The sequence below is a fragment of the Erinaceus europaeus genome, chromosome 7 (assembly GCF_950295315.1).
Source record: "Erinaceus europaeus chromosome 7, mEriEur2.1, whole genome shotgun sequence".
Classification (NCBI taxonomy): Eukaryota; Metazoa; Chordata; class Mammalia; order Eulipotyphla; family Erinaceidae; genus Erinaceus; species Erinaceus europaeus.
Window position 1 is genome coordinate 5,374,053 of NC_080168.1, and position 54,733 is coordinate 5,428,785.

General features: G+C 44.6%; 1 protein-coding gene across 1 annotated transcript; it reads left to right on the forward strand.

The window, feature by feature from the left end:
• The first annotated feature begins 8,400 nt into the window (after positions 1-8,400).
• Positions 8,401-41,404, forward strand: MOGAT1 (monoacylglycerol O-acyltransferase 1). The gene is made up of 6 exons (XM_007521131.3): positions 8,401-8,821; positions 17,215-17,393; positions 20,740-20,944; positions 27,577-27,751; positions 29,409-29,608; positions 41,181-41,404. The coding sequence occupies exons 1-6, from the start codon at positions 8,728-8,730 to the stop codon at positions 41,333-41,335; spliced, it is 1,008 nt and encodes a 335-aa protein (XP_007521193.1). The 5' UTR covers positions 8,401-8,727; the 3' UTR covers positions 41,336-41,404.
• Positions 41,405-54,733: the final 13,329 nt, after the last annotated feature.

Consider the following 54,733-nt stretch of genomic DNA (forward strand, 5'->3'; position numbering starts at 1 on the left):
CATGACAGGCTCCCAAAACTGCAGACATGAGATAGGCCCCAGTTTCAGAAGAACAAGTCCTGGAATTCAGGACCATGACTGGAAATTGAACCCATGGCCCTGAGTCAACAGGAACAAAGATAAGCTGAGCATTAAGAAAGGCATCTCCGGAAAGATAGAGACCATTAAGCATTTCCAAGGCATCTCCGGAGAGATAGAGAGACTGATAAACAAACAAACAAAATGGAAATACATTATGATCTAAAAATACCAATCTTGGGCATTTATTCAAAAGACATAAAAACATGAATTTGAAGGGACATGTGTACCCCTCACCATGTTCATAGCTGCATTATTCACCAGAGCCCAAACAGGGACACAATCAAACGATGAAGTGACAGACAGATGAGTGGATATAAATATTATGGAACATAAACTCTGTGGAGTACTTACTCAGCAATTTAAAAAGATGATATTGTTGTGTTTGGGGGACAAAATAGGCAGAACAGAACTGGTGGTGGTTCTGCTTTGAAGTGCAGAAGGATGTGAGAGACAGCTACTGGATGGTTTTACTCACATATGGATTCTAGAAAAGGGGAACACATGAAACTGAAGAAAGAGAGGGGGGGACAAAATGTAACAGGTGCGGGTAGCATAATGGTTATGCAAAGAGATTCTCATGCCTGAGGCTTAGTCCCGGGTTCAGTCCCCCATACCACCATAAGGTAGAGCTGAACAGGGCTCCGGTTAAAAAAAAAAATGTAGCTGATCTGTCTCAAAGACTTAGTGAGAACTATGGTGGTTATCACTGGGAGGGGACACAGAACTTCGGTGTGGAACTATGCACCTGTTATTTTATTTTTTACTTTTTTTGCCAGAGTACTGCTCAGTTCTGGCCAAGGTGGTACAGAGGATTGAACCTGGAACTTTGGAGGCTCAGGCATGAGAGTCTCTTTGCATAACCACAATGGTATCTACCCTGCCTCTCACCTGTTATCTTATAATCACCTGTTATCTTGTAAGTCTCTATTACATCACCAATAAAAAAAAAATCTTTAAATGAAAAAGAATATATACATTGATGATTAATTATAATTATAAAGCTAGTTATATAATATAATATTAGTACATATAATATAATACATAATGTCATATATATTAAATTAATATATAATTATTAACATTAAAATATAATATAACTTAATTGATTTATATAATTATAAAAAACTAATTATAATTATACATTTATAATTTTAACTATGAAAACAGAGCAGGGGGTGGGTGGTAGCGCAGCAGGTTAAGCACACCTGGCTTGAGGCGTAAGGATCCTGGTTCGAGCCCCCAGCTCCCCACCTGTGGCGGGGGGGGGGGCTTTTCACAAATGGTGAAGCAGGTCTGCAGGTGTCTGTCTTTCTCTCCCCTTCTCTTTCTTCCCCTTCTCTCTCCATTTCTCTCTGTCCTATCCAATAACAATGGCATCAATGACAAGAATAATAATAACCACAACAATGATAAAACAACAAGGGCAACAAAAAGGAAGGGAAGGCCTCCAGGAGCAGTGGATACATGGTGCAGGCACCGAGCCCCAGCAATAACTGTGGAGGTAAGTTAAATAAATAAATAAATAAATAAATAAATAAATAAAACCAGAGCAATGACTTTTGGCTTAAACTTTCCCTTTAAGAATTCTCCCCCACCTGCAGGGGAGTCGCTTCACAGGCGGTGAAGCAGGTCTGCAGGTGTCTATCTTTCTCTCCTCCTCTCTGTCTTCCCTTCCTCTCTCCATTTCTCTCTGTCCTATCCAACAACGACTACAACAATAAAACAACAAGGGCAACAAAAGGGAATAAATAAATAAAATAAATATTAAAAAAAAAAAAAAAAGAATTCTCTAGGGGGTTGGGTGGCGCAGCGGGTTAAGCGCATGTGGCACAAAGCGCAGGGACCGGTGTAAGGATCCCGGTTCGAGCCCCCGGCTCCCCACCTGCAGGGGAGTCGCTTCACAGGCGGTGAAGCAGGTCTGCAGGTGTCTATCTTTCTCTCCCCTTCTCTGTCTTCCCTCCTCTCTCCATTTCTCTCTGTCCTATCCAACAACGAATTGCGTCAACAAGGGCAATAATAATAACCACAAAGAAACTACAACAAGGGCAACAAAAGGGGGAAAAAAATGGCCTCCAGGAGCGGTGGATTCATGGTGCAGGCACCGAGCCCAGCAATAACCCTGGAGGAGGGAAAAAAAAAAAAAGAATTCTCTAGGTAGATTATATATATATATATATATATATATATATATATATGTATATATATATATATATATATAAAATTTCCTTTCAAGAGTAACAACAGGACCATGTGAAATTAAGTTACAGTACAATATGTTCTAGAAAGACACTGTCATCTTCTTGTTAGTAGAAGTGAGCTGTGATAAAACGCACAGCAGAAAATGAAAGAGGGAAGTCACTTTTAATGATTCATTTCCCAGAGTGGGCTTTTATAATCTCTGGCACAGTCTGAACTGTCCCTGCTTTGTCCTTAGGGTTGAGAAGTAAAAGAGGAAACAAGCAAGGGGACGGCATCTCAGATCTACAAGCAAGGCAGTGCGGATTTCTTTATTTTTTTAAATTTTTAATATTTATTTATTTAGTCACTTGTGTTGCCCTTGTTTTATTGTTGTAGTTATTGTTGTTGTTGAATGGTACAGAGAGAAATGGAAAGAGGAGGGGAAACAGAGAGGAGGAGAAAAAGAGACACCTGCAGACCTGCTTCACCGCCTGTGAAGTGACCCCACCCCCCTGAAAGAGAAAAACAAAGAGTCACCTACAGAGGAAAACCCATAAGATCAGCAGCAGACTTCTCCACACAAACACTACAGGCCAGAAGAGAATGGCAAGGTATCTATTGAGTGCTCAGTGAGAAAGGCTTTCAGCCAAGAATACTGTATCCTGCTAGACTGTCATTCAGACTAGATGGAGGCATCCAAACCTTCTCAGACAAGCAACAGTTGAAGGAAGCAACCATCACCAAGCCTGCCCTGAAAGAAGTCCTGAAAGGTCCTCTTCTTCTTCTTTTTTTTTTTAAATTTGTTTAAGAAAGGAGACATTAACAAAACCATAGAATAAGAGGGGTAAAATTCTGCACAATTCCCATAACCCGATCTCCACATCAGACCCCCTCCCCTGATAGCTTTCCCATTCTCTATCTCTCTGGGAGTATGGACCCAGGGTCATTGTGGGTCTGAAAGGTCTTCTATAAATAGTCAGACCATCATAAATAGGACATATATCAGAACACTCTAAAACTCTACAAGAATGGCATTAAAATATCTTCAATCTTTGATATCAATAAATGTTAATGGTCTGAATTCACCTATCAAAAGACACAGAGTAGGAAGATGGATCAGAAAATGCAACCCAGCAATATGCTGTCTACAGGAAACCCACCTAACTCAACAAGACAAACACAGACTTAAAGTGAAAGGATGGAAAACTATCATACAAGCCAATGGCCCACAAAATAAGGGCAGGAACAGCTATTCTCATATCTGACACGATAGACTTTAAAATAGATAAGATTAAAAAAGATAGGAATGGACACAATGCTCAGAGGATCAGTCAATCAAGAGGACTTACCAATTATTAACATCTATGCACCCAATGAGAAGCCATCTAAATACATCAAATGTCTACTGAAAGAGCTACAGCAATATATTACCAGCAACACAGTCATAGTAGGGGCCTTCAACACCCCACTCTCTCAACTTGACAGATCATCCAGGCAGAAAATCAATAAAGACATAAAGGGGGAATTGGGTGGTAGCGCAGCAGGTTAAGCGCAGGTGGCGCAAAGCACAAGGACCTGCGTAAGGATCCTGGTTCGAGCCCCCAGCTCCCCACCTGCAGGGGAGTCGCTTCACAGGTGGTGAAGCAGGTCTGCAGGTGTCTATCTTTCTCTCCTCCTCTCTGTCTTCCCCTCCTCTCTCCATTTCTCTCTGTCCTACCCAACTACAACGACATCAGTAACAACAATAATAACTACAACAGTAAAACAACAAGGGCAACAAAAGTGAAAATAAATAAATATTAAAAAAAAAAGACATAGGGAGCTAAATGAAGACATAGATAAACTAGAACTATTGGACATTTTCAGAGTCATTCATCCCAAGAAACTGGAATACACATTTTACTCAAATCCACATGGGTCATTCTCAAGGATAGACCACATCTTAGGCCCCAAAGACAGCATCATTAAATTTAAGAGCATTGAAATCATCCCAAGCAACCTCTCAGACCACAGTGGAATTAAACTAACACTTAACAATCAACAAAAGATTAGTAATAGTCCCAAAATGTGGAAGTTCAACAATACACTTCTTAATAACTTCTGGGTCAAAGAGGAAATCAAGGAAGAAATCAAAATGTTTCGAGACTTCAATGAAAATGAAGACACAAGCTATCAAAATATTTGGGACACAGCTAAGGCAGTACTGAGAGGGAAGTTCATAGCTATACAAGCACACATTAGGAAACAAGAAAAAGCACAAATAAACAGCCTGATTGCACATCTTAAAGACCTAGAAGAAGAACAACAAAGGAACCCTAAAGCAACCAGAAGGACAGAAATCACTAAAGTTAGGGCAGAAATAAATAACATTGAGAATAAGAAAACCATACAAAAGATCAACAAAAGTAAATGTTGGTTCTTCGAAAGAGTGAACAAAATTGACAAACCTTTAGCCAGACTCACAAAACAAAAAAGGGAGAAGACCCAAATAAATTGGATACTAAATGAAAGAGGAGATATCACAACAGACACCGCAGAAATTCAACATATCATGCGAGGCTTCTATGAACAACTATATGCCACCAAGCTAGAGCACCTCGAAGAAATGGACGATTTCCTAGATACCTACCAACTTCCAAAACGAAGTAAAGAGGAAGTGGATAACATGTACAGGCCCATCACAGCGAATGAAATTGAAACAGTTATTAAAAATCTCCCCAAAAATAAAAGTCCTGGACCAGATGGTTTTACAAATGAATTCTACAAAACCTTCAAAGAAGAACTAATACCTCTACTTTTAAAAGTCTTCAAGAAGATTGAAGACACTGGAATACTCCCTGCCAGCTTTTATGAAGCTAACATCACTCTGATACCAAAAGCAGACAGGGACACAACCAAAAAAGAAAACTACAGACCAATATCTCTGATGAACATAGATGCAAAAAATATTGAACAAAATCCTAGCCAACCGGATACAGCAGTATATCAAAAAGATTGTTCATCATGACCAAGTGGGGTTTATCCCAGGCATGCAAGGTTGGTTTAATATACGTAAATCAATCAATGTGATCCACCACATCAACAAAAGCAAGACCAAAAACCACATGGTCATATCAATAGATGCATAGGAAGCCTTTGACAAAATACAACATCCCTTTATGATCAAAACACTACAAAAAATCGGAATAGATGGAAAATTCCTGAAGAGAGTGGAGTCTATATATATAGCAAACCTACAGCCAACATCATACTCAATGGTAAAAAACTGGAAGCATTTCCCCTCAGATCAGGTACTAGACAAGGCTGCCCACTGTCACCATTACTATTCAACATAGTGTTGGAAGTTCTTGCCATAGCAATCAGGCAGGAGCAAGGAATTAAAGGGATACAGATTGGAAGAGAAGAAGTCAAACTTTCCCTATTTGCAGATGATATGATAGTATACACAGAAAAACCTAAGGAATCCAGCAAGAAGCTTTTGGAAATCATCAGGAAATACAGTAAGGTGTCAGGCTACAAAATTAACATTCAAAAGTCAGTGGCATTCCTCTATGCAAACACTAAGCTAGAAGAAATTGAAATCCAGAAATCAATTCCTTTTACTAGAGCAACTAAAACAATATCTAGAAGTAAACCTAACCAAAGAAGTGAAAGACTTGTATAGTGAAAATTATGAGTCACTACTCAAGGAAATTGAAAAAGACACAAAGAAGTGGAAAGATATTCCATGTTCATGGGTTGGTAGAATTAACATCATCAAAATGAATATACTACCCAGAGCCATCTACAAATTTAATGCTATCCCCATCAAGATCCCAAGCACATTTTTTAGGAGAATAGAACAAATGCTACAAATGTTTATCTGGAACCAGAAAAGACCTAGAATTGCCAAAACTATCTTGAGAAAAAAGAACGGAATTGGAGGCATCACAGTCCCAGATCTCAAATTGTATTATAGGGCCATTGTCATCAAAACTGCTTGGTACTGGAACATGAATAGACACACTGACCAGTGTAATAGAATTGAGAGCCCAGATGTGAGCCCCCACACCGATGGACATCTAATCTTTGACAAAGGGGCCCAGACTATTAAATGGGGAAAGCAGAGTCTCTTCAACAAATGGTGTTGGAAACAATGGGTTGAAATATGCAGAAAAATGAAACTGAACCACTGTATTTCACCAAATACAAAAGTAAATTCCAAGTGGATCAAGGACTTGGATGTTAAACCACAAACTATCAGATATTTAGAGGAAAATATTGGCAGAACTCTTTTCTGCATAAATTTCAAAGACATCTTCAATGAAATGAATCCAATTAAAAAGAAGACTAAGGCAAGTATAAACCTATGGGACTAGATCAAATTAAAAAGCTTCTTCACAGCAAAAGAAACCACTACCCAAACCAAGAGACCCCTCACAAAATGGGAGAAGATCTTTACATACCATACATCAGACAAGAGGCTAATAACCAACATATATAAAGAGCTTGCCAAACTCAACCACAAGACAACAAATAACCCCATCCAAAAATGGGGGGAAGACATGGACAGAATATTCACCACACAAGAGATCCAAAAGGCAGAGAAACACATGAAAAAATGCTCCAAGTCTCTGATTGTCAGAGAAATGTAAATCAAGACAACAGTGAGATACCACTTCACTCCTGTGAGAATGAAAAGGTAACAGCAGCAAATGCTGGAGAGGGTGTGGGGTCAAAGGAACCCTCCTACACTGCTGTAAATTGATCCAACCTGTGTGGAGAACAGTCTGGAGAAGTCTCAGAAGGCTAGAAATGGACCTACCCTAGGATCCTGCAATTCCTCTCCTGGGGATATATCCTAAGGAACCCAACATATCCATCTAAAAAGATCTGTGTACACATATGTTCTTGGCAGCACAATTTGTAATAGCCAAAACCTGGAAGCAACCCAGGTGTCCAACAACAGATGAGTGGCTGAGCAAGAAGTGGTCTATATACACAATGGAATACTACTGAGCTATTAAAAATGGTGACTTCACTGTTTTCAGCTGATCTTGGATGGACCTTGAAAAAATAATGTTGAGTGAAATAAGTCAGAAACAGAAGGATGAATATGGGATGATCTCACTCTCAGGCAGAAGTTGAAAAAGAAGATCAGAAAAGAAAACACAAGTAGAACCTGAAATGGAATTGGTGTATCACACCAAAGTAAAAGACTCTGGGGTGGGTGGGTGGGGAGAATACAGGTCCAAGAAGGATTCAGAGGACCTAGTGGGGGCTGTATTGTTATATGGGAAACTGGGGAATGTTATGCATGTACAAACTATTGTACTTACTGTTGAATGTAAAACATTAATTCCCCAATTAAAAAAAATGGGGGGGAAAGTCCTCACAGCTGTTCTAGGTGCTTGACCACGAACCCCAGCACACGAGGAGCTATATAGGGTGTGGGTTACACAGCACACATGACAAGCTTAGCCGTGTGGTTATCTTCTTTACACATCTGGGGGAAATGTGGGGAAATATTTAACAGTCTCTATCTCTCTGGAGATGCCTTGGAAATGCTTCGTGGTCTCTAACTCTCTGGAGATGCCTTTCTTAATGCTCAGCTTATCTTTGTTCCTGTTGACTCAGGGCCATGGGTTCAATTTCCAGTCATGGTCCTGAATTCTGGGACCTGTTCTTCTGAAACTAGGGCCTATCTCATTTCTCAGTCTGCACCCTTCATGGATTCTTGGAGAGCAGAATCCATGACTGACTTGGATATTGGGTGTCACCCCAGTGCCCAGAATGGTTCTCAGCACAAGGGAGGTACCTAATAGCTGTCAGTTGAGTAAATGAAATGTTTCCAGGCATCTGAAGATCCCACCTCCCCCCCCCGTCCCCCCCCCCCCCCCCCGGCCCCCAACTCCCACCGGTTTCCCCAGTTTGATCACAGACTATCAACAGATGGGTCCCCAGCCAAGCCCTGCGCCTTCTTCCAGCAAGTGGAAGGAGAGTCCTAGATCCGACCTTCCCCATCCAGAATAAACAGGTGAGCAAGCGCCCTGCTAAGGACTTCCTTGCCTTGCTCTGGGCGGTGGCTGGTGGTGGGGGGGGGCGGCGATTCTCAGAACTGCCCTTACTCAAGCACAGGCTTTTTGGAGGAAGGGGTGGGTTTAAAGGCGGATGCTGCAGCCGAGCGCCCGGGAATTGATCCGAACAATGGTCAGCTCGGGGTGGGGGTCTCTAGCCCTGGGCGGGGTGGCGGGGTTCAGGAGCTGAGCTCCCACTGGGTGACCCCCCAGGCCCCGGCGCACCAGCTGCTCTGGCCCCAGACTCGCGCGCCAGCCTCCCGGGCGCGCACGTGCTTGGTTGGCAGCCCCCAGACTGGGCCGGGGCGCACCTCCCCGCCCTGTGGGCAGCTTCCAGCCTCCGCCTCCCTCCTGCGGGCCTGCGATTCCCCAGGCACCCGGGTCCCCGCGTTCGTCCCTTCTGCACCCGGCCATGAAGGTCGAGTTCGCGCCACTCAACATCCCGCTGGCGCGGAGGCTGCAGACCGCCGCGGTGCTGCAGTGGGTCCTGTCCTATCTGCTGCTGGGTAAGGACACCCGCGCCCCCAGCCCAGCCCGACCCAGGCCGAACCCCTGGTCCTCTTCCCAGATCTCCTCAGTACCTAAGACCTTCAGCCCTTCTTCCCTGTCTGCTTTGAGGCTCTGCTTTCGCTCCCTGCAACAACTTGGTCGCTAGAGGTTGCCAGCTTCCCCTTTCTGCTCGCTTTCTCTCTTCCCTGCTTCCTTTCTCTCTCTCCCTTTCTTTCCTCCTTCCTTTCTCTCTCTCTCTCTCTCTCTCTCTCTCTCTCACTTTCTTTCTTCCTCTCTAGCTCTCTCCCTCCCCCCACTCTCTTTCCACCAGAACTCTGCTCTAGTTGGTGATGGTGTTGGGGATTGAACCTGGGACCTTGCGTGCCTCAAGGATGCAAGTCTTTGTTCATAACCCTTATGCTCTCGCCTCAACCCTGCTTGTGCTCTTTGCAAACCGGATTTTACCTACAGCAACAGGCACAGCGTGGTGACTTGGCCCAGGGCTTATCCCCAAATGTCACCACTTTGTATAAACTCTGGAATGGTGGCTTGACAGAGCAGCAATGTATTTCAAACCCGACTCCTTCCCCTCCCCGCCCTCTTGACAAATAAACATGCGAGTTGACCCGTATTTAGTGAGCCTTTTCAGAGGCTGACAGGTGGTTTGCTGCAGAGAGAGAGAGGAGCCTGCCTGGGGCCGTTGGTTGGGTGATATCTGGGGTGTCTTCTAGATGGTTCCGAGTTAGGCTGTTGAGGGAAGGTGCAGGACACAGAGGACCCTAGAGAGTACTTTTTTTAAAAAAAAATTATTTATTTTCCCTTTTGTAGCCCTGGTTGTTTTTCATTGCTGTTGTAGTTATTGCTGTTGTTGATGTTGTTGTTGGGTAGGGCAGCGAGAAATGGAGAGAGGAAGGGAAGGGGGGGGAAGACAGACACCTGCAAACCTGCTTCATTGCCTGTGAAGCGACTCCCCTGCAGGTGGGGATCTGGGGGCTCAAACCAGGATCCTTACACTGCCTTGTGCTTTGTGCCACATGCACTTAACCCACTGTGCTGTCACCCGACTCCCCCCCTTTTTTTTTTTTAGTAACCAGAGCACTGCTCAGCTATGGCTTACAGTGGGGTGTGTGGGGGTGGTGGTGGTGTGAGGGGGATTGAACCTGGGTCTTTGGAGCCTCAGGCATGATTCATTTGCTTTGAAATACAACCCTGTGCATCTGCCCTGTCTTTCTTCCTCTCTGTCTTCTTCCCTCCCTCCCTTTTTTCCTGTTTGTTTTTTCATTCTTTTTCTATCTTTCCTTTCTCTTTCTTCCTTTCTTTTATTCTTTCTCTCTTTCCTTTCCTCCCTCCCTTCTTTCTTGGGAGTGGGAGGAAAGAATCAGAACATCACTCTGCCATATGCAGCCTTGGGGATCAAACTCAGAACCTCATGCTTGAGAGTCCAACATATTATCCATGGTGCTACCTCCTGAGACCCACATCTGGATTTTCTTATGCTTGAGAGTCCAATGCTCTATCCACTCCTCCAACCTCCAGGCCTACATCTGGATTTTCTTGAGCAAACTGTCCAAGTGACTAGCGTGCTGCTTCACTCTACTGCAAGCAGAATTAAAAACATTAACCCATTAAGTCTTCACAAGACAGAACTGTGAGCTAGACTTGCTAGCACTACATTCAGCTTTGCTCTGGAGCAAAGAGCCACTGAGATAATAACAGACAATACTCAGCCAGGGCTTAGCGGGTGTCAGGTGCTGTTCAAAGCACCTTACGCGGTAACCATGTGGTCCTCGCAACTCTTCTGCCAGCAAGACTGTCCATCCATGACATTGAGCAGATGAGGGGATGACAGACAAAGGAAATCATTCAGAGTGGGACAGGAAGGAGGCGGTAAAGTTGGATACAGACTTGAGTACTCCACCGCTGCGCTGCCTTCTGTGTGACTTGTGCTTGGCGATGAGTTTCTTTGCTGATCACTCAGTGCAGCTGATAACCCACTGCCCTTTTCTTTTCACAGTACTTGTCATGGTGAGTCTCTCTGTGTGTGGTTATCAGAGGATTCAATTTTAGTTCACAAACTCAAAGCCAAATCCACTAGTGCCAGTGGTTGGAGCAAGAGAAAGACTGCCAGGCTTTGTTTAGATTTGGCCAGTGTGCCCAGGGGAAGGCAAGGTCTCTTAGATGTGTTCTGTTTGGGAAAACAGAGACAAAGTGTTTCAAAGGAGCAGGCAAGGAGGAGAGGGCACTTTCGGGACGAAGAAAGAGGAACCTGCGTTTCTTCATGTCCTGGGGACTTCTTTGTGCAGTTGAATTACATAGCACTAGCACCAGCTGGGCCGGGGCTATCTGGTGTTCAGAATGTGCGGAGGAATATTTGCTGCTTCTGCAAAGATAAGTTCTACGCTTCCTTGTGACACCAGAACTTACCATTTGAGGGAGTCGGGCGGTAGCGCCACAGGTTAAGCGCAGGTGGCACAAAGCGCAAGGACCACCATAAGGATCCCGGTTCGAGCCCCTGGCTCCCTGCCTGCGAGGGAGTCGCTTCACAGGTGGTGAAGCAGGTCTGCAGGTGTCTATCTTTCTCTCCCCCTCTCTGTCTTCTCCTCCTCTCTCCATTTCTCTCTGTCCTATCCAACAATGACGACATCAAGAACAACAATAACTATAACAACAAGGGCAACAAAAGGGAATGAATAAATAAATAAATATTAAAAAAAGAGAAGAAGAAGAAAGAGGAGGAGTATGGAAGTCACAGCAACTTGGCACCATGACTGCTTGCAAACGCACTGTGTGTCCACCCCAGTCCACAAGAAAGTACCCGCTATGCACCTGTTCCAGGGGAAGTACAGACTAAAAATAGGTTTAACCACTCTGCCAGCCAGAAGGGGAGCCCTCCATCTGCAAGTTCCTGCTCACACTGGCCCGTGTGAGCTGTGTAGCCACCCTGTGGGGCAGGGGGGTGGGTTTTTTGTACTCATTTTACAAATCAGGGTAAGGAAAGTGTTTGGGCTGTTTGGGCTCATGACGTGGAGGATCAGCCGTTCCTCATTGGAATCGGACTAGAGTGGCTCAATAGACCCTTGATTTAAGTGTTCTCATTGCAGGCATTTGATATTTGTGTTAGTAGGAATAGCGTGTGTGTGTGTGTGTGTGTGTGTGTGTGTGTGTATGTGTGTGCATGTGTGTATTTTATTTATTTCTCATCAAAGGCACAGAGAAACATACAGAGAGGAAGAGGGAGAAAGATCAGAGCACTGATCAGCTCTGGCTTATAGCAGGGACTGAACCTGGGTCCTTCCTTGCTCACTGCAGTGTCTGCACTTAACCAGGTGTGTCACCGCCAGCCCCTCTTAATTTTTTTTTAATATGTGATTTAATAGTGATTTACAAGATTATAAAATAATAGGAGTATGGATCCACACCACTCCCACGACCAAAGTTCTCCTGTCTGCAATGATAACCATCATAGTGTTCTCTTAGATAGTTTAGTGGAATAGAAATAGAACACAGGAAAAAAGAAAAAGAAAACAGGAGTGGGGCGGAAGCGCATCGGGTTAAACGCACATGGCATTTAGTGCAAAGACCTGCGTAAGGATCCAGGTTTGAGCCCCCGGCTCCCCACCTGCAGGGGAGTCGCTTCACAGGCGGTGAAGCAGGTCTGCAGGTGTCTATCTTTCTCTCCCCCTCTCTGTCTTCCCCTCCCCTCTCCATTTCTCTCTGTCCTATCCAACAACAACAACAATAACAGCAACAAGGGCAACAAAAATGGGGAAAAAATGGCCACCAGGAGCAGTGGATTTGCAGTGCAGGCAGTAACCCTGGAGGCATGCAGGGCTAGCTTCTCAGGTGGGAGACGGATGACCAGGGACTCATGGCTGAGCTGGGAATGCAGTTCAATCTTTATTGATGAGCAGTAATGCAGTGCAATCTATCTAATCTCTCTTCATTAGAAAACCCTGTCCTTTATATTTCCTGAGGCAAAAGTGTCAGGAAGAGGAAGTACGTAGGATAGGGGGTGGGGAGAAGGAAAAAAGTGCAGAAATCAGTGGGGATTAAATGGTGGAAAACACAATGTGACTAGGAGAGGGGGTGGAGTGGAAAAGGAGAGGGAACCAGTGGGGATTAAACCAGTGCGGGTCTCAAACAAAACAATGATTATGTAAATAGACCACAGTGTTAAGCAATGCAAGCAAACCTAACGTGATGATCAAAACAGAAGGGGTCTTAGAAGCAGAATTAGAAGCAGACCAACAGAGGCAAAAAAAACCCAAAAACTAAAACATAATAAAAAAAAATAGAAAAAACAGGGCAGCTGGTCACCTAGTTTTTGAATTATTTTCTTCTTTCAATCTAATTTAAGATCAAGGGATTAAAACAGCTATTTTAACCCTGTTAAAAGAATGTATGCAGCATGTGGTGTGTGTGCCGAGATGGTGAGACGTCAGGTGGATCAAGTGACAGGTATTTCCGTGGATGTTTACACACTGTCTGTCCTACGGACCTGGAGGCGGCTCGCCCCAGAGTGCACACACTGTCCCACGGAAAGTAAATCAAAAAGTGGGGACGCCTTGTGCAGGATTATGTTTGTAGAGAAAACGTGGCTTACTTGGCTGAGCGTAAGGGCCCAGGTTCAAGTTTTTGTTTTTTGTTTTTTTCTTTCCTCCAGGGTTATTGCTGGGCTCAGTGCCTGCACCATGAATCCACCGCTCCTGGAGGCCATTTTTCCCCCCTTTTGTTGCCCTTGTTGTTGTAGCCTTGCTGTGGCTATCATTATTGCCATTGTTGATGTCGTTTGTTGTTGGATAGGCAGAGAGAAATGGAGAGAGGAGGGGAAGACAGAGGGAGAGAAAGATAGACACCTGCAGACCTGCTTCACCGCCTGTGAAGCGACCCCCTGCAGGTGGGGAGCCGGGGGCTCGAACCGGGATCCTTACGCCGGTCCTTGTGCTTTGCGCCACATGCACTTAACCCACTGCGCCACTGCCCGACCCCGGTTCAAGTTCTTGAACCCCACCTGCAGGGGGGAAGCTTTAGAAATGGGGAAATATAGGAGCAGGTCTCTCTCTCTCTTCAATTTCTCTCTATCCTATCAAGTCAAATAATAATAAATAGATATTGAAAATGTCTCAGAAACCCAAATTTTCAGGAGGAAAAGGATGGTTGGATTAGCACTGACAATGGAGAGAGGAGGGGAAGATAGAGAGGAGGAGGAGAGAAAGACAGACACCTGCAGACCTGCTTCACCATTTATGAAGCGACTCCCCTGCAGGTGGGGAGCTTGGGGCTCAAACCGGGATCCTTATGCCGGTCCTTGTGCTTTGTGCCACGTGCGCTTAACCTGCTGTGCTACCGCCCGACTCCCATAAGTATTTATTTCTTACCAGAACACTGAGCACTGCTCAGCTTTGGCTTATGGTGGTACTAGGGGTTAAACCTGGGACCTTGGATCCTCTGGCATCAAAGTCTATATAATCTTAAAGCTATTTTCCTAGCCCTTACAAGGAGAATTTGAACTGTATTTTTGTGGACAGAAATGTGGGTTGTTTGTATTTACATTTTGATGCCTCCAGATATATAGTAGTAATTAAGCTGATTAGAACAATGACTGTCATCTGTCAAAGCTTTGCTCTCTGCCCAGGCACTGGAAAATCTCTGTTTATTCCCCTTCCCATATAGGCAGGACAGGGCTTTCTTTCATTAACTCACTTTACAGGTCAAGGAATTGAGTCTCAAGAAGGAAAGACCATGTCCTCAGGCCAGGCAGCTAGCCAGTGGCAGATTCCCGTGTAACTGGCCTAGTTCCAGATGCATGTCGAACTGTCGCACATGCAAAGCCTGTATTGGAGCATTGACATGCGCAGTGTGTGTTCAGTTAGAACATTCGAGGTGGGTGGAGTTGAATGCTGAATTAGAAGCTGGAGGACTTTGTTTCTGGATCTGCTCATGATTCTAATCAGAATCAAGTCTGTTTGCTTTTGTTCTCTGTCTTTACATCATTCTAAGAAGAAAACCATCAAAAAGGGAATAAATAAATAAATACTTACTGAGAGTTGACAAAATAACTTGTTTGGACAGTGTGCTGCTTTGATATGTGTAAAACCCTTTCTCTCTTTATAAATACCCTTAGTAGCATACCTAGAACAGAGATAAAAAAAGACAGTGGGCGGCTTACGTCAATGCATTACTTTAAGGCAAACATCCTCAGTTCTTGCCTCATCTCTTTTGAAGCTGTGGCAAAACATTCTGGTCACTTCTATCCAGGTCAAATTCTGTCAGCTCTTGCTTCAATGTATTTTAAATCTGTGGCGTTAGGTGGAGAAGCTATTGGATTTACGTGGTTGCTGGGAAATACTTGTTGCAAGAAGTGACTGGGCAGCACGGTTTCTGCAAAGTGCCTGACTTGTTTCTCTCTACGCTCACAGGAGGAGAGGCTGTGCAGTCCAGCTCCTCACTGCCTTCCATATGGAGTTGGGGGACAGTGGAGGCTAGGCTGGCAACTTTGACGAGCAGACTTTAAATTTGCGCTGATCTCTCCCACGTTCATTCTGTATGCTCTAGGCTAATCATTTATCCTCTCTAAGCCTTTGTGCCAAGACTGACCCTCTGCACCAATTTATCAGGGGTAGCAGGGGCCAGGGGTTGGCTCTGATGGGGAGCAGGACTTACATGCATAAGGTCCTGCCTCCTTTCTTTCTTTCTTCCTTTCATTCTTTTTAAGTTTTATAAAAAAATTTTATATTCATTTATTTTCTCTTTTGTTGCCCTTTTTTTTTTTACTGTTGTTGTAGTTATTGTTGGTGTTATTGATATTGTCGTTGTTAGATAGGACGGAGAGAAATGGGGAAGACAGAGGATGAGAGAAAGACACCTGTAGACCTGCTTTACCGCCTGTGAAGCGACGCCCCTGCAGATGGGGATGGGGGGCTTGAACCGGGATCCTTACGCTGCTGGTCCTTGCGCTTTGCGCCACCTGCACTTAACCTGCTGCACTACCGCCCGACTCCCCTTTTTAAGTTTTTTTTAATCTTTATTTATTTATTGGATAGAGACAACCAGAAATTGAAAGGGGAGATAGAGAGGGAGAGAGGCAGAGAGAGAAACCTGCAGCCCTGCTTCACCACTTATGAAGCTTTCCTCCTACAGATGAGGACCTGGGGCTTGAACTCAACCTGGTGTGCTGCCACCTCGCCACAGGTCCTGCTTTCTGTCTGTAGCTTCACATGTACCAGAATGACATTCTCTGTTTTTTGTTTTCCTGTCTCTCATTTTCTTATTTTTTAAAAAGATTATCTTTATTTATTGCCTAGAGACAGCCAGAAGTCAAGAGGCAATGGGTGATAGAGAGGGAGAGACACCTGCAGCCCTGCTTCACCACTTGCAAAGTTTTCCCTCTGCAGGTGGGGATGGGGGCGTGAAACCCAGACCTTGAGCTCTGTAACCTGTGCGCTCAATTAGGTGCACCATCACCGGACCCCTCTGTCTAATTTTCTAGCTCTTTCTAGTGAATTTCCCCCCATCTCTTTCTCTGTCTTTTTTTTTTTTTTTTTTTTTGCCTCCAGGATTATTGCTGGGGCTCAGTGCCGGTGCTATAAAGCACCTGTTTTATTGACTAGGACAGAGAGAAATTGAGAGCAGAGGGGAAGATAGAGAGGGAGAGAGAAAGAGAGACACCTGCAGACCTGCTTCATCACTTGTGATGTGACCTCCTTGCAGGTGGGGAGCCGGGGGCTCCAAACCAGGATCCTTGCACTTTGTACTATGGGCGCTTAACCTGGTGCACAACCCCTCTCTTTGTCTTTCTTAATAAATGAATAAACCAACCAGTCCGGAATAAAAAAGAGGAAATTCAGAGCACGAGGCTGGTAGTTTCATTGATATTATTACTGTGAGGATGAAATGAACGTGTTCTTTTGTAAAATATTGAGTTTTGATATATTGTAGACATCCGGCAACTATTACATAGTATTATGTAATAGATAATAATGTAACTAATACATTACTGTCTTGCTATGTTATCTCACTTTGAGGCTTTATGTATATTAAATCTGTCATGGGTCAGTTGTAGGACAATGTGATGAACCCAGATTCATTCCTAATAATTATTTTTTCAAAGATTATTTATCTATTTATTAAAAAACATTTGAAGCACTGCTTCACCGCTCGTCAAGTTTCCTTCCCAGGTCAGGGTTGGGGGGCTTGAACTCAGGTCCTTGTACATTGCAACGTTAGCGTTCTTACTGGGTGTGCCACCACCTAGCCCCCGGACTTATGATTTTAAGTCCAGCATTCTGTAACCACTGCACCAGCTCTGAGACCCCTTATTTTAGTTTCTGTGATTGAGAGAGAGCAGAGCACGCTGGGAGTGGGCCTGAGGCCTCATGGATGCCCCGTCGCTTCTCGCCCTTCCCTACAGCGCAGGCATGTGTTGGGATCATAGCAGTGCTGATCATACACAACTACTGGTTCCTCTATGTGCCCTATTTGACCTGGCTCTACTTTGACTGGCGCACCCCAGAGCAAGGGGGCCGGAGATCCAACTGGGTCAGAAGCTGGACCGTTTGGAGATATTTTAAGGACTATTTTCCAATTCATGTGAGTACCATTGTGTTTTAAAATATATTTCATTTGTGGGGGTCGGGCAGTAGAGCAGCGGGTTCAATGCACTTGGCGTGGAGTGCAGGGACTCGTGCAGGGGTCCTGGTTCGAGCCCCTGGTTCCCCACCTGCAGGGGAGTCACGTCACAGGCGGTGAAGCAGGTCTGCAGGTGTCTATCTTTCTCTCCCCCGCTCTGTCTTCCCCTCCTCTCTCCATTTCTCTCTGTCCTATCCAACAACAACAATAATAACAACAATTCCAACAATAAACACAAAGAGCAACAAAGGGGAAAAAATGGCCTTCAGGAGCAGTGGATTTGTAGTGCAGGTACCAAGTCCCAGCTATAACTCTGGAGGATAAATATATATATTTCATTTGTTTTAGATTAGTGAGAGGAGAGAGAGAACTAGGACACCGCTCACTCCTGGTTTATGGTTGTACAGGGAATTGATCCTGTTCAGAGCCTCAGGCATGAAAATCTTTTTTGCATAAGCTGTTCCTGGCCCCAGTAGAGTGGCTTCATATAGTATTTTTTCTTTCATTTAAGAGAGGAACTAAATTTAGTTTTCCTATGTATTTCAGATTCACCCCTTTTTAAGAAGAACAAATCTAGGGCTCCAGGCAGTAGCACAGTGGGTTAAGCGCACAGGGTACAAAGTGCAGGGACAAGTGCAGCAGGTCTGCAGGTGTCTGTCTTTCTCTCCCCCTGCCTGTCTTGCCCTTCTCTCTCGATTTCTCTTTGTCCTATCCAACAACAACGACAGCAATAAGAACAACAACAATAATAATAACAACAATGATAAACAACAAGGGCAACAAAAGGAAAAAAAATAGCCTCCAGGAGCAGTGGATTCGCAGTGCAGGCACTGAGCCCCAGCAATAACTCTGGAGGCAAAAAAAAAAAAAACAACAACAAATCTAGAGCTGGGGAAGACAGCATAATGAAAAGACTTTCTTACCTGTGACTATGAGGTCCCAAGTTCAATCCCCAGCACCACCATAAACTGAAGATGAGTAGTGCTCTGGTCAAAACAAAACACCTCTTCTAATTCATCCCAAGTTCCTAAATGGACTCTAAATGAAATTGATTTAGCTTAGAATTCGTAACCTAGAGGCTGACACAGTGGATAAAATGTTGAACTCTCAAGCATGAGGTCGTGAGTTCCATCTCCAACAACACGTGCCTGAATGATGCTCTGATTCTCTCCCGCTTTTTCTTTTTAAAGTTAAAAAAAAATTTTAAATTTTATTTTCCCTTTAGTTGCCCTTGTCTTTTTTCTATTGTTGTTGTAGTTATTATTGTTGTTGTTATTGATGTCGTCATGTTAGCTAGGACAGAGAGAAATGGAGAGAGGAGGGGAAGACAAAGGGGGGAAGAGAAAGACAGACACCTGCAGACCTGCTTCACTGCCTGTGAAGTCAACCCCCCCCCCCCCCCCCCCCCCCGCAGGTGGGGAGCCGGGGGCTGGAACCGGGATCCTTACGCTGGTCCTTGTGCTTTTCGCTACGTGCGCTTAACCTTTTGCACTACCGCCCAACTCCCTCTTTTTACATTTTTAACTTTATTTCACTGTATTTGACAACACAAAGAGAAATTGAGAGGGAAAGGGGATAGAGAGGGAATCAGAGAGAAACCTGTAGCACTTCTACATCCTTCATGAAGCTTTCCTCCCCTGCAGGTGGGGACCAGGGGTTTGAACACAGATCCTTGTGCATGGTAATGTGTGCAGTTAACCTGGTGTGCCACTGTCTGGCCCTTCTCCCCCTTTTTCTAAATAAATAAAATAAACAAGTATTTAAATTTTAAAAATAATTTATGTATTTATTTATTCCCTTTTGTTGCCCTTGTTGTTTTTTTATTGTTGTGGTTATTATTATTGTTGTCATCGTTGTTGGATAGGACAGAGAGAAATGGAGAGAGGAGGGGAAGACAGAGGGGGAGAGAAATATAGACACCTGCAGACCTGCTTCACCGCCTGTGAAGCGACTCCCCTTGCAGGTGGGGAGCCAGGGCTCAAACCGGGGTCCTTGCTCTGTCCGGTCCTTGCGCTTTGCGCCACCTCTGCTTAACCACTGCGCTACAGCCTGACTCCCAAACAAGTATTTAAATTTATAAAATTTGCAAGGCTATGTGTGAGAGACACTCAAAATATGGTTTTGGGTGGGGGTAAATAGCATAATGGTCATGCAAAGAGACTCCCCTGGCTGAAGTTCCAAAGTCTCAGGTTCAGTCCTCTGCACCACCATAAACCAGAGCCGATCAGTGCTCTGGTAAAAAGAAACAAGGAGGGTGTCGGGTGGTAGTGCAGCGGGCTAAGCAGCAGTTGGCGCAAAGCGCAAGGACCAGCTTAAGGATCCCAGTTCGAGCCCCTGGCTCCCCACCTGTAGGGGAGTTGCTTCACAGGCGGTGAAGCAGGCCTACAGGTGTTTATCTTTCTCTCCCCCTCTCTGTCTTCCCCTCCTCTCTCCCTTTCTCTCTGTCCTATCCAACAACAACAACATCAATAACAACAACAACAGTAACCACAACAGTAAAACAACAAGGGCAACAAAAGGAAATAAATAAATTTTAAAAATCTAAAAATAAAGAAAGAAATAGTTTTAAAAATGAAGGGGAAGGGCCAGGTGGTGGTGCACCTGGTTAAGTGGACACATTACGGTGCACAAGGTGAGAGTCAGTTGGTAGCACAGCGGGTTAAGCACACATGGCGCAAAGCGCAAGGACCGGCATAGGGATCCCGGCTTGAGCTCCCAGCCCCCCACCTGCAGGAGGGGTCACTTCACAAGCGGTGAAGCAGGTCTGCAGGTGTCTATCATTCTCTCCCCCTCGCCGTCTCCCCTCCTCTCTCTATTTATCTCTGTCCTATCCAACAACAACAGCAGCAATGAGGGCAACAACAAGGACAGAAAAATGGGAAAAATGGCTTCCAGAAGCAGTGGATTCATAGTGCAGGCACCGAGCCCCAGAGATAACCCTGGAGACAAAAAAAAAAAGATGTTGGCGCACCTGGTTAAGCGCACACATTACAGTGTGCGAGGACCCAGGTTCAGACCCCCGGTCTCCACCTGCAGGGGGAAATCAGAGTTGCAGGTATCTTTCTGTTCCCTCCCCCCCCCCCCCCCCCCCCCCGCGCTATCTTCCCCTCTCCTCTTGATTTCTGGCTATCTCTAATAAATAAAATAATTTAAAAAAAATGTAGGGGACCAATTCTAACCCAGGGAACTTAAACCTTACCATCTCCGTTTTCTCATAGCATGAGAATTCACTGCAAGTCTTTCCGTTTCTCACTGGAAACTAATCAAAAAACTTTTCCTCCTTTGTCTTGATGTAAATGTACTGCAGCTTATCAAAACCTGGGACCTGGATCCGTGTCACAATTATATATTTGGCTTCCACCCCCATGGAGTGCTTGTGGCTGGAGCCTTTGGGAATTTCTGCACGGATTACTCGGCCTTCAAGGAGCTCTTTCCCGGCTTCACTGCGTATCTCCACGTGCTCCCGTGCTGGTTCCGGTGTCCGCTCCTCCGAGAGTATCTGATGAGCACTGGTGAGTGGAGGCAGGTGCAGCTTCTAGACTGCTCCAGGTCTTCAGGTGAAGCAGGTCTGCAGGTGTCTACCTTTCTCACCCCCTCTCTGTCTTCCCCTCCTCTTTCCAATTCTCTCTGTCCTATCCAACAATGACGACATCAATAACAACAACAATACTTGTCAGATTTTTTGGGTGGGGAGGCTTCTTCCCAGCACAAACTTCTGCCCTGTTACACACCAGATGCGCGCGGGGGGGAGGGGGGGATGTTAGAAGGAATGTTCCGGGGCAGTAGGAGTGAGCAGACCGGATCTTTCCCTGTGTAAGTAGCAAGATACGTTACCAGAGAGCACCAGAGGGAATGTTTCATGCACAATCCGTTTATTGAACAGCAAAGTAGGGCTTATAAGGGGTTATAGGAGGAAGCAAGTTATCCATTCCATATATGGTTTTGGAGAAGAGGGACAAAGAGAACTGGGGGGATGGAAAAAGGTCAGAACATCCCTAGTAAATGTTGAACAAGGGGTTTAGTTGATCAAAGAAACGAAGGAAGTAGGGTTGTCAATAACTAGCAGACAGAGAGGAGCCTTAAGAGAGGAGATAGATCATGTTGGATTAGAAGGTCTGGAGTGGGTGGAGGAGTAAAGAGGATATTCTTGGTTATAGTTTGACGGAGCAGAACAATGATGTGTGGGCCATGTAGGATCGAAGAAGATGGACTTCTAGTAACTTCTGAGTAAACTAACCAACTGGTTTGAGAACAAGGAAATGGGCCGCCTGTAGGGTCCTTTGTGAGGCAGGGAAGCTGACAGAGGAGACATTTCCTGGTGGTCATTTTCCCTCCATGCTCAATCTCAAATAGAGAGAGACTAACAGGAAAGGTCCTGCCATCCAGGCTCCCACTTTTCAATGGGAGGTCCCACACCATGCCCAACCACATTCTCACAATTTCCCTTCAAATACTGCTAACAACCATAATGATTACAGTAACAACAAACAACAAGGGCAACAAAAGGGGAAGAAGTGGCCTTCAGGAGCAGTAGATTCATGGTGCAGGTTACCGAGCCCCAGCGATAACCCTGGAGGCAAAAAAAACCAGAGGTGGAAGGTGTCCCCATGTGCCTCGGATTTACGACAGTCTATCAGCCAAATGTGTGTTCCCTGATCTCTGTTCCTTCTCAGATTGAACATAACTTGCCTCAGAAGTCACAGTCCTTTCCACTGTGTTGCTCTGGACTTGTGGGAGACCCTGAGTAACTGGAGATTGTACCTCAGACTCTAAAAAAAAAGTGGCTCAGTTCTGTCTATTTCCATCAAAAGGCTCATTTTCTGATGCACACGCCATGGGAAGTTTACAAGAAGTTTATTACATAGAAACAGGAGGGGGGAGGGGGTGAGGAAAGAAGGAGGTCAAATTAAAGTCGACCCCTTTGGGCAGACTGGGAGAGAAAAGGCCCTGTCCCCGGAGTCTGAAGGTCCTCTGCTGTCTGGTTTTCCTCTTCTGAGTCTCTCTCCTCTTGCTGGTGTCACCTGTGCACAGACTGGGCTCCTTGCAACCCCTGACTCAGTCCAGGTGATAGTAACTAGGTACCTTTTGCTGCTGGCAATAGCCCCTGGTTTCCTAGGTCACCTTTCTATCACCTGGGTGTCCTCTGGCAGAGTCCCATGGATACCACGTGGTCCCTTCATCTTGGGGCTCCTTGCTGGAACGGAGCCGCTGTTCTGAGCAGTAGCTGAAGTGCTCTCAAGATGCTACCTGAACGTGTGAAGAAAGCAACCTTGTGTGCAGAGCTCTCATTTTAAATTAAGAGGCTGAGTTTTGTCTTTCTACCGTGTCACACTTGCAAAAAGTACATTCTGATAGGGTCATTGTGTTGTTTGAGTCCTTCTGTTTTTTGTTTTTTTTTTTCTTTATTTGATAGGACAGAAAGAATCTGAGAGGGGAGGGAATGCTAAAGAGGGAGAGAGATAGGGACACCTGCAGTATTTCCTTCACCACCCTTTTTATTTTATTATTATCTTTATTTATTTATTATTGGATAGAGACTGTCAGAAATTGAGAGGGGAAGGGGTGATAGAGAGGGAGAGAGACCTGTAGCCCTGCTTCACTTGCAAAGCTTTCCCCCTGCAGGTGGGGACTGGGGGCTCGAACCTAGGTTCTTGTGCACTGTAATTTGAGCACTCAACCACGCATGCCACCACCTGGGCCCCTGCTTCACCACTCGTAAAGCTAACCCCCTACAGGTGGGCAGTGGGCTCTCAAACCCAGGTCCTTGCAGGTGTGCTTAAGTAGGTACACCGCCACCCAGCCCCCTGATGATTATTCTTTTTGCTATCGTGGATTAAAGAAGAGTTTCTTTTTTTAAAAAAAAATCTAATTACAGGGTTAGTAATTGTATAACCAAAGATAGAATTTTCCATGGGTTTCACAACTGGCAACACATTTCTCAAGTCTCTGGGCTCATTAAAGATTCATAGGGAGTCGTCACTAGGCACAGGTGTATTAGGGCTGGCATCTGTGTTTTCAAATTTTTAAGACTCCATTTAGCTCTGAACTTCAGTTCTGGATGCTGTGATGGCATCTGGCCTCTAGAGGGTGCTCTAAAATCCCAAATGACCATAGAAGAAAACTTATCTCTTATTAATTAATTAATTAATTTTTTTTTTGGTGATTTGCAGATAATTGGGTTATATAAATATGAGAAAATTAAAGGGGCTTTTGGGAACTTTCAGAACAAAAAGCACAGGCACATTTGACAATGGATCTTTTAATAATTAATTATTAATTAATTAATTGTATGTATAGAAAGAAACTGAGAGGCAAAAAAGGAAGATAGAAAGAGGGAGAGAGGAGGTTGGGCAGTAGCACAGTGGGTTAAGCGCACATGGCGCAAAGCACAAGGACCGGCATAAGGATCCCAGTTCGAGCCCCCGGCTCCCCACCTGCAGGGGAGTCGCTTCCCAGGCGGTGAAGCAGGTCTGCAGGTGTCTGTCTTTCTCTCCCCATCTCTGTCTTCCCCTCCTCTCTCCATTTCTCTCTGTCCTATCCAACAATGACGACATCAATAACAACAAGAAGAAGAACCACAACAACGATAAAACAAAGGCAACAAAAGGGGGAAGAAAAAAGCCTCCAGGAGCAGTGGATTCCTAGTGCAGGTACCAAGCCCCAGCAATAACCCTGGAGTCAAGACAAAAAAAGAAGAAGAAGAAAGAAGGAGAGAGAGGAGAGAGAAAGGAAAGCCTCCTGCAGCCCTGCTTCACCACTCAGGAAGCTTCCCCCCTGCAGGAGGGGACCAGGGACTTAAACCTGAATCCTTACATATGGTAACAAGTGTGCTCAGCCAGTTGCACCACTGACAGTGTACCTTTTGTTGATTTCAAGTACAGAGATAAGTGAATCTGAGAATAAATTTGGCAGTTTCACAGCTCCATAAAGGAAGATCCCTCCCCCACCAGTATGTCGGATAGTAATGATCAGCCTGAGAGGCTCTCTCCAGGTAATGTCTCCACAGCCTCTACCGCATACTAGAGTCGGCATTTGAGATGGAATCCAGCTGCTATCACTGGATTAAGGCATCATGAGATCTTTTCCATGCCATTGTTATAACCTGTGATGCCTTCAAAACTTAAAGTAGTGGTCCAGGAGGTGGCTCAGCGGATAAAGCACTGGACTTTCAAGCAGGAGGTCCTGAGTTCAAATCCTGGCAGCACATGTACCAGAGTGATGTCTGGTTCTTTCTCTCATTCCTATCTTTCTCATTAATAAATAAATAAAATCTTTAAAAAAAAAAACTTAAAGTATTTTGTCTCTAAGTTGAGACAACATTCATTCTATTCTGAGTAAGCTTCCTAGGATGGCTTCTGACACCCTGGGTGTGAAAGATAGATAAACAGACATGTGTGCTGGGCCTCCTGGCATAAGAGACCAGAAGATTTTCACCTTCACTCACAAGTGTCTGTTTGCTTTTGCCCAAGTGTTTTCTGTGGCTGTAAGGCTTTGTGTGAGATGTCTCCCCTTCTACTCCCTGCTCTTGGCCTGAAATGGTGGATTTATATCAGAAGGTGTCAGCCAGAGTACATCAGAGATGCTCTGTTTCTTTTCCTCTTTGATTCAGTTTATTTTAATAGAGAGAGAGAGAGAGAGAGAGAGAGAGAGACAGAGAGAAAGACCAGAGCTCTGCTCAGCTCTGGCTTATGATGGTACTGAGAATTGAACCTCAGACCTTGGAGCCTCTGGCATGAAAGTCTCTTGCATAACCATGGTGCTGTCTCTGCAACCCATAAATAAATGTTTTGAAAATAATAGAAATTGATTTCTCACAGTTTGGGAGGGTGAATGGTCCAAAATCAAGACTTTTTGTTTTTTTTTAATAGAGATAGGAATTGAGCTGGAAGGGAGAGATAGAGAGGGAGAGAAACATGGAGACACCTGCAGCCCTGCTTCACCACTTGTGAAGCTTTCCCCCTGCTGGTGGAGACCAGGAGCTTGAACCTGGGTCCTTGTGCACCGTAATGTGAGTGCTTAACCATGTACGCCACTGCCTGACCCCAATCAAAGCTCTATCTAGTGAGGACTTGGTCCCAGACTGGGAACATGAGCATCTCTCTCTCTCTCTCTCAATCTAATCAGCTTTGGCTTATGGTGGTGTGGAGGGTTGAACCTGAGACTTCAGAGCTTCAGGCATGAGAGTTTTTACATAACCATTATACTATCCACCCCCACCCCAACCTTCTACTTTCTCTCTTGCATTTTTTTTATTAGTGATTTACAAACTTCAAAGATAACATGGGTACAACTCTGCACTGATCCCACCACCAGAGTTCTGGATCCCCAGCCCCTCTATTGGAAGCTACAGCAGTTCTCAGGCTACAGATATGGATTAATTATTATCCCTAAAACTACCTGTCTATATCTGTCTATATTTGCCCTATTTTTCAATATATATTTGGCTGGTTGCTCCCCCTCTAGCTGTCCCCCCTTTTAAATTGTTGTTATAGTTATTATCACTGTTATTGATGTCGTCGTTGTTGGATAGGACAGAGAGAAATGGAGAGAGATGGGGAAGACAGAGGGGGAGAGAAAGACAGACACCTGCAGACCTGCTTCACCGCCTGTGACGTGACCCCCCCTGAAGGTGGGGAGCCAGGGGCTCCAACTGGGATCCTTATGCTGCTGGTCCTTGCGCTTCACGCCACGTGTGCTTAACCTGCTGTGCTACCACCTGACCCCCTGTCCTATTTTTTTTTATTAAAGCTCTTTCTTATTTATTTATTTATTCCCTTTTGTTGCCCTTGTTTTATTGTTGTAGTTATTATTGTTGTTGTTGTTGGATAGGACAGAGGGAAATGGGAGAGAGGAGGGGGAAGACAGAAGGAGAGAGAGACAGACACCTGCAGACCTGCTTCATCACTTGTGAAGCGACTCCCCTGCAGGTGGGGAGCTGGGGGCTTGAACCGGGATCCTTACACTGGTCCTTGCACTTTGCACTACCTGCGCTTTACTGTCCTATTTTTTAAAGGTGTCATCTTTTTCTCCTTTCCAAGTCACACATACACCTATAACTACATCCAAATGCCCCTTCCTTTTTCCTTCTGTCTCTCTAGTTCCTGATGGAGTTGGAGGTCATCTCCCCCCTATCATCTCTAGCCCCCTCTGGGAATATTTTCCAATATTCTTTATGGGGTGCAGAAGGTGGGAGTTCTGGTTTCTGTAACTGCTTCTCTGCTGGTTCAACCTGGGTGTTGGCAGGTGGATCCATACCTACAGCCTGTCTCTGTCTTTCCCTAGTGGGGATGGGCTCTGGAGAAGCGAGACTTTGAGACACATTGGTGAGGTCATCTGCCCAGGGAAGTCAAGATGGCATCATAGTAGGGTCTGCACCTTGGTGGCTGAAAAGTGGTAAAATATAAAGCAGGACAAAATGATTAATAAACAGGATCCCAAAGTTAGGGCCAGAGCAGATGAAACTAGGGGTCTTCATGTGGGGAGCTAGGAAGTCTGTGTTAGGTCTATTCCAAGGGGCCCATGACTTTAGCAATTCTTGCCTGAGCCTGACAGCTAACATGCAGGTGGGCTAGAAGTATTGTCTGGGAAGATGGTGTCAGAACTGAGAACAGAACAGAACATTAAATCTCTTCAGCAGGGCGTCCGGCGGTAGCGCAGCTGGTTAAGCGCACGTGGCGCAAAGCGCAAGGACCGGCGTAATAAGGATCCGGGTTCGAGCCCCCGGCTCCCCACCTGCAGGGGAGTCGCTTCACAGGCGGTGAAGCAGGTCTGCAGGTGTCTATCTTTCTCTCCCCCTCTCTGTCTTCCCCTCCTCTCTCCATTTCTCTCTGTCCTATCCAACAACAACGACATCAGTAACAACAATAATAACTACAACAACAAGGGCAACAAAAGGGAATGAATAAATAAATATTTCAAAAAAATTAAAATAAATAAATCTCTTCAGCAGAATACACTCCCTCAGATCTGCCTGTGGCAAAATTGTAAACCTGCTAAGTGCACCAGATGAAAAGTTACTGGAAATGTTAAATATTTGCTCATGCCATAAAATATTGATACAGTTAATATATATATTATATATATTATGTAAATATATATATATTTGAAAGGATATGTAGTTATTGCCTTTGTTTAACTCACCAAGGGCCGGTGTCAGTGTCTAAGAAGAGCGTGTCCCATGTGCTGAGTAAGGAGGGAGGTGGTAACATCTCGGTCATTGTCCTCGGGGGCGCTGAGGAGTCGCTAGATGCCCATCCTGGGAAGTTCACGCTGTTCCTTCGCCAGCGGAAAGGCTTTGTTAAAATCGCAATGAAGCATGGGTAAGTGGCTTTTCACTTTAGTTAGGCGGGTCCGGGGAGTTAGGGCAATGTATACATATATTTCTCTGGTCCTTAAAAGACGGACTTCCTTCCAAGCAATTATTCTCTTTTAAAATGATTTTTATTAGTGATTATTATGGATTTACAAAATTATAAGATGGGGGGGCCGGGTGGTGGCGCACCAGGTTCAGCGTACATAGTGGAGCTCAGGGATCCCAGTTCGAGCCCCCCGGCTCCCCACCCGCAAGGGGGGGGGTCACTTTGCAAGCGGTGGTGAAGCAGATCTGCGGGTGTCTTGTCTTTCTCTCTTCTTTCTTTCCCCCTCTCAATTTCTTTCTGTCTTATTCAATTAAAAAAAAAGAAAAGAAAAAAAGAAAAAATGGTCTCCAGGAGCAGTGGACTCATAGTGCTGGCACTGAGCCCCAACAATAACCCTGGAGGCAAAAAAAAAATTATAAGATAACAGGGCTACAATTTCCCACCTTTCCCACCACCAGAGTTCTGTGTCTCCATCCCTCCACTGGAAACTGCAGTAGTTCTCCCAATATCACATATGGGTCGACTATTATTGCTATAACTTTATATCTATATTTATATATATTGCCTATTTTTACTATGGCCCTGCCTTCTCTTCCTTTTTTTTTTTTTTATTTAAGAAAGGAGACATTAACTAAATCATAGGATGGGGGGGTACAACTCCACACAATTCCCGCCACCCAATCTCCATATCCCATCCCCTCCCCTGATAGCTTTCCCACTCTCTATCCCTCTGGGAGCATGGACCCAGGGTCACTGTGGGTTGCAGAAGGTGGAAGGCCTGGCTTCTGTAATTGCTTCCCTGCTGAACATGGACGTTGACTGGTCATTGGCTTTGTATGTTAACTCTCTTCTCTTCCTTTTTAAGTTACACTTACAACTTCTACTTCTGGGTGTCTTTTTTTTTGGTTTCCTCTTCTCTGTCTCGGTCCTGATGGAATTTGAGTTCTCCCATCATCTTCCCCTAAAGTTTACCCCCTCTGAGAGCATGGACTAACATGTGGGTGCAGAAGGTGGAAGGTCCAGCTTCTGTAATTGCTTATTTATTGGATAGACACAGAGAGAACTTGAGAAGATAGTGAGAAGATAGAGAGGTAGAGAGAGACAGAGAGACACCTGCAGACCTGCTTCATCTCTTGCAAAGGTGGTGATCAGGGGCTTGAACCTGGGTCCTTGGCCATTATAATGTGTGTGCTTAACCAGGTATGCCGCCATTCAGATTATTATTACTATCATATTTGTAAGTAATAAAATAGTAATAGGAGGAGAGAAAGGGAGAGAGAGAGAGAGAGATGGACTACAGCACCAAAATATCCTTCAGCATGGTGGAGTCCAGGCTAGAACCTGAGCTGAGCGTGTGGCAAGCAGAACAGGATCTGCAACCAGCTCTACAACCTCGATTCTGTATAGGAGAAACTTCCAGACATTGCCCACACCTCCCCAAAGGATCTCACGTCAAAGCCAGTTTCAACATATGGAACATGAACTAGGCCATAGGCACACAGAGGGAGGGAGGCTTGGGAACCTTCTAGAGTGGTTAGGAGTCTGTGGTAAAGGTCACCTGGATGGAGTGGGAAATGCGTTTCTGACATTTCACACTCTTCTCTCCTGCCATTTGCAGTGCTTCATTGGTGCCGGTTTTCTCCTTTGGGGAAAACGAACTGTTTAAACAAGTCAACAACCCCGAAGGCTCGTGGCTTCGAAGGGTACAGGAGAAGTTCCAAAAAGTCATGGGGTTTGCTCTGCCACTGTTCCACGCCAGAGGGATTTTTCAGTACAATTTTGGCATCATGCCCTATCGGAAACCCATCCACACTGTGGGTAAGTACACGAAGACTGCAGGCTTTGTCTAGTACGACTAGATGTGTGATCATACTCTGAACAGTGTTTATTGACTGGCGAGTGGCTTGGAGTCAGGACGTCCACGGTAAGTCCTGTGCATGTGATATGAGCTTCCGTTTAGACTATGCCTTTTATTTATAAAACCAGTGCCTTTCAACGGCATGGGAATTTATGACTTTCCAAAGTACTGCAACTCAGATATGAGCAGAATCAAATCTTTTAAAAATTAGCTCTTTACTATTTATTCATGTGTTTTGGATAGAGACAGAGATTAAAAAGCTCATGAAGCTTTTCCTCTTGCAGGTGGGGACAAGGGGCTTAAACCTGGATCTTTGTACATTGTAATGCGAGTGCTTAGCCAGGTGCGCCACTGCCTGGGCCCCATCAGGTTAATTTTTAAATATAAAGGAAGTAGCAGGAGTCCGGCGGTAGCGCAGCAGGTTAAGCGTATGTGGTGAGGAGCGCAAGGACCGGTGTAAGATCCTGGTTCGAGCCCCCGGCTCCACACCTGTAGGGGAGTCGCTTCACAGGCGGTGAAGCAGGTCTGCAGGTGTCTGTCTTTCTCTCCCCTCTCTCTGTCTTCCCCTCCCTCTCTCCATTTCTCTCTGTCCTATCCAACTACAACAACGACATCAACAACAATAACTACAACAACAATAAAAAACAACAAGGGCAACAAAAGGGAATAAATAAATCAAATATAAAAAATAAAGGAAGCAGGAAAGAAGTGTACTTAATGTATATAACACTGCTCTGATACAAAGAAATAAAAACAAGGGAATAAACAAAGTCCTCAGAAAATATGGCTTCAGGGGCCGAATGGTGGAGCACCTGGTTGAGTGCACATTGTATGGTGGGTACGGACCCAGGTTCAAGCTCCCAGTCCCCACCTGCAGGGGGAGAGCTTCACCAGGGGTAAAGCAGTGCTGGTGTCTCTCTTTCTCTCTCTCTCTCTCCATCCCCTCTCGATTTCTGGCTATCCAATAAATAAATAAAGATAATAATAATGATAAAAGACAAACAAGACTTTAGATTCTGCCCACAGAACTAAACTCACTAAGGAGGCGAGTTGACAGTTGTAAGGGTGGGGGTGGAGGCCAATAGACTTTGGTGCCAGGAGATTGGCACTTTGGTGGTGGCTGGGATGTTCACCACCATCATTCTTCTTCTAGCGTTTGCCACCACCATCATGAAGACATGTGAAGTCGTGCTCCTAGTATGGCCTTAGAAATCACTGTTGTGGGAGTCAGCGGTAGCACAACAGGTTAAGCGCACGTGGCGCAAAGCACAAGAACCAGCGTAAGGTCCCGGTTGGAGCCCCTGGCTCCCCACCTTCCCCACCTAGGGAAGTCGCTTCACAGGCGGTGAAGCAGGTCTGCAGGTGTCTGTCTTTCTCTCCCCCTCTCTGTCTTCCCCTTCTCTCTCCATTTCTGTCTGTCCTAACAACGACGACATCAATAACAGCAACAATAACTACAACAACAATAAAAAACAAAAAAGGCAACAAAAGGGAAAATAAATATATAAAAAAATTAATCACTGTTGCCTGAAGTAAAGAAATGAATGAATGAGTGCATGAGTGAGTGAGTGAATGAATGAATGAATGAATGAATGAAATTGGTTTGAAGACTTTGGAGGACAAAAGTAATCTGTCAGGTTTCAAAACAAAAATTAAAATTTGGTTTATTTTTTAAATATTTATTTATTTATTTTGGATCGAGACAGAGAAAGAGAGAGAGAGAGAGAGAGAGAAATACAGCACTGCTTCACCACTCATGAAGCTTCCCTCTACAGGTGGGGAGGAGGAGCTTGAACTGGTCTTTGTGCATGGTAATACATGCACTTCACCAGGTGTGCTACCACCCAACCCTCCAGCATTTGTTCTTTTTTTATTATTTATAAAAAAGGAACATTGGGGTGTCAGGCAGTGACGCAGTGGGTTAAGCGCATGTGGCGCAAAGCGCAAGGACCGCTCCCACCTGCAAGGGAGTCGCTTCACAGGTGGTGAAGCAGGTCTGCGGGTGTCTGTCTTTCTCTCCCCCTCTCTGTCTTCCCCTCCTCTCTCCATTTCTCTCTGTCCTATCCAACAACGAACAACATCAACAATGGCAATAATAATAACCACAATGAGGCTATAACAACAAGGGCAACAAAAGGGGGGAAAATGGCCTCCAGGAGTTGTGGATTCATGGGGCAGGCACCCAGCCCAACAATAACCCTGGAGGGAAAAAAAAAAGAAACATTGACAAAAACATAGATAAGAGGGGTATAACTTCACACAATTCCCACCACCAGAACTCTGTATCCCCTCCTCCCCTGATAGCTTTCCTATTCTTTATCCCTCTGGGAGTGTGGACCCAAGATCATTATGGGATGCAGAAGGTGGAAGGTCTGGCTTCTGTAATTGCTTCCCCACTGAACATGGGCATTAACAGGTTGATCCATACTCTCAGCCTGTCTCTCTCTTTCTGTAGTGGGTTGTCTGTCCAGGGAAGTCTGGTCGGCATCCTGCTGGCATCTGGAACCTGGTGGTTGAAAAGAGAGTTAACATACAAAGCCAAACAAATTGTTGAACAAGCATTTGTTCCTAAAAAGAAGATAGTGCAAGGCTGTTGTTGTGTAAGGCCCCAGGTTGTTGAGTGGGACTAGAAAATGGAGCAGGTAGGCATGCTGGCGTAGGGGCGGGAAACCAAAATGTTCTTTCCCCTTCTAGGCTCATGACTGAGACCTTCCTCTGCTGTAAAGGACAACTCATAAGAGAAAAAAAAATTATTGCTAAATTTAGAGCTCAGGAGATCCCAAAGATTTGAAACCCAAATGCAAGCTGAACAGCTGAGACTTGAGGAAGAGGAGGTGGCGGGAAGGGTGTGTCTCACTGAGGGATTTGAAGGATGTTGGGTGATTAGACTACACAGCTCAGGTGTGGAGATGTGAGTTGTCTCTGGTGGGAGTTTTTTTTTTTTTCCAGGCCCAGCCCCTCTAACTGTCTTCTTTTAGACAGTGAAGGTTAGCTATCTTTTAGAAAGTTCACTCTTGGGAATCTGGCAGCAGTGCAGCAGGTTAAGCACAGGTGGCGCAATGTGCAAGGACCGGCATAAGGATCCCGGTTCCAGCCCCCGGCTCCCCACCTACAGGGGAGTCGCTTGACAAGCGGTGAAGCAGGTCTGCAGGTGTCTGTCTTTCTCTCCTCCTCTCTGTCTTACCCTCCTCTCTCCATTTCTCTCTGTCCTATCAACAACATCAATAACAATAATAAAAATAAAATAACAAGGGCAACAAAAGGGAATAAATAAATATTTTTTAAAAAGTTAGTTCACTCTCTTTGAGATAGTATTCACATAATATTCTTGGAGGTAGAAAGAGCTTCCTTGAAGCTGTTGGGGTCTTGACTGTCTTCTGTTCAGACAGTCCGCATGTGGACATGGCACAGGCAGAGAAACTTGTTCTGAGTCTCAGTGCCAGCTATAAAAAGCAGTGAAACATAAACACAAAAGCCAGGATTCCTGCCTCTGCCACAAGTAGACGAATGTTCCAGGCAAAGAGCTACAGTTCTCAGAACAGCCTGCTGCAGCTGCCCCCTCCTTTGTGTTGTAAGAAGACAATTTATGGCTAATTTAGCTTTATGTTAAGAATTTTTTTTTTCTTCTTTTTTATAGTTAGCCTCTCCTTTTGGAGAGAGAGAATTCTGACCTGTTACAGGTTTGGGGAACCTTTTCAGATTTGTAAGTTATTTTGTTTTTGTTTTTTTAACTCCAGTCTTTATCCCTAAGATGCTTTTGGGAAAAGGTTGTTACTCTCTCATTTAGTTTGGGGTCAGTTTGGTAATAAGTGGTAGGAATACTGGATTCCTCTGGTGGTGGTGGTGGTGGTGTGTGTGTTTACCAAGTTTCAGGTCTAGATTTCTGTATATATAAATAAAAGGAAGCTAGCTATGACTTCATCACATTTTATCTTTAAATACCTTATTCCTTTATTCTTTTAATAAAAGAGAGATGTAGATTGAGAGAGAGTGAGACTAGAACACTGATCAATTTTGGCTTATGGAGGTGCTGGGGATTGAACCTGGGGTCTCAGAGCCTCGGGCATGAAAATGCTTTGCAGGGGATCGGACGGTAGTGCAGCGGATTAAGCGCACATGGCGCAAAGCACAAGGACCGACTTAAGGATCCTGGTTCGAGCCCCCGGCTCCCTACCTGCAGGGAAGTCACTTCACAGGTGGTGAAGCAGGTCTGCAGGTGTCTGTCTTTCTCTCCCCCTCTCTGTCCCCTCCTCTCTCCATTTCTCTGTCCTATCTAACAACGTCGACCTCAATAACAACAACAATAACTACAACTATAATAAAAAACTACAAGGGCAACTAAAGGGAAAACAAATAAATAAAAAAAGAACGAAAATACTTTGCAGAAACATTATGCTGTCTCTCTAGCCAAAAACTGCCTCACACTTTAAAGGGGAGAAAAGTTGGAGGTCTAGGGCTGCAGATGTCTCTTTCTCTCTCCCTTGCCCCTCTCAACTTCTCTCTGTACTAGCAAATGAATAAATAATAAATCTTTTTTTTAAAAAAAGGAAAAAGTTTCATAGTGATGAATTCAGCACATATTTGGATATGTTTGAGCTCTCTGGAAGAACTACCTGAAATTTAGTGAAATCATTGGGGTCCGGGCTGTAGCGCAGCAGGTTAAGTGCACATGGCACCAAGCTCAAGGAGCAGCGTAAGGATCCCAGTTCGAGCCCCCTGGCTTCCTACCTGCAGGGGGGTGGTTGCCTCACAAGAGGTGATGCGAGTCTACAGGTGTCTGTCTTTCTCTCCTCCTCGTTGTCTTCCCCTCCTCTCTCGATTTCTATATGTCCAATAACAACAAATACAACAACAAGGGCAACAAAATGGGGGGGGATGGCCTCCAGGAGCAGTGGATTCGTAGTGCAGGCACTGAGCCCCAGCAATAACTCTGGAGGCAAAAAAAAAAAATTAGTGAAATCATTACTAAGAAGTGAACAGGGGTTGGGTGGTGCAGCCGGCTAAGCGCACATACTATGAAGTGTAAGAACCCGGGTTGGAGTCCTCCCTCCCCACATGCAGAGGGTCCACCACAGGGCTGCAGCTGTCTTCTCTTCCTCTCTATCTTCCTCCTCCTCTCTCAATTTCTCTGTCCTACCTAATAAAATGAAAAAAATGACCTCCAGAAGCAGTCGATTCGTAGTGCAGGCACCAAGCCCCAGCCATAACCCTGGAGGCAAAAAAAAAAAAAAAAAGGTGAAAGGTGAACAGAACTGAAACAAGCTGGGACAGTTCACAGAGAGTCAGACTTACCCTAATTCCTGGGGCCCAGAGGTTCCAGGTTTGACCCTTAGCATCACCATCTGCCAGAACAAAACAGTGCTCTGGTCTCTGTCTCCTTTTTCCCTTTCTGCCATAAAAATAAAGTTTAAAAGTAAAGTCACATTCGAGAATGCAGGATCCACAGGCCCAGTTAAACCAAAGTAGAGACAGAACTCTGGACTTGGACCACAATGTCTCTCTATGCTCTCCCCACTCCTGACCTTAGAATTGCACTTGACGGGAGTCGGGTGGTAGTGCAGCGGGTTAAGCGCACATGGCGCGAAGCTCAAGGACGGGGGTAAGGATCCTGGTTCCAGCCCTGGATCCCCACCTGCAGGGAAGTCGCTTCACAGGCGGTGAAGCAGGTCTGCGGGTATCTATCTTTCTCTCCCCTTCTCTGTCTTCCCCTCCTCTCTCCATTTCTCTCTGTCCTAACAACGATGACATCAATAACAACAATAATAAAAAACAACAAGGACAAAAAAAAGGAAAATAAATAAATAAATAAATTTTTTTAAAAAAAGAAGAATTGCACTTGACCTCTCCTCTTGGGATAATTTTAGCAGGAAAATAGAAGTGCTGTCTCCCCTTTTTATTTACATATATTTATTTTTAATTTATTTATTAATGAGAGGGCTAGGAGGAGAGAGAGGAAGAACCAGATGTCACTCTGGCACATGTACTGCCGGGAATCAAACTCAGGACCTCATGCATGAGAGTCCTACGCTTTATCCACTGCGCCACCTCCCGGACCACGAAGCTTTATCTGTAAACCAACACGTTTGTTAGCTGACTGGCACATGGGTTTCTCAGGTTCATCTGAAATAGTCTGCTCCCCCCCACCCTCCAAGTAGCACAACTTAGAGCTGGGGAGCAGTTTTCCCATTCATTCTCCAGTTCTTCCCTTTCTCTCCCAGACTCTGTGCATATGCTGGGGCCAACTAGCTTCATCGCTGGTGCTCATGCTCACCACCAGCTCCATAACCCATAACTCACTCTGTTAGCTTCCTCCTAGTCCATCTTTCCAGCCACATCTGACAGCAAGATGCTTTCCTAGTTCTTAACGGTGAATTATTGGGTTGTTAGAAAAATGATACGGGAGTCGGGTGGTAGCGCAGAGAGTTAAGCGCAGGTAGCGCAAAGCACAAGGACAGAACTAAGGATCCCGGTTCGAGCCCTGGCTCCCCACCTGCACAGGGCTTGCTTCATGAATGGTGAAGCAGGTCTGCAGGTGTCTCTCTTTCTCTCCCCCTCTCTGTCTTTCCTTCCTTCATTTCTCTTTGTCCTAGTCAACAACGATGACATCAACAATAATAACTACAAGGGCAACAAAAGGGAAAATAAAAAAAAATAATAATAAAGAAATAAAAAAAGGTGTGGTCCGGGAGGTGGCGCAGTGGATAAAGCATCGGACTCTCAAGCATGAGGTCCTGAGTTCAATCCCCGGCAGCACATGTACCAGAGTGATGTCTGGCTCTTTCTCCTCCTATGTTTCTCATTAATAAATAAATTTTAAAAATCTTAAATAAAAAAAAGAAAAGTCATGATACATTTTTGCCTAGAAAAGCATAGAAATGTCCAGCAGAGAAGCAACTGTAGAAGCCAGACCTTTCCACCTTTTGCACCCCATAAAGAATTTTGGTCCATAGTCCCAGAGGGATAAAGAATAGGGAAGCTTCCAGTGGAGGGGATGGGACACAGAACTCTGGTGGTGGGAACTGTGTGGAATTGTACCAATTTACAATCTTGTTAATTACTATTAAATCACTAATAAAAATTAAAAAAGAAAAACATGAAAACTATGTCATAACTTTCCAGACAATCCAATACAAAGGACTAATGATTGATCACCTCATATAAACGTGGCCTTAAGGCTCTGAGAAAAATCACACATGAGCTTTCTGTGTCTGTAGCTAGGTAAAGACCTAGTAGCTTCTATGTAAAAAAAAGTGAGATAAAAAAAAAGGCCTGGTAGTTTCTGAATTTTTTTTTTTTTTGTTATTGGATAGAGACAGAGAGAAACTGAGAGAGAAGGGGGAGATAGAGAAGAAGAGAGACAGAGAGACACCTACTTCACCTGCTTCACCACCTGTGAAGTGACTCCCCTGCAGGTGGGAAGCGGGAGGGCTCAAACCGGGATCCTAACCTGACCTTGTGCTTTGCGCCACGTGTGCTTAACTCGTTGCGCTGCTGCCCGACTCCCAGTTTCTGAATTTTAACAGTGCAGTGTGTATACAATCCTTTATTTCTCTCTCTTCCTTTATTATTTTTTAAATGTAAAATATTTTCCCTTTTTTGTTGCTCTTGTTTTTTTATTGTTTTTGTAGTTATTGTTGTTATTGATGTCTTTCTTCATTGTTAGATAGGACAGAGAGAAATGGAGAGAGGAGGGGAAGACAGAGAAGGGGAGAGAAAGACAGACACCTGTAGACCTGCTTCACCGCCTGTGAAGCGACTCCTCTGCAGGTGGGGAGCCGGGGGCTCGAACCAGGATCCTTGCGCTTTGCGCCACCTGTGTAAATTTAATGTGCATCCACAATATTCACTAGCTCAGGGTGCTTGTATATGCCAGTCCAGTATGCTGACTGATCACAGACTAGATTGTATGTGTGTGTGTGTGTGTGTGTGTGTGTGTGTGTGTGTGTCTGTCTGTGCCTGTCACATCTCTGTGCCCCTCTGTCTCCCCATACTGACATCATCATCCATCACCTCTTCTGTGGTGCAACATTTTGTTGGTTTTTTTTCCCCTCTTAAATAACCACTTGTGGTTGACATAAGTCCAGCCTTAGGAATTCATTGCGCTAAAGAAAATCTCGTACAAACTGCACTAGAACCAATCTGTTCCACCGTCTTCCCTGTATCTTGACTTCATGCCCAAACTAATGGTGAAACTAATTTGGCTGAAGATCTTGTAGTGTTGCAGTTATGCGCGTCAGTAGCAGTATGAGGCCAGCGGGGGGCGCAGGGAGTCGGAAGAGAGGATCTAGGAGACCTGGTGTCAAAGCCACGTGTACCTGTATTCTCTGAAAATTGGAGACAAAAGAAATAAAGTTGCTATGCATGCATGTACACACGTGTTAACGTGTGCGCAGAAGTTGCCAGGTTAAAAATTCAATGGCTCAAGCCAAGTGCAAGGACTGGCTATATCACCGCCCAGATTCCTAAAATAAAATTTTATGGGAGTTGGGTGGTAGCACAGCAGGTTAAGCACACATGGCATGAAGCGCAAGGACCGGCATAAGGATCCCAGTTTGAGCCCCCAGCTCCCCACCTGCAGGGGAGTCACTTCACAGGCGGTGAAACAGGTCTGCAGGTGTCTATCTTTCTCTCCTCTCTCTGTCTTCCCCTCCTCTCTCCATTTCTCTCTGTCCTAACAACAAAGACATCAGTAACAACAACAGTAATAACTACAACAATAAGGCACCCGAAGGAAATAAATATTTAAAAAAAAAAGATGATGTCTTTAAAAAAATTCAATGGCTCATTTAAAATTGTGCAGGCCAGAGAAAACTTTCTGTGGATAGAAAAAAAAAAAATCTATTCAGTGGTCTGGGAGGTGGTACAGTGGATAAATCATTGGACCCTCAAGTATGAGGTCCCGAGTTCAATCCCAGACAGCACATGTACCAGAGTGATGTCTGGTTCTTTCTCTTTCTCCTCCTCCTATCTTTCTCATAAATAAATAAATAAACAAATAAATTAAATAAATAAATAAAATCTTTAGAAGACCTCTTCAATACAGATAATGTGACGATTCCCCCGCCTACACTTTCTTCCCCAGTAGTGACGATTAACAGACTTTCTCTGCAGACTACTTAAAATAAATAAAGGGCCTAAAATACACCTTGGAATAGGATTCCTTTTTTCCAGAAATGGAGTCATGCAGTATTAGTTTACAATTTACTTTTTTTATGCTTTGAGTGTGTGTACACAACTAAAATATCATTTTTCCATTCTTTCATGTTTATAAAAAAGTTATTGCCTACGGTTCGATTGAACAAATGTTTCATGGTTTACTTAATAATTTTCCAATCGCTTAAGCTTTTATATATGGACTGAGGAAATAGCGTAGTTCTTTTTTTAAAAAAAATTATTTATTCCCTTTTGTTGCCCTTGTTTTATTATTGTAGTTATTGTTATTGACTTCGTTGTTGCTAGAAAGGACAGAGAGAAATGGAGAGTGGAGGGGAAGACAGAGAGGGGGAAAGAAAGAGAGACACCTGCAGACCTGCTTCACCGCTTGTGAAGCAACTCCCCTGCAGGTGGGGAGCTGGGCGCTTGAACCGGGATCCTTATGCTGGTCCTTGGCTCTTTCAGCCACCTGTGCTACTGCCCAACTCCCAATAGCGTAGTTTTTATGTAGAAGACTTTAATGTCTGAGGCACCAAAGATCCCAGGTTCAATCCCCAGCATTACCATAAGCCAGAGCTGAGCAGTGCACTGGTAAATAATAATAATGTCCTTATATTAATGCTATTTCATTACCACCAGGCTTATTGCTGGGATTCAGTGCATGCACAGTGAATCCACCACTCTAAGTGGCCATTTTTCCTTTTCTTTTTACTTAATAGGACTGGGGAGAGAGAGTGGGAGAAGAAGAGGGACACCAGCAGCCCTGTTTCCTGAAGCTCCCCACTGCAGGTGGAAAGTGGGGGCTTGAACCCTGGCCGTTGTGCATAGTAACATGTGCACTCAACTGGCTATATCACCGCCCAGACTCCTAAAATAAAATTTTATGGGAGTTGGGCGGTAGCACAGCAGGTTAAGCACACATGGCGTGAAGCGCAAAGACCGGCATAAGGATCCCAGTTTGAGCCCCCGGCTCCCCACCTGCAGGGGAGTCGCTTCACAGGCGGTGAAACAGGTCTGCAGGTGTCTGTCTTTCTCTCCTCTCTCTGTCTTCCCCTCCTCTCTCCATTTCTCTCTGTCCTAACAACAACAACATCAATAACAACAGCAATAATAACTACAACCATAAAAAGGGCAACTAAAGGGAAAATAAATAAATAAGTATAAAAAATTAAAATAAATTATTTATATGTTTACTAATGAGTGGGAGATGACTCCAGCATACTGATGCTGGGAATCGAACTTGAGACCTCAAGCATATAAGTTTGGTGCTCGTCTTTTGCCACCTACCTGGCCCTCACTCAATGACTTTATTTTGAGGTTTTCCTACTAATATGTGTTTTCTACTAATAGTATAGTTATTTATCTGTGAAAAAGTATTCATTGGGTCTAAGTGGTGGTGCACCTGGTTGGGTGTCCACATTAGGGTGTACAAAGACCTGAGTTCTTTTTTAAAAAAATATTTATTGATTCCCTTTTGTTGCCCTTGTTGTTTTATTGTTGTTGTCATTGTTGGATAGGACAGAGAGAAATGAAGAGAGGAAGGGAAGACAGAGAGGGAGAGAGAAAGACACCTGTAGACCTGCTTCACCAATTGTGAAGCAGCTCCCCCTGCAGGTGGGGAGCTGGGGGCTCGAACTGGGATCCTTAACGCTGGTCCTTGCACTTTGCACCACCTGTGCTTAACCCGCTGCGCTACCACCCGACTCCCAAGACCTGGGTTCTTGACCCCCCCACCTGCCGGAGAGAAGCTTCACAAGTAGTGAAATAATGCTGCAGGTATCTCTCTCTCCCTCTCACTCTTTCTCTTCTTCTCTGTCTCCCTTTTTCCCTTTCAACTTCTCTCTGTCTTTATCCAAACTGAATAAAACTATTTTTAAAAAGGGAATATGACTATATCATTTGTTGATGCCTATTTTAAATGTCTGTCTGTTTATAGGAGAGTAGCAAGAAAATGCCTCTTGCTTCCAGCATTCTCCATCAGCCATAATAGACCACTGTGGTCTGGCAGTGGGTTGTCACAGAGAGAATGAATACCGGTGACGTGGGCACAGCTATGTCCTGACCTCACAGCTGCAGCCAGCACAGTGGTCCGTTTGACAGAGTGAAAACCACCAGGGTACTGACAGTCCAGTGTCTGCCGAAAAGGGAGAGTTCTTTACTTGTTATGAAGTGGGATGGGGTGACCTCTGAGGGCAGCCAGTGAGATGAAAAGGGGTGGGAACTCACAGGCAAGGCAGTTTTCTCATTGGCAGGCCGTCCCAGAGCTGTCCATCTCACGCAGTGGTCTGTGGTGGAGTGGTTTGGGTTTCTGTTAGAGAATGCATTCCCTGTTTTTCTTTCTCTCTCTTTCTCACTCTTTTTTTAAAATTGCTGTTGCAGTCGGCCGCCCAATCCCGGTTCTTCAGACTCCACACCCGACCCCAGAGCAGATTGAAGAGTTGCATCAGACCTATCTGGAGGAGCTGAGGAATTTATTTGAGGAGCACAAAGGGAAGTATGGTATTGCAGAACACGAAACCCTCATTTTTAAATAGGGCACCCTTAGGAGGCAGATGGAGGGTGACAGGAGGTGCCATTGGAAGAATAAATATTTTCAACGTTAACTATTTGCTGTGGAATCAGATTTTGCAACTGAAAAGTATTATTTATGTTGAGGGACGTTGATATTATTCTCCTGATATTATTAAAAAATACAGTGGGTGACCGATCATAGGATGAGCTTGGGGATGACTATAAGCCCTGAGCCAGCTTCTCTTGCAAAGGTGAAATTGGGGTGGGGAGATAGCTTGATATTTATGCAAAACAGATTTTAATGTCCAAGGTTTCAAAGGCCCAGGTTCAATACCCAGCACCACCATAAGCCAGAGCTGAGCAGCACACTGGTGAAACAAAACAAACAAAAAAACTTTATAAAATCGGGATTCGGGCGGTAGCGCAGCGGGTTAAGCGCACGAGGCACAAATCACAAGGAGAGGTGTAAGGATCCCGGTTCGAGCCCCCGGCTCCCCACCTGCAGGGGAGTCGCTTCACTAGTGGTGAAGCAGGTCTGCAGGTGTCTGTCTTTCTCTCCCCTTCTCTGTCTTCCCCTCCTCTCTCCATTTCTCTCTGTCCTATCCAACAATGACAACATCAGTAACAACAACAATAATAACTACAACAACAATGAAAAACAACAAGGGCAACAAAAAGGAAAATAAATAAATAAATTAAAAAACATTAAAAAAAACTTTATAAAATCAGAGTTTTCATAATAGGAAGAAGAAATCCTTTTCCAGGGCAAGAAAAGGCTTAACATTATTCATGTGCATGCACAAAAATGACAGCTTTAAAAATAAATTTACCAAATACACTGCTTTTAGGTGCTGTCTTTACTAAGTGTCACAGCTGTCAATAAGCTTATCTGGAATGTTCAAGAGACAGCTTGTCACAGAACTGACCTTGGGCTGGTGAAGTGGCACATTTGGATAGTGTGTTGCTTCATCATGTTCGTGACCCAGGTTCGAGCCTGGCCCCCACAGCGTTAAAGGAAACTTTGGTCTTTTCCACTTTCTGACTCTGTTTCTCTCTATATATATCTCTTTTTTTAGTGAATACTTATACTTTTTTTTAGTATTTATTTATTTATCTATTCCCTTTTGTTGCCCTTGTTGTTTTATTATTATTGTTGTAGTTACTGATGTCGTTGTTGGATAGGACACAGAGAAATGGAGAGAGGAGGGGAAATCAGAGAGGGGAAGAAAAAGACAGACACCTGCAGACCTGCTTCACCACCTGTGAAGTGACTCCCCTGCAGGTAGGGAGCCGGGGGCTCAAACCGGGATCCTTATGCCGGTCCTAGCGCTTGGTGCCACCTGCGCTTAACCTACTGCACTACCGCCCAACTCCTGAATACTTTTACTTTTAAGATGGTTTGGAGCCAGGCAGTGGTGCACCTGCTTAAGCACATGAAGTATGAAGCGCAAGGACACCACAGACCTGTTTCACCGCTTCTGAAGTGGACCCCTGTCTGTAGGTGGGGAGCTGGGGCTCAAACTGGGATCCTTACACCAGTCGGTCCTTCCACTTTGCGCCATGTGCACTTAACCCACTGCGCTACCACCCAGCCCCCGCACATTGTTTTTTTTTTGAGAGCAGTACACTGTGTTGTTAGCTTTTTTTCCTTCTGCAAGAGCTATTTTGGGGGACGTGCCCTGCACCAAGGTCAAGCTTGTCCCAAAGGGGCTTAGCCTTGCGTATTAGGGCAGCAGGCTAAAACCATATGGCCAGGGTGAGTGACAGAACATGGCAGGGTCCGTCTTCTGTGACGCCGTGCTCCTTAGAGCCGGTGGTACAGTTCCCTTACTCAGTGGCCGTGACAGTGACACCTCACACTCATCGTCCCTCATGCCATGTTCCTTCTGGCGCTAGTCTCATCCAGACTGTTGTCACAGCTTTTTCTTCTCATCTGTCCTACCTCCTAGAGACTGCTTCTGAGGGCTCTTGGGATCTCTTGAGAATACAGAGAAATCTGTCCTGGCTTTGGGATTTGTCTCCAATTACATGTCTAGCCCGGCCTGCCATTTTAGGGCTTTCTAGCTGGAGCCCAGGCCCTGCCTTGTGGGGGTGCAACTTCACCTAGGGAAGCAAAGCACCTCACTTCACCACCCAAGTCTTTCCTACTCTGTGGGCACCTCTTTTGAATACTCCTTCAACTTCTGGGTATCTGCTCGGTCTTCTTTTTCTTTTCTTTTTAAAGATTTTATTTATTTATTCATGAGAAAGATAGGAGGAGAGAGAGAAAGAACCAGACATCACTCTGGTACATGTGCTGTGGGTGATTGAATTCAGGACCTCATGCTTGAGAGTCTGATGGTTTATCCACTGTGCCACCTCCCAGACCACTCCATTTTATTTTAATATAAATTTTATTTATTTTCCATTTTGTTGCCGTTTTTTAAAATTTTTGTTGTACTTGTTGTTGTTATTGATGTTGTTGTTGGATAGGACAGAGAGAAATGGAGAGAGGAGGGGAAGACAGAGAGGGGGAGAGAAAGACAGACACCTGCAGACCTGCTTCACTGCCTGTGAAGCGACTCCCCTGTAGGTGGGGAGCTGGGGGCTAAAGTTTTCTTTTTTTAAAAGAATTTATTTATTTATGAGAAAGATAGGAGGAGAGAGAGAAAGAACCAGCCAAGGGGTGGGGGAGATAGCATATTGGTTATTCAAAGAGATTCTCATGCGTGAGGCTCCAAAATCCCAGGTTCAATCCCCCACACCACCATAAGCCAGAGCTGAGCAGTGCTCTGGTGTTTCTCTCTGTCTCTTTCTCTTCATCTCTCTCAAAAACAAAATAAATAAATTTAAAAAAAAAAAAAAAAAGAACCAGACATCAATCTGGTACATGTGCTGCTGGGGATTGAACTCAAGACCTCATGCTTGAGAACCCAGTGCTTTATCCACTGCTCCACCTCCCAGACCACTCAGCCTTCTTTTTCACTCAGGCTCAGGACATCTAGGGACAGCAGCAGGCTTCTTCTGTGCCTTTTCCTTTTCCTCTGCGACCCTTACGTGGTTCTGTGAGTCTAAGTCGTGGGGCGAGTTCACATAGTTGTTACACAAACACAGGCTCTGAGATGTGGGGGATAGCTCAGCCAGTCGAGTCGGATCCTGGTCCACATGGGAGCACCATCGATGGTGGAGCAGTACTGTGGTGTCTTTCATCCCTATCTCTTTACTTTTTTCTAAAGGTTTTATTTATTTATTAGTGAAAAAGATAGGAGGAGAGAGAGAGAGAGAAAGAACCAGACATCACTCTGGTTCATGTGCTGCTGGGGATTGAACTCAGGACCTCATGCTTGAGAGTTCAATGCTTTATCCACTATGCTGCCTCCTGGACCACCACCACCCCCCCTTCTCTCTCTCTCTCTCTCTCTGTCTCTCATCAGGAACTGCCAGGCTAGCTTTGCGGGCGGGAGAGAGAGACGACCAGGGACTCATGGCTGAGTGGTACGCAGTTCAGTCTTCATTCATGTGGAACGCAGCGCAGTCTAAGCTATCTCTAATCACAATCCTGTCTTTATATATCCTGAGGCGGAAGTGTCAGGTCCAAAGAGGATGTAAGTAGGATAGGGGTTGGGGAGAAGGAAAAAGAGTGCAAAACAGTGAGGATTAAACCAATGCCCTGGAGGCAGGGTGGTGCTTAGTTAACAGTGGTTGTGTAAATAGAATACAGTGTTAAGCAGGGGGGATTAAACCAATGAAACAGAAGGGGTCTTAGAAGCAGAATTTAGAAGCAGACCAACAAGGAACAGCAACAACAAAGGCCTGGTGGGGTGAAAACAATTTGTATTCCTGAAGCCCTGGGGCCACATTAAACACACACACACACACACACACTCCACTACTGTTTTCCCAATGTCACCACAAGCTTTAGTCATTGTGTGACTATACAAACATTTCATTCTTGAAGATTTTTTTAAAGCTATTTTTATTTTTTAGTTAGAGACAGAAATCGAGAGGGAAGAGGGAGATAGAGAGGAAGAGAGAGATACCTGCAACACTACTTCACCACACATGAAGCTTTCCCCCTGTACGCAGGGACCCAGGGCTCAAAACTGGGTCCTTGTGCATTGTAACGTGTGCGCTCAACCAGGTGCACCATCACCTGACCCCCCCAAATCATTTCATTCTTTAAATAAAAACAGGAGAACAAATATTTCAGGTCCCTGGGCCCCATGTGCCAGGGTCGGGGGGGAGCTTCATCAACAGTGAAACAGTGCTACAGGTCTTATTCTCCCTCTCTCCCTCTACCTTCCCTCTCAGTTGCACTCTGTCTCTATCCCCAATAAATAAATAAATAAATAAATAAATAAATAAATAAATAAGTAAGTAAATAATAAAATATCAAAAGCAAGCCAAAAGAACCTTGCCTATAAGGCTCCCTCCCCAATGTTGTCCTAAACTATGTCCTAAACAACTTTGTTTACTACTTGCTCAAAATCCACTCGGGGTGGCAAATATTTCTGTTTTTCTATGTTGTATGTGTTACTGCATGCTTTTTGAAAGCACTCCATTTGTGAAGAAATTATGACCAATAAACATGTTTTATGCCCAAGCCATCTCTGTGTGAGTGTGATCTGTTGCCTGAATGGGAGGAAACAGTCCTCCTCTCTTACCGCTTCTTAGTAAGGCTAAAAGTATGAGCCTGGGAATGGTGGCCCAGTTATGAGCATCGTGAACTCTCAGGCTGGGGTGCACTTTCAGTGCTCCGGATGGGAACACACAGAGCAGAAAGGGCCAGCTAGCTAGAAGTTCAGGTATGCAGGGTGTAGAGGGAGAAGGGGACAACAGGGTGACCCCATTCAGGAGACAACCATGGCCTCGCAGCATTTGAATAAGAGCAAAACCTCAGATTCAGAAATGTAGTAATAATAACAATATTAGGGGAGTCGTGCAGTAATGCAGTGAGTTAAGCGCACGTGGCACAAAGCACAGGGACTGGCGTAAGGATCCCGGTTTGAGCCCCCGACTCCCCACCTTCAGGGAAGTTGCTTCACAGGCAGTGAAGCAGGTCTGCAGGTGTCTGTCTTTCTCTCCCCCTCTCTGTCTTCCCCTCCTCTCTCCATTTCTCTCTGTCCTATCCAACAACGATGACATCAATAACTACAACAACAACAACAAAAAAAAGGGCAACAAAAGGAAATAAATAATAATATTAAATAGGCAGAAAATTGTATACATTGGGAATCAAGAGAATCGCTGCGGCAGTGGATATGGGGTCTCTTCGGGGTGTTGAACAACATCTGAAATTAGAGCAGCGGCTTGAATATACAACTCTAAATAGACTGAAGTCCCCTCAATACCACATTGCAAGCGAGACCCGTGTGGTACAGGGATCACATCTCAGTAAAGGCGTGCTATGAAGCAAGTTAGTCATACATTTGCCAGATATACAGAATTAAAGAATTAGCCCTTAGAAAAGGACCTGCCCTATGACCCTGTAATTCCTCTCCTGGGGATATAGCCTAAGGAACCCAACACACCCATCCAAAAAGATCTGTGTACACATATGTTCTTAGCAGCACAATTTATAACAGCCAAAACTTGGAAGCAACCCAGGTGTCCAACAACAGATGAGTGGCTGAGCAAACTGTGGTCTATATACACAATGGAATACGACTCAGCTACTGAAAATGGTGACTTCACCGTTTTCAGCCCATCTTGGATGCAGCTTGAAGAAATCATGTTAAGTGAGATAAGTCAGAAACAGAAGGATAAATATGGGATGATCTCACCCTCAGGCAGAAGTTGAAAAACAAGATCAAAAGAGAAAACACAAATAGAACCTAAACTGGAGTTGGTGTATTGCACAAAAGTAAAAGACTCTGGGGTATGGGGTTGAGGGGGAGAGTACAGGTCCTGGAATGTGATGGCAGAGGACCTAGTGGGGGCTGTATTGTTATGTGGAAAACTGAGAAGTGTTACGTATGTACAAACTATTGTATTTACTGTCGACTGTAAAATATTAATCCCTCAATAAAGGAAAAAAATTTTAAAAAAGAATTATCCCCAGGGAATATTGCATATATATGAGGTCTTGGGTTCATTCCGTAGTGCCATATAAAAGGCAGACAAACAAAGCTTAAAACCAAAAAGGTTCAAAAAATAACTTGCCAACACGAGAAGCAGAGAAGCAATTCCGGAAGCCAGATCTTCCACCTTCTGCACCCCATAATAACCCTGGGTTCAGGTTCCCAGAGGGATAAAGAATAGGAAAGCTTGCAATGGAGAGGATGGGATACAGAACTCTAACTGTGTGGAATTGTACCCCTCTTATCCTATGGTCTTGTTGATCATTAAATCAATAAAAAATAAGTAAATAACGGAGTCAGGTGGTAGCACAGCGGGTTAAGCACAGGCGGCGCAAAGCCTAAGGACCGGTGTAAATATCCTGGTTCGAGCCCCCGGCTCCCCACCTGTGCGCGGGGGGGGGGGGGGGGGTCACTTCACAGGCAGTGAAGCCGGTCTGCAGGTGTCTATCTTTCTCTCCCTGTCTCTGTCTCCCCTCCTCTCTCCATTTCTCTCTGTCTTATCCAACAATGACAATAAAAACAACAAGGGCAGCAAAATTGAATAAATAAATATTTTAAAAAATAAATAAATCAATAACCTCCAGGGTTATCTCTGGGGCTCAGTGCCTGCACAATGAATCCAGTGCTAATGACAGCCATTTCCCCCTTCCCCCTTTTTTTTCTTTCCCATTATACTTGATAGGGCAGAGAGAAATTGGGGAAAAAAAAACTTTCATAGGCAACATGACCTTGAGAACTATCTATTTCCACGGTTACTTTTGAGAGTGCTATGAGACAAGCTAAAGCTACTGAGATCACGCAGAGCACTGGATCCTAACAGTTATATATGGCCAGAGAAAACCCTTTGCACATGCAAATGTTGAGACTGAACTTCCAAATGGCTCTGAAGTTATTGCCACATCCTTTTGGCCCATTGTTGTAGCAAAGGTTATTTCCCTTTCCACATCTTGATGCACTCAGCAATCACCCCGGGGCTGTAGTTCAGGAAGAAATTGCTCTTCCATCCTGCCTGGGATTTCTCTCTGGGCTCTGAGCTTTGGTTTTTGTGAAACATAAAGATCCTGTGACTCCACTGGGATCCTGTCAGCCATATGTGATGTGTTTTCTGCTCATTCACTGGGTTCCTTCAGTGGAATTCTCTGCCAGAAGAGTCTGGCAGGAATCCACCAGAGAATGACTTTCGACTCTGTGGTGACAAGATGCAGCTGGGATTACCCACATGGAGCAGCAATTTGGAGGTTCTCATGGAGGGGCTGGTCTTGGCTGCAAGGTGTGTTGCTGCTAGTAAATGCAGGTGCATTCTGGAAGATACTTAGGACTCTGCTTTTCTGATAGTTTTCCCAGACAACCAGATGAGTTTTTATTTATTGATTCCCTTGTTGTTTCACTGTTGTAGTTATTATTCTTGTTGATGTCGTCGTTGTTGGATAGGACAGAGAGAAATGGAGAGTGGAGGGGAAGACAGAGAGGGTGAGAGAAAGATAGACACCTGCAGACCTACTTCACCACCTGTGCAGCGACTCCCCTGCAGGTGGGGAGCCGGGGCCTCTAACCGGGATCCTTACGCCGGTCCTTGTACACAACCAGATGATTTTAATGGAATACTGACTTGATGAAAGGAACAGGGGCCATACATGCTGCACCCTTGGGGCTTAGATTCAGCTGCAGATCTTATTAAGGGCGGGGGTGCTGGTTGAGCACACACATTACCATGTTCAAGGATCAGGTTCAAGGCCCCATTCCTCCACTTCTTTTTTCCTTTTTTTTTTTTTTTTAAATACAGAGCACTTCATGAATCTTCATGTCATCCGTATCAGTCCAATTTTAGTATATGTACTGCCAAAGCGAGCACTCAGCCACCACTTCCCACCTGCGAGGGGGTGGGGCAGACACTTTGTGAGCAATGAAACAGGTCCCTCTCCCCCTCCTTTCTCAACTTCTCTCTGTCCTGTCAAATAAAATAGAAAGGAAAGAAGTAGCCTCTGGGAGTGGTGGATTCATTGTGCAGACACTAAGCCCCAGCAATAATCCTGGTGGTAATAAAAAAGAAAAAAAATTTTTTAGGAGGTTTTTCTTTCTCTCTCTCTCTCTCTCTCTCTCTCAGCTTCTGATGGTCTTTTTTTTTTTTCCTTTCCTCTAGACAGAGGGAGATGAAGAGGGAGAGACAGACACTGTAGCACTGCTCCACTACTCGTAGAGCAGAGAAACAACTTGAAATAGGTATTGGCTTGCAAAGGGGAGGAAGACAGGTGGACGTGAAGGGAAAATACTGGAAGAGGAGTCAAAAGAGGTGGTTTAGTGCCTGCACAGAAATGAATCCATCATTCCCAGTAGTCATATCCCCCTTTACTTTCTTTTTCCTTTTTTTTTGCCTCCAGAGTTGTTGCTGGGGCTCAGTGCCTACACTATGAATCCACTGTGCCTGGAAGCCATTTGTTGTTGTTATTGTTGTTGTTGGATAGGGCAGAGGAAAATAGAGAGGAGGGGAGACAAAAGGGGAGAGAAAGACACCTGCAGACCTGCTGCACTGCTTGTGAAGTGACCCCCCTGCAGGTGGGGAGCCAGGGGCTGGAACTGGGATCCTTACTCCAGTCCTTGAGCTTTGTGCCATGTGTGCTTAACCCACTGTGCTACAGCCCGACCCCTTACTTTCTTTCTTGATAGAGACAGAGAAATAGGTGTGTGTGTGTGTGTGAGAGAGAGAGAGAGAGAGAGAACACTACTCCACCATTCATGAAGTTTCTTTCCTGCAGGTGGGGACCAAGGTCTTGAACCCGGATCCTTATGCATGATGATGTGTGTGCTTTACCAGGTGCACCCCTCACTGCACAGTCCCTGTTTTACCTGTTCTCTCAATAGAAAACAAACATATGCATTCATTTCTCCCTTATTTGTTGACATCTTGTTCCCCGCAGAATCATAGGTGTACTGTGTTCGAGACTTCAGGACATAAAGAATCACTGAGAAACTTAATAAAAATAAGAACCAATGTAAGAATGTCAATTTTCAACAGAGTCATCTCTTAATAAAAATAATAATAAAATCCCTTCATCTGCACAGAAGGTCCACTGGGTTCTGTTACAGAAACCTGCAGTCAGGGATACTTTAACTTCTTTGCCACAGGTAAATGAAAATGAGCACACTGTATCTTGGAACACAACTTTGAAAACATATTTGTGCATCTTTCCCCATGGCAAGTAGCTTGGCAGATTAAACTTAGGCAAAACTTGAATTTCCTTTGATGGCGGTCTGAAATGATATAACCATAAAAACATGTCTGAAGACACTGAAAGTTTCCCATGAAAAGCAGCTGTCAGAATTCTTCTCCCAGTAGCCATTGTTGAGATTAGATTTAGAGAAAAAAATTTAAAAAGAGGCTGCTTCAAATCAGTTCCAACCCCAGAGACTCAAGCATTCAATCTTTGACCAGCAAAGTGACATACCAGACAGAAATGCTGGCAGTCTCACATTTCACTGCAATTCCGGATATCACATTTATTTCAAAGGCTGCGGGAAAGACAAAAAGAGTATATTTTCTCCTTTTACTTCATTGGTATCTGTTATCATTCCCGGAAACACCCCACCCCCACCCGCTTGCTTACAAATTTTCCTTGAATCCCATTGGTTGAAACGAGTCACATGGGTCACTTTTGGCTACAAATATGGCTGGCAAAATGTTGAGTCTTTGTTTTCTATTGTGGGGTCAACTGATCTTTTCAGTGAAGACTAAAACTTCACAGACGCTTTGACCTTGGTTACAGCTACTACACTCTGCCATTGTACTGTAAAATCAGTCACAGCTAATGAATGTGATTGTGTACCAATAAAGTTTTATTTATTAGATGCTGAATTTTTGTTTGCTTTCAGATTTTTAAAAAATTTCTTTATGGGGAATTAATGTTTTACATTCGACAGTAAATACAAGAGTCTGTACATGCAGAACATCTCCCAGTTTTCCATAGAACAAGACAACCTCCACTAGGTCCTCTGTCATCCTTTTTGGACCTGTACTCCCCACCCACCCACCCCAGAGTCTTCTATTTTGGTGCAATACACCAATTCCAGTTCTGATTCTACTCGTGTTTTCTCTTCTGATCTTGTTTTTCAACTTCTGCCTGAGAGTGAGATCACCGATATTTAGATGTTGAATTTTATGTAGTTTTATTTATTTATTATTTTTTAATATTTATTTACTTACTTTCCCTTTTGTTGCTCTTGTTGTTTTTCATTGTTGTTGTAATTATTGTTGTTGTTGTTATTGATGTCGTCATTGTCGGCTAGGACAGAGAGAAATGGAGAGAAGAGGGGAAGACAGAGAGGGGGAGAGAAAGACAGACACCTGCAGACCTGCTTCACCGCCTGTGAAGCAACTCCCCTGCAAGTGGGGAGCCGGGGGCTCGAACCAGGATCCTTACACCAATCCTTGCGCTTTGTGCCATGTGCGCTTAACCTGCTGTGACACCGCCCAACTCCAGACCATTCTTTTAAAAATATCTTGTCTGCTTATTCTCTTCCAAACTTTGTCTCTTCCTTCTTGAACGATGTTAATTTTATAATTGTAGTGTGTATATTTGTATATAAAAATAAAAATCTATTAGCTCCCAATAAAATAATATACCTATAAACATTTATTGTTATATATGTACTTATGTTTACACATATAATTTAAGGAGAAGACAGAGAGTGGGAGAGATAGACAGACACCTGCAGACCTGCTTCACCACCTATGAAGTGACTCCCCTGCAGGTGGGGAACCAGGGCTCCAACCGGGATCCTTGTGCTGGTCCTTGTGCTTTGTGCCACGTGCGCTTAACCGCCTGACTCCCATTTGTTTGTTTATTTATCTTTATCAGAGCGCTGCTCAACTGTGACTTAGTGGTTCTGGGAATTGAACCTGGGACTGCTGAGCATGAAAGTCTGTTGCATCATTACTGGTATCACCTCTCTGACCCACACTACTCTCATTCTTATGAAAGACATTCATTAAATTTATAGCAAGAAAGGCTGGGGATTCAGTCATGGTGATTACAAGAACCCAACTCCTCTCCATTTCTCCTCTCTTTCCCTCACTGTGCTCACTCTCAGCTCTTGATGGTGGTCCAGTCAGCACCAGCAGCTGCAGGTCACTGTTCTCCCAGGACAGAGAGATGCTCGTCTTGTCTTCCTTCTGCACCAGCCTGGATTCTGTGTCTATCTCTAAACCCATCACTGTGGAGTAGAGGTCGAAATAAGATGACTGGCCTATTTCAGGCTGTGTAGTTGAGAGTCCCTCTGAGAACTAGGGGTGTTGTGGGGATGACTCGTTTGTCTGAACCACACATAAAATAGAAGGTAAATGGTTCCCAAGGGAAAGTTAGAGCAAATGAATTCTAAAAAGACACAGCAATAAATAAATAAGGCCTAATATACAATACATTGACATATGCCTTTTCCCAAGGATAGGAAGAGAAAATGGAAACTCAACCAACAACAACAAAAATGAGAACTGGGACTGGAAGAGCATGTAACTATAAAGACAATGTCTTGGGGCCGGGTGGTGGCACACCTGATTGAGCATACATATTATAGTGTGCAAGGACCCGGGTTCAAGCCCCCGGTCCCCATCTGCAGGGGGAAAGCTTCACGAGTGGTGAAGCAGGGCTGCAAGTGTCTCTCCGTCTCTCTCCCTATGTCCCCATTCCTCTCAATTTCTGGCTGTCTCTATCTAATAAAAATAAAGATAATAAAAAAAGACCATGTCTTACATAAAATTGGGTTTAGATGGGGGCACATAATCTTAGCCTTTTCTGTTTTCTTTATTTTAAAACTGATTTATTTGTTTTAGATTACAAAATGATTTTTAAAAACTGGGTGAGATTGCTGGTGGATAAAAAACTATTAGAAACTATTATATGCAAATGCCAGTTTACAGGAAAAAAATTAAGTTTTTTTTCTGGATTATAAAACAAACAAACAAACAAAAACCAGGGTCTGAAGCTGGGGAGACAGCTTAATGGTTCTGCAAAAGACTCTCATACCTGAGGCTCTGAGGACCCAGGTTCAGTCCCCAGCACCACCATCAGCCAGAGCTGAGCAGGAATCTTGTCCTTATCATTTGCTCTCTCTCTTTCTCTCAGTCATTAAAAATAAACAAATAAGATCTTTTATTAAAAACAAATGAAATATTGGTCTGGGAGGTAACGCAATGGATAAAGCATTGGACTCTCAAGCATGAGGTCCTGAGTTCGATCCCCGGCAGCACATGTACCAGAGTGATGTCTGGTTCTTTCTCTCTCTCCTATCTTTCTCATCAACAAATAAATAAAATCTTAAAAAAAAAAAAAAAAGAAATATGTACTGCTTCTGGTTAGACACCACCAATGCCTTCTGGATACTCTGCTAAGGCGGGAATCAAGGAGCAAAGGTGCCAAAAAGTCAAAAAAGAAAAAAACAAAAAACAGGAGAAGCACAGGAGAAAATGATGTTGACACAATTTTGCCAAATGGGAAACAGATGGGCAAGTGGCAACTGACTCGGTCAGAGCGGCAAAAGCAGGAGGTTGACGACAGAGGGAGTGGAGGGGAGAGGCCAGGAAGAGAGAGGCATGCTGTCTCCCAACACAGAAGCTAAGAAAGGCAGAGCTACGGGAGATGCCACCTGCCAGAAGTCAGGGGCTTTTTTTTTTTTTTTAATTATTTATAAAAAGGAAACGCTGGGGGTCGGGCGGTGGTGCAGCAGGTTAAGCGCACGTGGCGCAAAGTGCAAGAACCAGGGTAAGGATCCCATTTCGAGCCCCAGCTCCCCACCTGCAGGGGGAGTCGCTTCACAGGCAGTGAAGCAGGTCTGCAGGTGTCTGTCTTTCCTTCCCCCTCTCTGTCTTCCCCTCCTCTCTCCATTTCTCTCTGTCCTATCCAATAACGACGATATCAACAACAACAACAGTAATAACTACAACAATAAAACAAGGGCAACAAAAGGGAATAATAAAAAAAAAAAAAAAAGGAAACACTGACAAAACCCTAGGATTAGAGGGGTACAACTCCACACAATTCCCACCACCAGAACTCCGTATCCCCTCCCCTCCCCTGATAGCTTTCCTATTCTTTTTTTTTTTTTTTAATTTTTTTTTATTGCCACCAGGGTTATCTTTGGGGCTCGGTGCTGGCACTACAAATTCACCGCTCCTGGAGGCCATTTTCCCCATTTTTTGCCTTTGTTGTTATTGTTGCCATTTCTGTCGTTGTTGGAGAGGACAGAGAGAAATGGAGAGAGGAGGGGAAGACAGAGAGCGGGAGAGAAAGACAGACACCTGCAGACCTGCTTCACCGCCTGTGAAGCGACTCCCCGGCAGGTGGGGGTGGGTGGGGGGGGCTCCAACCGGGA

Coding starts and splice junctions, on each gene's coding strand:
- MOGAT1 (XM_007521131.3), top strand. CDS start 8,728: ATGAAGGTCGAGTTCGCGCCACTCAACATCCCGCTGGCGCGGAGGCTG. Junction 8,822..17,214: donor CCTGTCCTATCTGCTGCTGG/GTAAGGACACCC, acceptor CCTTCCCTACAG/CGCAGGCATGTGTTGGGATC. Junction 27,752..29,408: donor AAAATCGCAATGAAGCATGG/GTAAGTGGCTTT, acceptor TGCCATTTGCAG/TGCTTCATTGGTGCCGGTTT.